Source organism: Pygocentrus nattereri, chromosome 1 (genome assembly GCF_015220715.1).
Source record: "Pygocentrus nattereri isolate fPygNat1 chromosome 1, fPygNat1.pri, whole genome shotgun sequence".
Classification (NCBI taxonomy): domain Eukaryota; kingdom Metazoa; phylum Chordata; class Actinopteri; order Characiformes; family Serrasalmidae; genus Pygocentrus; species Pygocentrus nattereri.
The window spans coordinates 34646543-34707490 of NC_051211.1; the positions used below are offsets into that span (position 1 = coordinate 34646543).

Below are 60948 nucleotides of genomic sequence, written 5' to 3' on the forward strand. Positions count from 1 at the left end.
AATAAGCAGCTTAATTATCCCAGACTTTTAAATTCAATCATTCAGCCAAACTGATCTGAGGTCAGTTCAGTAAGCAACACGCTGAGGTTTCAATAACAGACAACTGAGAAACTTCTAAAAACTAATGCTGATCTCTATCAAATGATAATTCAACAAATTTGCACCAATTGTCTCAGCCAAGACATCTTTTTGTTTTGCACTAAAGCTTCAAGGCTAACGTAGTTGTGAAGTAACTGAAAGAATTACATGATCACAGACAGACTTGCTCATGTGGTTTCTGTTGTGGTTTGACATACTGTTAACACAATGTTCACAGGTTCTTGAATACTTGGTTAACCATTCGAAGTGCCAATAATCCAATACTGAAATTGACATTTGTGTATTTGCTGCTTTCGTCATGACAGACAATAAACTGACAGAACTGTCAAAGACGGAAGCTCTTCTCTTATTTCCTAGCATGATATACTTTGCTACTATGAAACGCATGGGCTCACTGTTGGCCCTGCAGAGGATGAAAACACCTGTAGAAGACAGCGAGCCTCCATCAGCATTCACTGTTGTATTGGTTAGCTGTAGTTTTAGCTCGTAAGCTCAACTGAGGTCTGTTAGGCTGCACTCTGATTTCCCACAATTATTTTTGAATAATAAAACATGCTTTGAAATGTGTTCAACTGTGTTATGCTAAATTTGTGCAACACCAGCGCAGTCACAGAAAAACACATAAGTTAATAACTTTAGCCGAAATCCATTTTTCCTTTTTTGGCATTGCATTTTTTCCCATTCTCTGCGGTTAAACAGATATCCATTACAGACATGCAAATGTCAAAATTAGTCAGAATGTACATCCCTTTTTTATCTATACACATGGATAAAAGTACAGACAAAATTCAGGCTTTTAGCTATGTGACAATGTTCTTATTTTTATTACAGTCTCATTAATATATCAACTGGCCGATAACTGTAAAGACAGCAATTATCTATAGTAATGCATTGATAATTAGCAGCCGAATGGAATCTCCAGACGACAGGGCAAAATCTTTTGACAGCTGTGCTGCTGTCAGTTATCAGAACTTTTAAATCCTTACTAGACATACTTCTGAACATACGCTGGTCCATTTTTACACTTACATGTAGTTAAAGGTGGACATTTTGGCAAAAATGCAATGTCAGGACACGAGGAATTGTACATATAATGTATATCACAAAAATGTGAGTGACATGGATTTTATCGTGATATTTGATAAATTGGACAAGACAAAGCAGCACCACATTTTAAAACTATAATCAAAAACTATGAATACAATTATTTGTATTCAACATTTTACATTCAGTCCAAGTGAACAGGACTTATTATGCTCTCTTTCTACTTAAACATGCAGCTGAGAGCTAATATACACTTTACATTAGTGATGTCACACAGAAAAAAATTCACTGGTTCCATTTTCGTTTCCAAAAATCTGAAAAGTCTACAAAGGTCCAGTGCTACAGAGAGTGAAAAAGATCCAGCTATTTATTATTTTCTATTATTTTCCATATTCTACTGGAGACTCATTGTACTGCCATTTCATTACACAAATTCATGTAAGCTGCGTGTAAGAAATAACAAAGCTTGATTTACTACGAGCTTATTCCCAAACAATATTCTCAGGTGTCCAACACACTATTCCACAACTGAAACAGAATCTTCTGTAATGTCAGCAACCGTGTGGGTTTATGGTTTCTGCCAAAACGACCAAAAATAACACAAGAGCGATTCTGCACACACGCCTCTGATGTGGAGGATCAGGGTGACATACTGCATCTAGATCACTGCTAGCCCGTGTGTTTCTGTGACCCTATGAAGAAATACATCATATACATCTGACTGAAAATTCCAATGAATAAAAATTAATTACAAGAGTGCTTTTTAGTTGTACTTGCTTATCAAGGTCTACAATATCCACACACAGTTGGTAGTTACTTATCAGGTTGACTTGTAGCAACACAAGACCGAACGACACTCTGTTTCAGTTTCCTGATTTTGAATTTGAGGTTGTATTAAAACAAAGCTAAAGAAAGATTGAGAACATTTGAATGCAAGTAAAAGGATGCAGAATGATTTAAGCAGAAATACAGCACAGGTCACGTTTCATACACTAACATATTTTTGTTCACTCTGCTCGTTATGTGCAATTTATGTTAAATCTATACACAGCTTCTATCACAATCTATCAAAATCTATACATTACCAGTGTTTATTGGTTTGTCTAATGCAATACACACAATAAATGCACTTTTTAGTAAAAATGTTTTAAAATAAAATTCAGAAAATTCTTGTTTTTTTTCTTCTAAACCTCTAAATTACTTTGCAGTATTGGTTGGGAGCTGATGAACTGAAAGCACAGCCACTGCAGCACTGGAGAGGCTGAATTGTGTTCATTAGTGGTTAAACAGCTCCAGCTTGTGGCTACACTCAGAATTGCAGCAGTTTCTATCTAAGGCTCAGGCCTCAAAGCCCACTTCTGTTTCAGAACACTTTCGGCACAGTGGGGTTATATAATGTCTGTGGTTTGTACAGAGACATAATAGTGTTTGTGTAATTCTAATGGTGTGGAGGTGGACCATGTGTGCGGAATTCAATGTAAGTACATAATCCGTAAAACAGCGAGAGTGAGGATGGAAACAGGAAGAACAGGATAAAGAAAAGAGAGAGAGAGAGAGAGAGAGAGAGAGAGAGAGAGAGAGAGAGAGAGAGAGGAGAGAGAGAGAAAAGAAAGGAATGAGAATTATTACAAGAGATATAAAGACAAGGTAAAAGAGGGAAAGAGTGAAAGAGAAACAGAAGAGAGAAAGAAAGAAAGAAAGAAAGAAAGAAAAAGAAAGAAAGAAAGAAAGAAAGAAAGAAAGAAAGAAAGAAAGAAAGAAGAGGGGAGAAGGGGAAAGAGAAGAGTAAGAGAAGGGAAAAAACAAAAGGAGAAAGACAAAGAAAAATCATGCAAGAAAGCAAAAACAGTAGTAAAGTCACAAAAATGAGTAAAGAGAAAGACGAGAGAGAGAGAAAGAGAGAGAACAAAAGGGAGAGAGAGAAAGCAAGAGACAGCGAGAGAGAGAGAGAGAGAGAGAGAGAGAGAGAGAGAGAGAGAGAGAGAGACAGAGAGAGAGAGAGAGAGAGAGACACAGAGAGAGAGAGAGAGAGAGAGAGAGAGAGACACAGAGAGAGAGAGAGAGAGAGAGAGAGAGAGAGAGACACAGAGAGAGAGAGAGAGAGAGAGAGAGAGAGAGAGAGAGAGAGAGAGAGAGAGAGACACAGAGACACAGAGAGAGAGAGAGAGAGAGAGAGAGAGAGAGAGAGAGAGAGAGAGAGAGAGACACAGAGAGAGAGAGAGAGAGAGAGAGAGAGAGAGAGAGAGAGAGAGAGAGAGAGAGAGAGAGAGAGAGAGAGAGACACAGAGAGAGAGAGAGAGAGAGAGAGAGAGAGAGAGAGAGAGAGAGAGAGAGAGAGAGAGAGAGAGAGAGAGAGAGAGAGAGAGAGAGAGAGAGAGAGAGAGAGAGAGAGAGAGAGAGAGAGAGAGAGAAACTCTTTCTTTTGGCAAAGTGGCACCCAGCTGAGTGCTGGCTCCAAGCCCAGTTAGGCCCCCTGCCCTGACTACAGTCTCTCACACACAGAGGGACCCCACAGCCGGTCAGCTTCCTGGCTAACCTGAAACAACCCCGATCATGTCCGCCTCTCCACCACCCACTGGCAGCGCTCAGTGTGTGCGATGAGAAGGAGTGCGAGTGTGTGTGAGTGTGCGTGTGGTGCCAGACGCCGGGACGGGAGCCAGACAGCAAGTCCAGGAGGACGGCAGCAGGTGAGAGAGGGAGGGAAAAGGAAAAAGGGATTAGGGTTTTTTTTTTTTTTTGAAGGGAGGAGTGCAGCTTCCCGTGCGTGCCGACAGTAGGCCTGACCGTTTCCGTTTTTTCTCTACGGAAACCCACTTACTTCTCATACCCCCTTTCTCCTCTCCAGCCACCACTCACACATAAGTTACCTCTCTCCCACACACAGATCCGGTCAGATCAAGTTGCACATTAGAGGTCGACTGATTATTGGCACGTCCAGTGAGCAGAGCCAATATTTAGCATTTTTCTGGCAACTGGAATCCGTATTTCAACTTGTATTCTAGCCAATAAAAAGCCTCTTACACGATGAATGCACTTCTCTCACTCAGCTGTAAAGAGTCAGACAAGTCAAAAAGACATTTCTGGCTGTTCTGGCTCCATGACCCACCCACAGCTTTACTGGATTGGTCAAAGTAAGTGTGATAGGTTGAGGACAACCAATTAATACCTCTGCAGCCTGTCTCAATGTCGTGCCCTGATTATATTGTCAGGATGCTCCATGTTTACACGTTTACATGTTTAAACAATTAAACATCTAAAATTCAATTACACATGTTTTGTTATACACATGTTGTGTGTATTGGAACAACACAAAAAACAGAGGAAAAAAAGGCAAATTTGACATAATTTCACACAAAACTCCAAAAATGGGCCGGACAAAATTATTGGCACCTTTTCACAATTGAGGGTAAATAACTTTGTTTCAAGCATGTGATGCTCATTCAAACTCACCTGTGATAAGTAACAGGTGTGGGCAATTTAAAAAGCACACCTGAAACCAGATAAAAAGGAGAGAAGTTGACTCAATCTTTGCATTGTGTGTCTGTGTGTGCCACACTAAGCATGGAGAACAGAAAGAGGAGAAGAGAACTGTCTGAGGACTTGAGAACCAAAATTGTGGAAAAATATCAACAATCTCAAGGTTACAAGTCCATCTCCTGAGATCTTGATGTTCCTTTGTCCACGGTGCGCAACATAATCAAGAACTTTACAACCCATGGCACTGTAGCTAATCTCCCTGGACGTGGACGGAGGAGAAAAATTGATAAAAGGTTGCAACGCAGGATAATTCGGATGGTGGATAAGCAGCCCCAATCAAGTTCCAAACAAATTCAAGCTGTCCTGCAGGCGCAGAGTGCATCGGTGTCAGCTAGAACTATCCGTCGACATTTGAATGAAATGAAACGCTATGGCAGGAGACCCAGGAGGACCCCACTGCTGACACAGAGACATAAAAAAGCTAGACTGCACTTTGCCAAAATGTATGTAAGTAAGCCAAAATCCTTCTGGGAAAACATCTTGTGGACAGATGAGACCAAGATCGAGCTTTTTGGTAAAGAACATCATACTACTGTTTACCGAAAATGGAATGAGGCCTACAAAGTAAAGAACACAGTACCTACAGTCAAATATGGTGGAGGTTCAAAGATGTATTGGGGTTGTTTTGCTGCCTCTTGACTGTGTGCAAGGCATCATGAAATCTGAAGATTACCAAAGGATTTTGGGTCGCAATGTAGGGCCCAGTGTCAGAAAGCTAGGTTTGCGTCCTAGGTCATGGGTCTTCCAGCAGGACAATGACCCCAAACATACTTCAAAAAGCACCCAGAAATGGATGGAAACAAAGCGCTGGAGAGTTCTAAAGTGGCCAGCAATGAGTCTGGATCTAAATCCCATTGAACACCTATGGAGAGATCTTAAAATTGCTGTTGGGAGAAGGCACCCTTCAAATATGAGAGACTTGGAGCAGTTTGCAAAAGAAGAGTGGTCCAAAATTCCAGTTGAGAGGTGTAAGAAGCTTGTTGATGGTTATGGGAAGCGATTGATTTCAGTTATTTTTTCAAAAGGGTGTGCAACCAAATATTAAGTTGAGGGTGCCAATAATTTTGTCTGGCCCATTTTTGGAGTTTTGTGTGAAGTTATGTCAAATTTGCCTTTTTTTTCCCCTCTGTTTTTTGTGTTGTTCCAATACACATAAAGGAAATAAACATGTGCATAACAAAACATGTGTAATTGCAATAACCTTTGGGGAGAAATACTTCATTTTCTGGAAAAAATTCAGGGGTGCCAACACTTTCGGCCATGACTGTATAATGATCAAACTGTATTCTGTTCATGTACATATGTGTAGGAAATGGGTTCCTGTAAAGTTTTACCCAAACTTCTAATTTTACAGGAGATAAATAATGGCTAATAAATAATTGGGTGAGGGCTTATCTGAATATATGGATATGTGGACTCATCACAGCATTTGTTTACTTGAGATGTGCACAACTGCAGTCCTGAATGGCAGCACAGTTTGGAGATTTCCCTGCTTTAACACACCTGATTACATTTATCTGTTAATTGCCAGGTTGAATGGGTGCGTTTAAGCAGGGAAACTACCAATCTGTGCTGGACACCTGCCCTCCAGGACCGGAGTTGTCCACCCCTGGTTTACTTAATTGTGTAATTAAGACAGCCATTTATTTGAGGCCAAACTTCTCATGTTTTTATTTTTAGCCTTAAAGCACATGGACTTGGAAAGAATTATGGCTTAGGTCATGGAAAAGACCAGAGGGAAATGCTTTTCATCAGTGTCCCATTGCTTATTCATGAAAATATGAATATGCATGGGAAACACGCTGTCCATCTGGGTTCATCCTATCAGAGTAAAGTGAGTGGGGAGAAGCTGGGGTTTATCTACTAGGAGTGTAACAACACACATATTTTAAGGTTCAACAACATTTTTGATTCTAAGGTTAACATATGGTTGAATAATCTGCAGAAAATACATAAATGCAGTTTTTCAGTAATGTGATTGTGATTTACCTTTACTTTAATCAAGAAGCTCATCACATGCATTTTTTCGAGCTTTAGGCCTGAATGCTGAATGTAGTTGACAAGCTCTGTGCTATTAGATTAAATTTCCTTCACTGATGCAACACTGAATTTTGAATTCCATATCAAAACTATTAATCATTCAGTCCTAGGTGAATATCTGATGTGATTTTTTGTTAAATAGATCAATAATAAACTCCACAAACTCTTGAATTTATAAGTGACATCAGAAAAAAAATCCCAGTTTTTGAGCGCCGGTGTGTGCAGAGCATAAACACAAGAAGTTGTGATTTTTGGAGGGTTTGTTTTTGTTAGAGGGCTGAAGCTCTAGGAATGTATTTGAGACCTTTTACTTAACTGAGCCAAACTAATCAGTATAGTATATAATTAGAGCTCTACAGACATTTTAAGCCAAAAAAATTAAAGCGAATCTTGACTTTGAACATGTGTACACCCCAGTATTGAAATCAAATGAGTACATGGTGTCAGATCGACCTGCAACGATGAGTCAAAGCCAACTGATTAGTCACTAGCAATGCCAACTTTGGGAAAAATGTCAATGTGAAAACAAAAAATGCTCTACAATTTGCGATAATGCTCAAATGTACTAAACAACAAGAACAGCAGAGGGCAAATAAGCTTGCTATTATATTATTGTTTCAGTGGACCATTAAAGACAAAACTGTTTGTTGAACAGCAGGAACTTTGAAGGGCAGACAGTATATTTTAATTAGTCCAATAAAAGGTAATAGATTAATCACAGTTTCAGCTCTAGCGCACAACAAGTTCACATTCTTGATTCTATTGTCCTGAGAAAATGCACTGGCTCGGTCAATTTATTTGAAGCACCTATCAAACAGGAGCATCTTTTAGGTTTAGCCCATTCCACCCCTTTCAACACTGGTGAAGTTTCTGCCTACAGGACTGCTGTTGGCCTGCTATTTTTTGGGTGCAGTACAGCAGGGACACTGACAGGGAAGTGTGTGTGCTGTGGGTATGAGTGTATCAGGCAGAGTGGTCTTGTTGGAGTTTTTACATACATTAGTCACTGTTAGGTTGAGGGAGACCCACTGCAACAACATTCAGGCAAGAGCAGCTCTGTGGTCAGAAACTGACCAATAATGAAGGGCCAGAGGATGACTAACACAAACTGTGCTTCAGTAGTCTCAAACTATAAACCAGCAAGGTGTAAGGATTTTGAATAAATTTGTCAGTATGTGTATGTAATATAAGTAGGCTTAAGTAAGTAGGAGGTTTTTTTATGGACTTTATAGACCATCTAGAACAGGGATCCCAGATTCAAATTATCACGGGGCCACTAGCTTCTTTAAAGGGAGCCCGTAGAAAAAAATTAAGGAAAAGAAATGACCCACATATTTTGAAGTATGAATTTTTACAAAATAACACGCAAGTTTATTTAAGTATATCCAACTACTATGAACAATTATTTGTAATAATAATAATAATAATAATAATAATAGTTGTTACTATGGTAGTTTTTGTTGTTATTGTTGTTGTTATTAATAGTAGAAGCAGTATAAATTACCAAAGTGTTTAATACATATTTAATTACATAAATGAAATATTTCAATTACATACTAGTAGAATTACAAGGGACTTTCTTTGTGCTAGCACCATATTATATGCTTTTCCTGGTGAAGTTATAGTACATGGGGTAAGTAGAGCAAATCACAGGATTGGTTTGATAATTCCATTCATTTCTTAGTTCAGACGTGCATTATCAACATGAAATAAATAAATTCCCTAAGGCAGACTTAACCATCGCTCTAAATTAGAACTAGTTAATTTCAGCTAAATTACAAGTATGTCTGCTTAGTGTGCAGTGTTAATGCTTTGTCAATGATTTCTCCTGCATAAATCGTTCTATTTTTGTTTTTAACACTATAAGCACCTGCCCAAGCTGATTTTATATAGTTATTGCTGAATAACTAACCACAGCGTCTGGTGGGTGAAGCAGAGATTTGCTGGTCAAATTTAAAGATAAGCTGTAAATGTGATAGGCTGTCATGGCGACCTAGCTCAAGATCCAAGATCTAGAAGGTAGACATTCTTTTCCTCTATGGATGCAGTTTCCTAGAAAACATTACGTACCCTCTTGCAGTGAGACAAGTGGAGGGAAGTATTCTGGGATGTATTCTCTCCTCTCTCCACGTAGGGCATTGCGGGCATCAGTTTCGAAGCCAGCGGCGGGGAACTGCAGTACGCTGCTCTTGCTGATGGGAAACTGAGGGACAGACTGAGAGAAGGCCACTGGCTCAAGGTTGTTGATGTAATCTTCCAGCTCCGCTATACTGACCCCCATCAGTCCAAAGGCCTGGTCGATGTCACTCAGCCCAGGGTCTGTCCGTCCATCTTAAGAGAAAAAAAGAACAATTTGTTAAAATGGAAATTAAAAATATGTATGTGTACAATTTTATAAAATGACATAAGTAAGTGATGAGTGTATAGTCCAACTGATAGTAACCTTCCCATGCAAACTACACTGCTCAAAAAATAAAGGGAACACTGAAATAACACATCCTAGATCTGAATGAATGAAATATTCTCATTGAATACTTTGTTCTATACAAAGTTGAATGTGCTGACAACAAAATCACACAAAAATCATCAATGGAAATCAAATTTATTAACCAATGGAGGCCTGGATTTGGAGTCACACACAAAATTAAAGTGGAAAAACACACTACAGGCTGATCCAAGGCTGATCCAACTTTGATGTAATGTCCTTAAAACAAGTCAAAATGAGGCTCAGTGTTGTGTGTGGCCTCCACGTGCCTGTATGACCTCCCTACAATGCCTGGGCATGCTCCTGATGAGGTGGCGGATGGTCTCCTGAGGGATCTCCTCCCAGACCTGGACTAAAGCATCTGCCAACTCCTGGACAGTCTGTGGTGCAACGTTGGTGGATGGAGCGAGACATGATGTCCCAGATGTGCTGAATCGGATTCAGGTCTGGGGAATGGGCGGGCCAGTCCATAGCTTCAATGCCTTCATCTTACAGGAACTGCTGACACACTCCAGCCACATGAGGTCTAGCATTGTCCTGCATTAGGAGGAACCCAGGGCCAACTGCATCAGCATATGGTCTCACAAGGGGTCTGAGGATCTCATCTCGGTACCTAATGGCAGTCAGGCTACCTCTGGCGAGCACATGGATGGCTGTGCGACCCTCCAAAGAAATGCCACCCCACACCATTACTGACCCACTGCCAAACCGGTCATGCTGAAGGATGTTGCAGGCAGCAGATCGCTCTCCACGGCATCTCCAGTGTGAATCTGCTTTCATCTGTGAAGAGCACAGGGCGCCAGTGGTGAATTTGCCAATCCTGGTGTTCTCTGGCAAATGCCAAGCGTCCTGCACGGTGTTGGGCTGTGAGCACAACCCCCATCTGTGGACGTTGGGCCCTCATACCATCCTCATGGAGTCGGTTTCTAACCGTTTGTGCAGACACATGCACATTTGTGGCCTGCTGGAGGTCATTTTGCAGGGCTCTGGCAGTGCTCCTCCTGTTCCTCCTTGCACAAAGTTGGAGGTATCGGTCCTGCTGCTGGGTTGTTGCCTTCCTACGGCCTCCTCCATGTCTCCTGGTGTACTGGCCTGTCCCCTGGTAGCGCCTCCAGCCTCTGGACACTACGCTGACAGACACAGCAAACCTTCTTGCCAGAGCTCGCATTGATATGCCATCCTGGATGAACTGCACTACCTGAGCCACTTGTGTGGGTGGTAGAGTCCATCTCATGCTACCACGAGTGTGAAAGCACCACCAACATTCAAAAGTGACCAAAACATCAGCCAGAAAGCAGAAAGGTACTGAGAAGTGGTCTGTGGTCCTCACCTGCAGAACCACTCCTTTATTGAGTGAGTCTTGCTAATTGCCAATAATTTCCACCTGTTGTCTGTTCCATTTGCACAACAGCAGTGAAATTGATTGTCAATCAGTGTTGCTTCCTTAATGGACAGTTTGATTTCACAGAAGTTTGATTTACTCGGAGTTATATTGTGTTGTTTAAGTGTTCCCTTTATTTTTTTGAGCAGATACATATCTAAGTATTCTATTCCTAAGAATATGCAGCTTTATGCGGTTTAATCCATTCCAAACATAGATTTTGCTACTATATTCCCCAAAATAGTGGTTCAGTCAAGCAAAACACAGGCTGTATGCAATTCCACTGAATCAACTTTACTAATAAATAACATAAAATCTAATCCAAAACAAAAACAACACCTGTCTCAGACAGTATCATTTTCAAGAGTGCTATTTTAAAATACTGTTTCTTGACAGCTCCAGGTCATCATGTGAGTGCAAAATTAAATGTTTAATCCACTCTACTGCAGCCCTGGACAAAGCTGTGCAACAAATCACAATCTAAACTGAAACATTTCAACAGAAAATGGTCAAAACTGACACTTTTGTTTCTCATCCAGAAGAGGAAAAATATTGTAGAACATCGCAGCTGAAATAACTAAATATTAAATTTGACAACAAATAGTTAACAAATTAACTAAAATTCAAATAATTTGAATGATTCTGACAATCCAAAATGGTAATTTAAAATGCTGTATTTGTTTAATTTAGTCTCCTGCACTGGTCAGCACAGATACATTCAAACAGCACAAGCAGAACAGGTAAACAGAACTATTTCACAGTTTCCAGAAAGGACATTAGACACCAGTATTTATAATCTCTGTTCATCCCAAGTTAGACACTCAAGAACTTCTCCATTACAGTTTTGATATCCTTTAAAACACAACATCCCACTTCATATGAATAAACAAAATGCCAGAGGAAAGCCATTTGTATCCACACATTTTGAAATGACAAAAAAAAAAGACAGATAAAGTGTAAAGAAAATATGAAAAATACTGGCATATATTGCCTTGGATGATCAACTATTCTCTGTTCTTCTAGGATGTTTGATTTTGTGTCACATTGCAGCTTAAATACTGTAATTAATTTAGTATGTTTATTTAATACAACAGAACTTTGCCCTAGTAAAAGCAGACTTTATCTAGAATAAACATGTGTTTTCTTTATTAGCTAGTAGTATTTAAGTTTAGTATGTTCCTCAAAAACATTGATAAAACAGTAAATTGAAAAAATACATTCGGTCTTCAGCCCAGTGTGTCTTAAATCTTCCATTTCAGTGCATCTTTAACACAAAGCTCAAACAAACCATGTATCTATCTATACAGATGCTGCCTCCATCTCTATGGCAACGGTCAGCATCAGCATCTTGCACTGCTACATTAGCATAAATCTTACTCATTTTGTCCTCACATGAGCTAAACGGACAATTAAATGCTACATATAACCATTCTGTCTTGTCAGAATAACATGCCTGCGTTGAACATCTTCAGATTTGTTTTTTAATAAAGTTAACAAGACCATATGTTTTGCCCGCTAACTTTAGCATGCTAGCTAAAGCATGCTAGCTTACGTTCAAACAACATGCCATAGCTAAGACGTTCCAACCTCTCCTGTCACGTTTCATTCACATTAGCAACACAACTATTTACTAATCAACTATTTCTTATCATAATATATTTCAGGCGCAGTTAACTAGCCGCTAGCTTAGCCTACATACGCAAGCTAGCAAAGGTAAGCTAGCTAGCTTAGCCATCAGGCTAACGATGTAAACAGTGAAAGGCAGTTAACGGGAATGTGTGTCAAACAACACAACACAGAGAGGAATTCAGTGCCAGAGCCACTATGTTCACATTAGCTGTGACATTATCGTCATATTTGGCTTTTCATTTTACTCAACACCATTTGCTTTACATCTTGGTTTTACTACGGAACGTCTGTATTTATCTTGTTGTATTGCTGCATTTCGACACTTCGGCAGTCAGAGTTTAGCCCACTCATGTTTACAGAGATCATGTGGTCTCTGGAAAGCAGCTGAAGATCGCAAACCTTGAACTAAACTCCCCATCGACTTTGACACACACTAAAGCTCCGAGTGGCAGCCGGCAGCCTGCTGCACGTAAACATCGCCGTTGCTGGAGCCAGCTTCCCATCTGCCAGCTTCTTGTTCGAAGTTTCCCGTTCCACCTTAAATGGGGGTCTTTTTAACGTAAACTGGGAAATATCCAACAAGGGCTCATCAGATGGGAAGGCAACTTCAGCCTCGTGCTACAGATCACATATAAAAGACAGCTAGGCTTTATTCCAACCCTTCTTTACAACCACATAACCAGCTCTGGAGAGCCGCTGAACTCCACATTAACCTCCACACTGACTTTTACCCAGCAGAGCAGCACTCGGCAGCCAGGCAGTGAGCTGCTACGCTCCGAAAGCCCCACAGCAGAGACATTCGCCCACTTCTTCAACCCTTGTTTACACTCACAGAGCTCCGAGTAGCGGTGGCAGCCTCTGGCGAGCTGCTGCAGGTATCTCTCCAGCACGTCGGACAGCAGGTCGCAGGCGGAGAGCTGCACGGCGTCCCAGCCCAGCGCCTGGCAGACCTGCGCCACGGACACCCGCAGCAGCGAGCGGGCATAACTCTCACACATCTCTCAACCCCAGCGAGCCGAGACCGACATATCTGTGTTTAAAACGAGACGCTTTAAGGCGCGCTTGCTGCTGCGGTTGATGTTGTTTCCCCGAGGTGCTTCAGATGAATAGGTAGGCTGGCGCTTCCATAGCAGGCGCCATCATTCTCTCGCTGAACTGATCGCCGAGTAATCGATTTTGGGCATGCGCACAAAGACACTCGATTTTGGAGCAATCGTTTACACAGCCTTAATTCAAAAGCGGGCCGGGTGGGCGACTTCGCAGAGATTTCTCAAACGACTGAAGGGGGTCCCTTGGCTTTCTCTCTTGTTTGCCTCCGTGGTAAAGTTGTGTGATTAACTGACAAATTGGATTTTATTAGTAAGCCACATGTGCTCCCGGCTCCTGGCGACTCTGCGGGCGGCGTTTTCTCCAGAACGTCCTGTGCTCTCTTTTGGTCTTTAGGCCTCTACCGTTAAATGACTGTAACCATTGTGAGAAATGCCCTCTGGTTTTTAGGGGGTCACATGTTGGCTGGCTACTCCAGCGTTGTGTGGCTGCTCTCTCGCTCAGGAAAACGTTTGGTTTAACAATTCCTCTGGAAGTGCATCTTCTTAATTTGGTAAGTTTGGTCTGCCGCACATTGAGATCATTTGGGGATTGAAAAATAATTCTTTTTCCACCAAACTTTAGAAATTGGATAAAATTTCAGATTTACAAATATGTAAATTGTAAATTTTCTTCAGAGGTATTTTGGGCATAGTTACAGTTGCAAGGCTATGAAGGACCAACTGGATGAGCGGATTTTTCTACAGCGCCACCCTGAGGCAGACCAATGCTACATCACTAGTTAGTTTAAATAAATAAATAAATCCATGACTAGACAGAGCCCACCAGGTAAGGGTGAAGCAGCTAAATAACGACCTTTCGCCGAGTTTGTATTTGGGCCTTTCTTTTCTTTAACAGACAACATTGCATCATTCTAAGTTTTTTTCAGACCCCCCCCCCCCCCCCCCCCCCCCCGGAGGTCCAGTGCCCCCTGTATTTAGCACCTTGATTGCATCCAAGTTGTAGTTGGTTGTCCTCTTCCACTTTTAGCTTCAGCAGTTCCAAGTGTAATGGTCTTTTCCAAAGAATTGGTTCTTCTCAGAATAAATCCAAAATAAGAGCTTCAGTTTGGGTATCTATTCTTTGCCCTTTCTTTCAAAAGTCTTTACCAACACCAACATTTAAAGGTATCAGTAGTTTTCCTCTGTGGCTTGTTCTTGTCCAGCTGGTTGAAGCAACACATAGACCATAACCTGAATCATTCTTCATTTTGTTTATAGAGATAAGCAGTCACGGTTGAAGATATTTTCAAGCTCTTTCATTCTTGTTCTGTTAAAGGCATTGTATTTCTATCTGCATTGTATTTCTTGAGTGCTGGATCCTTTGTGTTAATAATTCATTAAGGTATGCAAACCATTTTCACATTTTGTCCAACCGTGGTAAAGTTCTGTCATCATAACCTTAGTCTTCTTCATGTTCAGCTGAAATCCCATCTTTTTACTCTGTTCTTTAAACTTCCATATAAGGGCCTTCAGGTCTTCCAGATTTCCTGTTATGAGTTTTGTGTCATCTGCGTGATGAAGGTTATTTTTTCACCAATCGTCAATCCTTCAGTCTTGCTTCTCTCATTAAATATTCTACATATAGGTTGAACATCTATGGTCATAGTATGCAGTCATGTATAACTCCTTTGCAAATGTAGAACCAGTCTGTCTCATTTCCATCGAACTGTGTAGAGTTTGTTTTTTTAGAACAATAAGATGTTCTGGCATTCCCATTTTTAACATTCATTTGACAGAAACAGAAAAAGAGAAAATGAGAAAAACATTGGCAGTTTTTTTTTCTCTTCTGGTAGTTTCATGGTTCATGGTCAGTTTCATGGTTGACCGAAATCTAAAATAAATAAAAATACCATTATGTTTTAATACACAATTAATGCACAATTTGGGGGCAGTTGTGGGCTGGAGGTTAGGGATCTGGCCCTGTGACCGGAGGGTTGCCGTTAGGGATCTGGCCCTGTGACCGGAGGGTTGCCGGTTCGATCCCCAGGGCCGACAGTCCATGACTGAGGTGTCCTTGAGCAAGACACCTAACCCCCAACTGCTCCACAGGCGCCATGGATAGGGCTGCCCACCGCTCCGGGCAAGTGTGCTCACTGCCCCCTAGTGTGTGTGTTCACTAGTGTGTATGTGGTGTTTCACTTCACGGATGGGTTAAATGCGGAGGTGGAATTTCCCCGGTTGTGGGATCAAAAGAGTATCACTTAACTTAACAATTACTGTTTGCTTGCTAAATTCAAAATACTGTTGAAAAGTGAACCATAAAATAGTTTGCTTGTGCAAATGTTATGTCACGTTATACTGTATGTGTTATGTGATGCACTTTATGGCCAAAAGTACATAGACACCTGACCATCACACCTACATGAGCTTTTTGGACATCCCATTCCAAAAATAATATGGAATCGGCCCCCCCTTTGAGGCGGTAAGAGCCTCCACTTTTCTTGGAAGTCTTTCCAAAAGAATTTTCAGTGAAAGATTAACAGTGAAACTTTGTGCCCATTCAGTCAAAAGAGTATCTGTAAGGTCAGGCACTGATATTGGGTGAGATGGCTTAGCTTGCAGTGAGTGTTCAGTCGGCTTGAGGTCAGGGTCTGTACAGACCACTGGACTTCCTCCATACAACAACTTGTCAAACTATGTCTTTATTGATCTTGTTTTGTGCACAGGGGTGCATTCTTGCTGCTACAAGAAATGGCCTTCTCCAAACTGTTGCCTCCAAGGTTGTAAATATTATGGTGTTGGCATAGAAGAAGATGACATGGGAAACATAGCACTTCAAATGAGTGGTCTTTTATTAACCATACACCAATAGAAGACCCAATATCAGCGCTGGTTGAATGGCTAAGAAGCAGGGCAGGTCATCAACAGCCACACATTTCTCGTACATGGTAACCCCCAATTCCACTAACCAGCCCCACAGCCCAGCCCAGCATATCACAACAAACTCTGCAACACTATAATGTCCAAGCATCAACAACTATTTATGTGTTTTTAAGTGTCTTACAAGCGCCACAGTAACACCTCTGGTGACTTCTTGCTTACTGCTCTGTATGGGCATGCCTCCTATGCATCCACGTTCAAATAAGCCGCTAGCGGGACACTTCAATATGTGATCGCCTAAAATGTCTTTGTGTCCTGTAGCCTTAGCATTACCCTTCACTAGAACTAAGAGGGTCAGCCCAAACCCTGAAAAACAGACCCAGATCATTATTGCTTCTCCACTAAACAGTACTGTCTGCATTTCGTGTTCTGGCAGGTTGTGTTTTCTTCCTTTCTTTGCCGAGTTGAACAGCTGCCCACCCTGTGCGTCTGATGCTGTTGGCCCTTCTGCCCTGATCGGGTGCCACTGCTCACCAGCCATCGGCTTGACTGCTGCATAATCATAAACTAATCAAATTAGCCACTGCTTTCTTTTTTTTTTTTCTGTTCCTCCACTTTGTTCTGTAATACTTCATAGTAACAATGTTTGCTATCCGGTGTCGACCAGAGGAGGATGGGTTCCCCTTCTGAGTCTTGGTTCTTCTCAAGGTTTCTTCCTCTTTTAGGGAGTTTTTCCTTGCCACTGGCTTGCTCATGGGGGCTTAAACCCAGATTTTTCTTTTCTTTCTTTCTGTAATACTAATTGTTCTGTAAAGCTGCTTTGTGACTGTACTTGTTGTAAAAAGCGCTATATAAATAAACTTTGCTTGCTTGCTTGCTTTCTTTGACTTACTTTGTAAGTCGCTTTGGATAAAAGCGTCTGCTAAATGTAATGTAATGTTCTTGCTTGCTGTGTTCTTCTGGCATCCACCAAACCCAGTGTACAAGATTCATCATGTGTGTGATTCATCACTCCACACATGTTTCTACTGCTCTAAGTTTCAGTGGCAGTGTGCTTTACACTACTCCAGCTGACGCTTGGCATTGCACAATGTGAGCTTGTGTGCAGCTTCTCAGCCATGGAAACCTATTTCATGAAGCTCCTAACACAGTACTTGTGCTGACATTGCTTCCAGAGGCAGTTTGGAACTCTGCAGTGAGTGACGTAAGATTTTATGTGATTTTTATGTTCTATGCTCTTTAGCAGCCATACTATATGACTTTGCTTAATCTAGTGTTTTGTGGCTGAGCTGTTGTTTCTCCAAGATACTTCCATTTCACAAGAATAGCAGTTACAGTTGACTGGGGCAGATCTAGCAGGTCAGAAATATCTAACTTTTGGCAGAAATGACTTCTTACTACAGTGTCATGTTTAAAGTCACTGAGCTCTTCAGTACAACCTTTTCCTACCACTAATGTTTGTATGAGGATTGCATTTATCTATTATCTTTTTTATGTGTTGATAATAGGTGTGGCTGAAACACGAACTCAGTAATTAGGACCGGTGTCCACATACTGTTGGGCATATAGTGTATATTAAAATGTAGCAAATAAGTAGAAATTGTGCACTAAAATTTGCCAAAAAAACTCAGTTCTCTGTAGAGGATGTGTTAAATTTTCACTTAAAAAAAGAAAAAAAAATTGACAGGGGGATATATATGGGTCTACAATCAGTTTTTTTTCAATCAGAGTATAATTTTTCTATTATCCACCAAACTAAAAAAAAAAAGTACCCAAATAAACTGAGCATGACTGAAGCATGTGAAGAAATGGGTCAAATGGGTTTGCATCAAGCACCTCACCACATAGGATCTAGTAGCCAATAATTAAATAATGAATGAGTTGCCATCTGGCCAAACAAACTTTCCTCCTGGTGCAGTGCTATCAGACAGGGGCCTCTCCCGGAGCCACGTTCAGCGACCCTAGAAGTCACGCTCACTAAAGTGCAGTCATTCAACACCACAAGTCCTTCACATGTAGGCGCCACTGAATCTGATACCTCCATGGCTGACTCGCTAGTGTTTATTAAGATGGGAGGGCTTGAGTTGCAGATGGATAATGAAGAGGCTAAACTTGTTGTGATTGCCCATTATTATAAAGCAACAATGGGAGGGTCATGAAGTCTGCTGGGTTAATCAGTAATCAGTTCGGGGTAACTTTACACTGCTTTAATCAAAGAAGGTGTGCTGGTGGAAGTTCATTGATGGGATTAAACTCAAGCTATTTTTTAGGTCAAGCCTTTTTTTTTTCCCCCAGAGGCTCTCTGTGCTGATAACATGTGACACCCAAGACTATAAAGCTAAAGCTGAAACTAAGTTCATTAGTGATATGGAGGAAAAAAACCCTTAAATCCCCAAATTTGTTTTTGGCAATGAAGTAAGGCATTTTAGTCCAAGACTTAACTCATCTGTAATTTAAAGGTTCTGTTCCAAGGTCAGGGAAACTTGTTCTACATTGAATTTTGAAAAGGTTCTTCACACTTTCCCAATTAAAAAAAAAGTTATTTAATGCAGTGGTTCTCAAACTGGTCTTCAGGGAACCCTAGATGGTCCAAATGTTTTCTTTAACCTAACTTAAAACACATGGGGATACAGCTGTGTGAACCATCTGGGGGACAATGAGAACCCATTTAAGACCCACTGCTTTAAAGAACCAGCCTTCGAAAATGTCTTCAGGGAACCAAAAAGTGGTTCTTTTGTACTGCTCCACAGAACCCTTTTTGCACTTTCATTTTTAAAGAACGTAGGTATCCTCATCATCGTTAACCGCTTAGTCCAGATGGGGTTGTGGTAGCAGTTGCAGTTGATAGAGCAGAGAGTCCCAGACGACCCCGTCCCCCAAATGTAGGTATGCATTCCTTAATTCATAAACCCAGAAAAGGTGTTGGTACTGAAATCCCTGTGTAAATAGTTAATAACTGAGTGAGAAAGGAGACCAGAGCATTAATAATGGATGTCAATGTAAGAGGTTTATTTTTATTTACTCATATCTTACAAACAGAAGCACATTATTTAACTTGACACCAGATGACTGAACTGGAAAGCATTCTTTTATTCAGAACCACAATGACGGTCTGGATGGGTCCTCTTTATCTGTAAGGAGATGGAGAGAGACAGAGAGAGAGATGAGTTCTGCTAAAACTTTCTGATACAGTGCATCTTTCAGGACAGCTTCTGTGGACCTGCCAATACAATGAAACTAGACAAAAGCTATGCAGCCTACTTTTGGAGTATGTTGCGTAGCTAAAAACATTTTGAAGAAATGCCACAAGCAAATCTAAGACTACTTAACAAATAAAGCACTAAAAACACAGTTTGAGACAAGTAATTTAGGCAGGCAGCTCGCACAACGCTTCCATTACTTGTTAACTTCGTTAGCCTAACAGATCCAGTACTAAACTTCAGAAGCTTCAGACACTAAACATTTCTAGGGTGACTACATTTAGGGTAAGGTTCAAACTGAGAAAATGTTTCTAGTTAGTTTTTTTTTTTTTTTTTGCCAAAGTATCACTTTAAAGAAGTACCTATGCATCTATAAACTAACACAAAATTGGTTAAAGTAACATGGACTGTATACAGATCTTTTTTAAATTAGTATTTGTTTCTAGACCAGCATCCACGCTACTCAAACACACCCACAGTGAGCTCAATATTTTTGCTGTACTACAGTTTACCTCCATCATGCCTCATTCACTGTGAGAAATGAATGCATGCAGGTTAAGGAAGTTAGTCAAGGAGAAGGTGAAAATGAATCAGATTAGTATGGATCCTATGAAAATTGTTAACAGATTGATCAAAAAACATCTTTAAAAAATATTGAAAGTAGTAAAATTAATAAACAAAATGCAGTGAGAGAAGTGAAGACAAATGGGGAAAAGTTTTCAAACAAATGTGTGAATGAATGAGTGAATGAATATGAACAGAGAAATAACCAAATGAAATATATATATATATATATATATATATATATATATATACACACACACACACACACACACACACACACACACACACAGCTGACAGAGATAGTAATTCAGTAAATGATAATAAGCAGATACAGATAAGTGAGCAAGTGAACAAAAGAACATGAGTAGACAGAAATGAGTGAGTGAAAGGAGGATGAAGGGATGTATGTGAACAGATTAAGAAAGGTAAGTGAATGAGTGAGTGAATGAATGAGCACACGGTTATAATTGAATAAGTGAATGTACAAAGATAAATGACTGAACGAACAAATGAATGAACATAAGCAGACAGATATGAATGAAGGCATGAAGCCAAGCTGACAGAAAACTGATGAATTCACAAATGTATGTATGAGAGAGTTGAGTTTATGAGGAGCCTGGCCACTCCCTATTCTTCCAGTTATATCAAAAACAGGACTCGAACAGCAGAGGGCGCCCACGAGTGAGCCCTCAATGAATGGGAGTGAATAGAGCTCAACGGCTAAAAACGAAAAGTTAAAATAGTTTCTAATCTTACCCGGAAACTTTCTTTAACTTTAGGAAGTAGAAGGAGGTATTTCACCCAAAAAACCAAGAAAACTCACCAATATATTTCCTTTCTTTCTACAGCAAATGGATTTTGGGCAGCAGAGGGCAGGCATTACTGCTAGAGAGTGATGATTGATGGGCGAGTGGAGCAGCTCATTGGCTCTTCGCGCTCACTGATGTCATGAACATACACGAGGCAGCGTTTTAAACTCCTATAACTCGAGTTTAAAAGCTCTTAAAAATATAACAGCAGTGTTAAAGCTTTATGCTGTTCTGTGTTCAGGAAATGAATGTATTCTTGTACATTAAACATGTTTAAGCATTTATAAACTTTGATTTTGCTCAAATGCACCATATCAACCCATTCGTTTTGGACTCACTCAGGAGCGCCCTCTAGTGTTTGAGAAAACCAACAGACATCGCAGAGTGATAACTAAGTTCTCTGGTTGGGTGAACGAAGAAAGAATGAACAAATAAGTGACAGTAGGAAGAATGAATGAACAAACGAATGTACACAGAGATAAGTGAATATTTAGATAAAGAAATAAGTGAGGTGAGTGGATGTTTGAAAGTACGTAGACAGAGAGAAGCGAACGAATCAGAAAGAGAAAGGGAAGTGAGAATGAACTTGCATAGATCATCTAAATAACGGAGTACATAGAGAAACTAATAAATGAATGTGAACACACAGAAATAACAAGCAAAAGAATAAATTCATAGACAGAGAGAATGAAAACTTACAGTGCAGCAGCTCCAGAGATGATCTCAATCAACTCCTTGGTGATGACGGCCTGGCGAGTGCGGTTGAAGGTGAGGGTCAGCTTATCAATCATCTCAGCTGTGAGAGAGGAAAAATATAACAAACGTGTATGACAAATCTTAAAAACATTAGACATTTTGATTCCACCTTAACACAGTGTATTTCATTACTGTTAAAAAAGGGTCTTATATTTTTATACCACTTAAAAATGGCAGCTGTCCTTCATGTTTAAGTGTACGGTTTCTAAAGTGGTTAATGGATTAAATATACAGTTCTAGGAAAACCTTTACATGATGGGGAGGTTCCATAAACTTTAACAGAGTTCTTCACACTTACGTCATTTACAGAATGGTTTTAAAAAAATAAATAAATAAACAAATAAATAAAAACACACTCATCAAAAGATTTTTTAAGGGACCAAAAATGGTTCTTCTATGGCATTGCTCCAATATTTACTTTTAAGTGTATAACTGTCAAAGTCATAGTCAGAGAAAAGACCTTTAGAACAGTATGCCTTTTAATGGAAGTCTTTACTTACAGGCGTTCTTGCTGGCGCTGTCCATAGCGGTCATCCGAGCACTCTGCTCGCTAGTGGCAGACTCCTTCAATCCATAGTAAATGATGTTGACCAGGGCAAACTCCTGATAGTTCCTCAGTACATCAGCATCAATATCATCATAGACGCCCATGTTCTCTGCATTACACAGTAATGTACTTAAATATTAGTAAACAAAAAAAAAAAAGTAAACAGTACTTAAATATTTATTAAATATTAACCTTACATATGACGTACTCCTACAAAAACTAAGAATGTGACAGAGAAACAATAGGCAATAGCTGTGAATTCTGAAAACAGAACACAGAAATACCTGAGTTTGCAACTGTGTCCATTGAATACACGGGCTTCTCGTCTGTCTTGTATGAAATAACAGACCTGCACAATTAAAATATTGAGATTTTTTTTTAACACTTATTAATAATAATACCTATATTATTTAGGTCACTAAGGAACAACTTTGATCTAATTTTGTACACCTTCACCACATTTATTTATTTTATTTTAATTGCATTATTTGTTTTATAAATTTGATCATTGGTTCATTTATTTACTTAAATTTATTTTACAATCTTTTGCCCGGTGAGCAACTGGTATGGGCTTAATAGCCTATAATCCATTAGTTTTATCCAACATTGTATTGTACATGTTTGCAGTAGTCTGCCAGGAGTATTTGCTAGGCATTTTCAGACATAAGCCGAATGTTGATGGTTAGTTCAGTGACTGTTTTCTAGACATTTTATAGCTTCTTCCCTTAGTCTCTCAAGGATACTTCATTATGTCAAATATCAAAATTGGAGCATTGTTTATATTTAAAATATTTACTGAATGTTTGATCACTTTATGTAAATGTGGTTTAATAAGAAAAAAAAAAAAAAAAAACTTCTGACCAGATTCACCAGGCATCAAAGCACCCCTAAGCATGTACTTGCAGAACACTACACTGTGTAAAGACTCTGTACTGACTTGAATCTGTTATAGATGATGGTGCCCTGGTCAAACTCGTAGCCTGAGTCCAGCAGCTCTGTGGCAATGATAGAAGCATCAGTGAATGTAGGGGGTTTCCTGCCCACTTCCTTGCAGTTAATGAGGATGTGATTGCCATGGGTCCTGAAAAATGGTTTTTTTATATATATATATATATATATATATATATATATATATATATAAAAAATAAGAGGGGAGGAAAAAAAGGGGGGGTGATTTACTCAGAACATGCCCTGGTGTTGCATTTTCCAGAAAACATTTTACTTTAATACGCCTGTGATTAATGTTTTCAGACTAAAGCCCTATTGGAGCTGGATTAGTTTCACAGGTCCTATAATTTCTTATTTGCTATTTATCTGCAGTGTATGTAGTTTTTACACACTGACAGGTAAAACTGTGGACTGATTTTAATCCAGTACGAATCTGTACTGTGTGTAGTTTGTACAGTTTGACAATTGTAGAGTGAATGGCCTTCTGTAAATGGCTCAGCCTGGAGCTCCCTCTGTAAGGTTGACTGGAGTTTTGCACCGTTCACCTCAAGCTAACAGAATACCAAAATCTGCTAAAAAGACAAGGCCATCCAGTGTGTTGATACTGTCACTGAGCTGCCAGGACATGACATTTCAATCCAAAGAGCATGTGCAAATTTTGGAAATGACTGTGTGATACCAAAGCAACTGACCAGTCGATTCCCCACAATTACATTGTACAAATCTCCTCTGGAAAAAATAATCCAGCTCCAATAGGGCTTAAACTGCAATAAAACACACAAAGACACAAAGAAAGCATACCTGTAAAGCAGGCCCCTGAGTTTGTCCCCTATATTAACCACCATGACCTCTTTGCCAGCACCAGCAAGTTTGGCGATTTCACTCTTAATGGCTTTGGCCACACTGCTGTGGATAGCACCGCACAACCCACGATCAGACGACACACCGATAAGCAGGTGCTTGTTCTTATCCTCTGGAGCCTTGATGTCAGCCTTCTCATAGAGTGCTAAAAACAACAAACACAAGTCCATGAAACAATCTAAAGTATTCTGAGCATCTCTTCATTATATTACATTGCATGTCAGCAGCTGGTTCATTGCTCAAAGCATAAGTAAAAATATTGGACTTGACAGAAATCTCATTAGCATACTGTTTTCTGTGATATCAGACGTTGAGCAGCCATAAGGAAGGCAACATCTTACTAAGCATTTGACAACTTACACAGTGCGCCGGTGCCATAGACACGGGCTGGCTTCAAGGACTTCTCTGCCCTAGCATACTTAGCGGCGGCCACCATCTTCATGGACTTGGTGATCTTCTGGATGTTCTTGACAGCCTTCAACCTAATGGTGACTGAAGATCAAAACAGTTCAAGGACATTATGAGTGACGGAAACGCTTTGCCAGGTCATGCCTCCAACTGTGGTTCTAATCCAGCATGAATCTGCAGCGAGTGTGTTTTTTACAGTCTGACACTAATAATTTGAGTGATTCTAATCCTGTATGACCTTACAGGGTGCACAGTTTGAACAGTCTAGGAGTACTAACTGCAAAGTGATTGTGTTCCAGTAAGAGTCAGACTGTAATTAGAACATCCAGTGTAGTGCTCTGAATCCAGCATGAATCTGCAGTGTGTGTAGTATTTATAGTCTGACAGTAATAACTGTGGATTGATACATGCAGGCAAATACTATTAGACATGCATACAGAAGACAGCATAATGTCAAAGTATCTTCATGGACAATATCATGGTTTACTTACTGTCCTTCAACGTAGCCATGCTCCTGACCTGCCCACTGCAGAAACAAGGATTCACTGAATGAGCAAGCGAGTCACCAGCCTGATTAAAGTTACTTTTAAAGTTTCAACTTCGTGGCAATCACAAAAAATATATATATATTAATTTCTACGTTGCACGTAAAATGTAATAAGCTTAATGTGAACATATTTAAGACCAGACGTTTACATGACGTTCGCTAATAGGACCCTAATCGGCGTCGCTGCTATCCAGCATGTGTCCAACACAAACAGGTAAAACCACCGAACGCAATCTACTGTATTTAGGCAAACAAACCGCATATAGATATTACATTACACATCTAAAGTGATCTTAGTTCGGTCAAAGAGCTGCTAGTGGTTCACAGTCATAGTGGTGAAGTTCACCCACTCCAGCCTAACGCACCGAGCTTAACGCCAAGATGCGGCCTACCGGGACCGGCACGTCCTTCGCAGGGTTTTGACTCAATTATCAGCCAATATCTACTCCTAGACGCCTCGACTGCATAATATAGATAATTCGCAAGATGTAACTTATAAGAAACGCATATAAAAGCCAGTTTTGAATCTATTACCATTGTGGGAGGAAGACCACCGCGCTGGCCCTGGCGAACATATTCGCTTGCAGTGAAGGTCAGACTGGCTGCACTGAGCATGCGCAAAGCGCCTGCAAAATGTCGAATCCTGGTGACGTCGGATTCAGTTCAGCGAAGCGATTCTTCAGAACCGAACTCCTGATTCAAGAGTCAGTTCAACCTCCGTCCCCAACTCCTCCACAGAGAAAGAGCTTTAAATGAGACATTTACATTTATGGCATTTGGCTGACGCTCTTATCCAGAGCGACTTACAATTTGGTCATTTTACACAGGTAGGCCAAGGTGGTGTTAGGAGTCTTGCCCAAGGACTCTTACTGGTATCGTGTAGGGGGCTTGTCCAAACAGGGGATTGAACCCCAGTCTAGAGTATAGAAGGCAGAGGTGTTAACCACTACACTACACCAACCACAGCGTTGCACACTGTAACTGTCTGTTAAATTCACCCACAACAAGCGGTGTTGTTTTCCTGGCAAGACTAGTCTTATCATTTTAGAATAAAGACTCAGGGCATCATATTTTGGACACCATCAGGGCTGCCCTTTGTCACCGATTCTATTCATAATTTTTATGGATAGAATTTCTAGGCGCAATCAGGGGGTGGAGGGTGTCCGGTTTTGTGACCTCAGGGTCACATCGCTGCTGTTTGCAGATGATGTGGTCCTATTGGGGACATCAGGCCGTGAACTTCAGCTTTCGCTGGATCGGTTTACAGCCGAATGTGAAGCGGCCGGGATGAGAATCAGTACCTCTAAATCCGAGACCATGGTTCTCAGGCGGAAAAGGGTGGAGAGCCCTCTGTGGGTCGGGGATAGGCTCTTGCCTCAAGTGGAGGAGTTCAACTATCTCAGGGTCTTGTTCACGAGTGATGGTACAAGGGAGCGGGGGATTGACAGGCGGATTGGTGCTGGGTCAGCAGTGATGCAGGCTCTTTACCGGTCTGTTGTGGTAAAGAAAGAGCTGAGCCATAAGGCAAGGCTCTCGATTTACTGGTCGATCTACGTTCCCACCCTCACCTATGGTCATGAGCTTTGGGTAATGACAGAAAGAACGAGATCGCGAATACAAGCGGCCGAAATGAGTTTCCTCCGCAGGGTGTCTGGACTCTCCCTTAGAGATAGGGTGAGAAGTTCAGTCATCCGGGAGGGACTCGGAGTAGAGCCGCTGCTTCTTCACGTCGAGAGGAGCCAGCTGAGGTGGTTCGGGCATCTGGTTAGGATGCCTCCTGGACGCCTCCCTTGAGAGGTGTCACAGGCGAGTCCACCTGGGAGGAGACCCCGGGGAAGACCCAGGACACGCTGACATGACTATATCGCCCAGCTGGCCTGGGAGGGCCTTGGAATCCCACTTGGAGAGCTAGTGGAAGTGGCTGGGGAAAGGGAGGTCTGGGCCTCATTGCTTAGGATGCTGCCCCCGCAACCCGAACCCCGGAGAAGCGGAAGATAATGGATGGATGGATGGCATCATATTTACCATGAATGCTTGTACTTGATTTTAAATGTAGTCAAATACACAGTGATGATGCTGCATCAGTCAGTAACACTGGGTTGTGCGGTTTATTTGATGAGAAATGTACTTATATTAGTATAAAACCAAATGATATTACTAGGACTACGTAGTGATTCGACCAAATCCGTGAACAGAACCGATTCAAAGGGATGAGTCTTTCAGAGCTACACAAGAAATGATGACGTTGAACACATGCGCACACAAACAACGCGGCGAGGCAGGAACGCACAGCAGCCGAATACGAGCCGGAGAGACTGCTAAATAAGTTAGTTTACTTACTGGGTCGGCTGTTTGTGTCTCGAGTTCGTCCTCGAAATGGGGAAGGCTGATTTTCTAAGCCCAAAGGCGATCAGTAACAGGATTAAAGCGAAAGGTCTTCAGAAGCTGCGCTGGTACTGTCAGATGTGTCAGAAGCAGTGTCGAGATGAAGTGAGTTGTGTGTCTGTGCTGGGCGTCTTTCACGGGCATGTCCTAAAACCTGGTTATTATGAATGTGGCGCTACAATATTTAGGCTGTAGTCCTACATACTGTGTTCTGTTTGGTTGGCGTGTTAATGCTTTGTAAGAATGCGTCATGGTTAGTTTCAGAGACCTCGGCCACCTTTAGGTCTTCGGTCGCTGCTGCTGCTGTGTCGCCGTTTGTAGTGCTGGGTGATGTTGCGTGTATATTGATATACCGCGATATTGAAACGGTGTCATTGATTTTCAGTTTGCCGGTATTGTGTAATGTATCTAATAATGGAGTACTATTGCTTAAAACGACTTAATGTTGTGTATGTCATTTCCTAAGTGTTTGGAAAGAAGTTCAAAATATATAAAAACTATCTAAATCCGAAATTTCATGTATGTAAACGTGGTGTAGAAAAAGAACAAAGCGTAAATAAGTATAAGTGTTCTAACTTTTTCGTATAATCTCAAGAAAAGCGGACAAGAAAAAGCAGTCCAATCAAAGCAGGTTATGTCCGCTTTCTTTTTTCAATCCTCAACTGAGATGCAACACACAGGAAGCATGGATTAAGTTTATTAATGCAAACGTAAACATGATTTGATATTGTGATTGAATATTATCAAAATCACCCAGCACTACTTTGAAGTGTAGGCAGGAGTGTTTTCGTGTGTCAGTAATGCTAAAATGTTGAAATTTCACTGTCATTTTAGAAACAAGGCCAATTAAGAATTTAAGTCCAAGGAGTAGTAATTAATATTGCTTGCATTAATTGGATCAGTTCCATCGATTACACTGATTTATTGCTGCTACCTCTGTGTCTTTTTGTTAGAATGGGTTTAAATGCCACTGCATGTCCGAGTCCCACCAGAGACAGCTGCTGCTAGCTTCAGAGAATCCAAACCAGTTTATGAGCTACTTTTCAGAGTGAGACAGTCTTTTTCTGAATGTTATGTGCTACTGTATTTTCAGTATTCCCTCTGCTTTTAATAAGATTTAGGGTTATAAAATCCTAAATCTGCTCCATAAGCTCATTCTAATTTCACTACTGTTTATATTTGCACTGTTTATACCCACAGACCTTAATTTGTATGTGCCTTATGTCACTTTAGTGTTCATTTCAGGACCTTCTTATATTTATATAATTTTTTTATTATTCTATTTTCTACAATTAGTGTTTATTTTTATGATTAGTGTATTTTTAGTGTCTATTTAACTTCACACTTTTCCTCTTTTACGTCTATTTAATGTTATTGCTACACCATGGCGTCTGAGAGTAATGCACTCTGTTCAGTACTCTGTATGTCCTGTACATATTGTAGTATGGACAATAAAGCTGACTTGACTTATGACAGTTTTTTTTATTTCTTTATTTCTTTATAGGGAGTTTAAGAGTGACTTTTTGGAGCTGCTCAGAAGACGTTTCGGTTAGATTCTAACTCTTGAGTGCTCAACAAGGAATCATGACTAGAAGTCTGAATATCATCACTGTCATCATGATCTCATAACTCCACTTATGTTACTTTTATACACCATTTGGAAAATAGCTATCATTTCTGCTGTGTGAACATTTCATGATGAATGAAACAACAACAATAATTCTGATCTGCTTATATCTTGCTTTAATACAGTGTCCCTAATTCTCTCTGCATATTCGCAGGGACGAAGAGAGTTCACAACAACATTGTATATAATGAGTACATCAGTGATCGGGAACATGTTCACATGAACGCCACCCAGTGGGAGACTCTCACAGATTTTACTAAATGGCTGGGAAGAGAGGGTAAGCACAAATGTACACACGCTGCTATCCAAAGGTTTGGGGTCACTTGCTATAATAACATAGGTTTGAGTATTATAGGCCATTCACCAAAAGGTATTTTTAGATGATTTATTGAATGTTTTTCTTGACAGAAGAGCATATTATGAATATATTATGATAAATATTATTTTGTAATTGTGTATTTACATTCATTTTTTTCTCAAATTATCTACATTGAGCTTTAAAATATAAATTTACATTGAGATATTAATTGTGGACATGAACTTTATTATAACTTAAAGGGGAATCACAGATTTTTCCAGTGTTCTGCATGTAAATAAAGTCATTTAGAGCGGGCAATGTGAAATGGTTAATTGCAGAGAAACTTACTGACTCTTTATAATTTCTTTACAGTGGTGATGATATAAACCAGGGGTCACAATGTCTACAAAATAAATAATAGCCTGCACCACCCTACACTTGTCTTTTGAGTTTTTATATGTAATGTTATTGATAATAAAATAGTGCAAATGTTTTCTTTGGGTACTATTTTGCCTTATAACACCCTCCATGTACTTCTCTGCCTTGAATGGATTTTAAAAATACATTTAAGGCTAAAAACTTTCTCAAACGTGTTTTTCATAAAACAGTGTGGCAGACTTCTAGCAGCGTATTCATAACCATTTCATGTGACCACTTTTTGTGGGGAAATTTATGGAAGTATTCGAACACTTCAGATGTCTGGTTTCTATAAATGCTATTTAGCATTTCACATCCAACTGCTCTGAATGTTTTTTTTTAACAATATAATTATACAGAACCTTTTGAGCATTCTCCTGTAATTCTTAGTCATTTCAGAATCTTCTGTGGCTCTGTTCATCCCATTTATCTGTACCTAGACTGTGTTTTCATTTCTTAAAACATTGATTACAAACTTTTGAATGGTAGTGTATTACTCAGCTACTCTGTTTACTTAAAAATGATAAAATATAAGATACTCCCTTACCTTCAAATTATTAAAGTACCTGGGTAGGCTCTGCTCAAACATATCCGTCTTGTGTATGCGTGAAGGTTTTTGTAAAGTGGACGAGACGCCGAAGGGCTGGTACGTTCAGTACATTGACCGGGACCCGGAAACCATCCGCAGGCAGGAAGAGCTGGAAAAGAAGAAGAAGCAAGATCTGGACGATGAAGAGCGAAGTGCCAGGTTCATCGAAGAACAAGTGCGGCGAGGCAGAGAGGGCAAGGATCCAGAGGTGTGTGGGGGGATGTGTGTGAGAGAGATGCTTGCAGAGGTTCTCAGCTGCATTTTGTGTTCTAACCACTTTTCTCTCTGTCTTCATGTACAGGAAGAGCCAGTATTTACTGAACTGAAGAGAGAAAATGAGGAGGAGAAAGTGACCTTTAACTTGGCCCCTAGCACCTCTCGAGGGCCTTCTAAAGCAAGGTAGCACACAAAGTGTTACATACAACAATAACCCACGTCTCATAACCGAATGAAAAGTGCTAGGTGTTTACTTATTATTTGTACTGTGCTCTGTGAGTTATTTCCATGCACACCATGAAATATGAATGCTACTGTTTGTTGTTTTTGTCTTTTGCACTTTAGCACCAAATCTGGTATCAGTAACTCTCTCTGTCCACGTGTCCGTCCGTCCGTCTGTCTGTCCGTCTGTCCCCATCTGTCATTCGTCCGTCCGTCCGTCCGTCCGTCCGTCCACTAGGCATGTAACAAGGTTCCATTCAATATGTCTCATTTTTTGAAATCTAAAAAATACACTGCTCAAAAAAATAAAGGGAACACTTAAACAACACAATATAACTCCAAGTAAATCAAACTGTCCACTTAGGAAGCAACACTGATTGAAAATCAATTTCACAGCTGTTGTGTAAATGGAATAGACAACAGGTGGAAATTATTGGCAATTAGCAAGACACACTCAGTAAAGGAGTGGTTCTGCAGGTGGGGACCACAGACCACTTCTCAGTACCTTTCTGCTTTCTGGCTGATGTTTTGGTCACTTTTGAATGTTGGTGGTGCTTTCACACTCGTGGTAGAATGAGACGGACTCTACAACCCACACAAGTGGCTCAGGTAGTGCAGCTCATCCAGGATGGCACATCAGTGCGAGCTGTGGCAAGAAGGTTTGCTGTGTCTGTCAGCGTAGTATCCAGAGGCTGGAGGTGCTACCAGGAGACAGGCCAGTACACCAGGAGACGTGCAGAAGGCCGTAGGAGGGCAACAACCCAGCAGCAGGACCACTACCTCCGCCTTTGTGCAAGGAGGAACAGGAGGAGCACTGCCAGAGCCCTGCAAAATGACCTCCAGCAGGCCACAATTGTGCATGAGTCTGCACAAACGGTTAGAAACCGACTCCATGAGGATGGTATGAGGGCCCGACATCCACAGATGGGGTTGTGCTCACAGCCCAACACCGTGCAGGATGCTTGGCATTTGCCAGCGAACACCAGGATTGGCAAATTCGCCACTGGCACCCTGTGCTCTTCACAGATGAAAACAGGTTCACACTGAGCACATGTGACAGATGTCTGGAGACGCCGTGGAGAGCGATCTGCTGCCTGCAACATCCTTCAGCATGACCGGTTTGGCAGTGGATCAGTAATGGTGTGGGGTGGCATTTCTTTGGAGGGCCGCACAGCCCTCCATGTGCTCACCAGAGCACATTGGCAATTAGCAAGACACACTCAATAAAGGAGTGGTTCTGCAGGTGGGGACCACAGACCACTTCTCAGTACCTTTCTGCTTTCTGGCTGATGTTTTGGTCACTTTTGAATGTTGGTGGTGCTTTCACACTTGTGGTAGCATGAGACGGACTCTACAACCCTGACTGCCATTAGGTACCGAGATGAGATCTTCAGACCCCTTGTGAGACCATATGCTGGTGCAGTTGGCCCTGGGTTCCTCCTAATGCAGGACAATGCTAGACCTCATGTGGCTGGAGTGTGTCAGCAGTTCCTGCAAGATGAAGGCATTTAAGCTATGGACTGGCCCACCCGTTCCCCAGACCTGAATCTGATTGAGCACATCTGGGACATCATGTCTCGCTCCATCCACAAATGCCACGTTGCACCACAGACTGTCCAGGAGTTGGCAGATGCTTTAGTCCAGGTCTGGGAGGAGATCCCTCAGGAGACCATCCGCCACCTCATCAGGAGCATGACCAGGCATTGTAGGGAGGTCATACAGGCACGTGGAGGCCACACACAATACTGAGCCTCATTTTGACTTGTTTTAAGGACATTACATCAAAGTTGGATCAGTCTGTAGTGTGTTTTTCCACTTTAATTTTGTGTGTGACTCCAAATCCAGGCCTCCACTGGTTAATAAATTTGATTTCCATTGATGATTTTTGTGTGATTTTGTTGTCAGCACATTCAACTTTGTACAGAACAAAGTATTCAATGAGAATATTTCATTCATTCAGATCTAGGATGTGTTATTTGAGTGTTCCCTTTATTTTTTTTGAGCAGTGTATTTAAGACTTTAGAAGAGCACAGTCAAGTTTCACCTGATCCATTGAGAATGAGATGTAGTAATCTGTGATCTTCTGGCGATAGGGTCAACACCGAAATGGTTGCACCATTCATGAATTCCAGACTGATTCCTTGTCATTATACAAACACTTAACAAAAGTTGCACTTTGTAGTGTCCTGATCCATGAGCTATCCATGCAGTATCCATGCGTTGATGTTAGCAAATTCCTTAACCACAATCCAATGATATAATACAGTAAAATACACCTCACAAAACTACTAAAAGTTTTAAAATCTATGAACACAGAGGTTCAGTGATCCAGTTTGTACTTAAGTTTCAACAAATATAGTATGTATTCATGGGCATAAACATATTTAGAAATGAAACTGACAGGGTAAAAATCATTCAGACAACACAAATTCACTCAGAACGTCAGGGCACACAAACTTTTACAAATATGTACAAATAGTATTTTTTAATTATTATTATTTCCACTGTATTTCACAGTGCGTCTCTGACTCCAAGTGGGCTTAAAGTCGCCCCTTCTACCAAGAGGAAAGACCATTCCCACAGCGTCAACTCCAAAGACAAGAAAAAGAAGTCTGCACTGGATGAGATCATGGAGGTGTGTGTCTACCTCAGTAGCTGGTTGCCTGCTTGTACAGTGGAGCACTGTGGTTAATATTTGATGAATTTTTCCAACAGTTTCCCAGAGTTCCTGCTCTTTTTCCCATTTACAGATGGAAGCGCAGAAGAAGTCACTGAGGTCAGATAACTGGATACGGCCAGACATAGTGGTCAAAGTCATCACCAAAAGACTAGGCGAGAAATACCACAAAAAGAAAGCGGTCATTCGGGTCAGTCACCACAAAAAATAAGATTGTATTAGTACTACTATTCTTATCGATACTGCTTATTGTTTTGATGCTTTTTGCGACCTATATTATTTTATTAATTAATTTGTAGGTGTAAATATGTGATTTGAACTACGAAAAACTTTGTAGCAAAACATTTAGCTGAACATTTATATTTCATATTCAAGCCTGGTTGTTATAGGCTTATAATGGATTATTTACAGATAGTTATTAACCCAGCAAGGGCTAATAAGGTAACACATCCTCTAAAGAGAGAACATAAATATGGCATATGGTATTTTTCTGGAAATTGTAGTGCACAGTTAGTATTAATTTGCTGAGTGTAACACATCGAAAACACACATACACACATTTTCTCAGCTGCTTATCTTTCATAGGGGGAGCTGAAGCCTATTCCAGCAGGCTTTGGGCGGAAGGCAAGAAACACCCTGGATAAGATGTCCATTGCAGGGCAGACAGGCAGACATATTGGAAAACACTAAAACAAACTATAAAATGTGCCTTAGCTTTTGCTGAGGCCACATTTTGTTAGATTTTCCCCCCAATTTGTTAAATGTAGCAAATAGGCAATATGTGCGCATTGAAACGTTCAGAAGGGTGGACCCTGTAGAGGATGTGTTAACTCATTTTCACTTAGAATATCAACAAAACATAATTTGACCTGATGTGCCCAAATTTTGCCGTACAACTACAAGGCCAAACAGTTTATATTGAACCTTTTCAGTATTTTGGACTTTCAAGGCAATGAAAAGCATAGACACTACTGTGAGCAAAGTTCAAGATTAGCTAGCTCCACTCTTAGGTGGTCATTTTGGGGTAAACATGCATAGTATTGTGCAAATTCTTAGGCAGCTAAGCACAATATTTAAAACCATTTATCTGAGCAGTATATGTCAAAAACACTGTACATGATAAGAATACATACACATAAGCAGTATGCACTACAATACAAAATTCCTGATGTCTCCTCGAGGCTCACAGCCATCGCACTGATTTGTTAAATTCCAACACCAGCTCACCTGAACCTTTAACTCAACCTTTAACTTAATATATTTATTAGCCAAACCAGAAGTTGATTGATGACTACAAATAATATTGGGCTGTCTTATGGACAGGTTTGGAAATCAAACACAATGGCATACATATTGTATTTATATTTGTATTTGTTGTATAATAATGTTTTTCTGACTGTCCGGATAAATACCTTTTTTAAATGTAATTTCCTCTGACGTGTAAAACTTTTGCGCAGTGCTGTATTTGTGATACGTGTGTGTATTTACAGGAGGTGCAGGATAAGTACACAGCTATGGTAAAGATGATCGACTCGGACGACAAACTCAAACTGGACCAAAGCCATCTTGAGACAGTCATCCCAGCACCTGGTAAATGCATCACAACGGCTGTGTGTGCTTCTAGCCATTATTCTGTAAAGACAGTGTAAACATGTCATCTCATATTGATTTGATTATGGTTCTTTAGTAATGATTCAGTGTATTATCTCAGATTTTACTCTGATTTGATTTGATACGGGTTATCTTTGAACATACCCTGAATGCACAAGTGTGAATGGGGGGGATTGTATACAAAGTAGTGGAATACAGATGCTAAAAATAAAACATCAAAATTTTATGTTTGAAAGTAGCCCAAAATTTTATTTTGACCAAAAATGAGCAGATACTGAATATTATTATAATTGAATATAATCTTTTCAATGCATGAGCCCATATTTCTCTTTCTCACTTTCTCTCTCAGGTAAGCGAGTGGTGATTGTGAATGGACAGTACCGGGATGCAGAGGCCATTCTGGAGGGCATTAATGAGAAAAATTTCTCTGCCACTCTCATAATAGACTCGGTAAGCTTTATTAGAGGTGTTAATATCCCTTTACTGAAAAGCTGTTAAGCCATGTTTCTAAATACGAATCAAAATATCGTTTATTTTAACATGCATATGTATTAATCTTGATTTAAGTCTGCATTACCATGAATATATAGTGTGTATCTTTGTATGCAACAGGGTCATATGAAAGGGAAGAGAGTGGAGGGCATTGCGTATGAAGACTTTTCCAAGCAGGCTTGAGGTGTTTTTTTGTACTGTACAGCGGTATTCATCCACCCTGGGAGGCCTCTACTGTGTCAGAGTGTTCTTCAGGATCTTTTTTCTTCAGGTTCTTTCATTTTTATTTCATTTTATTTGGCAATGTCATCAGCAATGTCTTCAGCTGAAATAGTCTGCAATTAAAGTGTACTGTAATGTAAACACATGTACCCGAATGGATTCACAGTGACATTATAAAGAAAGTAGAATGTCTATACTGTTTGAGCAGTGTACACTTTTAATTAGATTCAATTAATTTTACTGGTAATTGGTATATAAAGCACCACCCATTCTTGTTGGCATCCAGTCTTGTTTCCATACATTTTTTTAAATAAAATCTTTTGTATAGATTAACAGCTTCTTCTCCTGTTTAGAATATCAGAATTCTAGCAACCCCCTTCTCTTTTGTTCCAACAAACATACAACAAACACAGACACACACATACACACGCTCAGAGAGAGGGGAGGAAGCTGTTGAGGTCAGGGACGATGTAGTTGCTGTAGTGGCCGTCTATGAAGCCTTTGCCACTGTTATGGACAAACCAGCAATAAACATCTGAGCCGTGCTTCTTATCGTTACGGTAGTCTTTCTGCCAGCCCCTGTGTGACACACACACACATAGCAGAGGTTTACTTAGTAACATGGCTTCGGAGATATTTTCTGTATACATTAAAGTGGGAACATGGGGTTATTCAATGTGATCATGATTAAAGCTGGATTTAGTTTTGGAACTGTATATACGCCCATATTGTGTGTAAATACAGAGATGTATGTACAAAAACATTCAGACTGTGTGACAGTACAAATGCAAGATATTTAATGTTCAACTTTGTCAGCTTATTGTTTTTAGTAAACTTGTTCATTTTGGAATTGATGCACACAACACATTCTGAAAAAGTTCAGATGGAAAATTTAAGACTAGAAATATTCAGAAATGTGGAAAAACGTCTTAAAGAGGTAAGGCAACCATGCTTGGGTATAAAAGGAGCATCCAGGAAGCCCTAGTCCTTTATGAGCAAGGAAAGGTTGAGGCATACTTTCACAAAAATGCATCAGCAAATCCAGCAGTTTAACAGCAATGGGATGGATGGATGGGCCTTTGTTACCAATATCTTCCTTAGTTTTTTGTTACATTTGTTCTCAACAAAAGTCCTAAAATGTCTACATTCAGAATTTTCACACCTTTGTGTTTTTGAGTGTATATAGATTCTGTTCTTACCTAAGAACAAGTCCCAAATAAGATAATATTGGTGAATGTCAGAATCTTTGTGAAAACTGACTAAATTTTAGGTATACGTGGCACAGCATTAAAAAAAACAGTGATGTTTTGTGATGGAAATCACTACTTCTACTAACATCATAACAATGTCCAGGAACACCTGCAAGTATGTACTGGAGTCATGTACTGTGTGCTGACAAGTCAACTTTTCAAATTGCTTGTGGAATTAAAGGGTCAAAAAAAGGACCATCCAGACTGTTACCAGTGTAAAGTTCAAAAGTCAGCATCTATCATGGGATGGGGAAAGATATTGCATATATTTTTCTGGGACAACCATGCATATCTCAACTTGGCAGTGGCAAGCCACATTCTGTATGTGTTACAACAGCATGGCTGTGTAATCAGAATGTGTGTGCAAGACTAGCCAACATACAGTCAAGTACTGCTGAAGATAAGAGCTTAAAGGCGCACAGCTCTAGTCCTAAAGGGTCACCGTCCACCACAGTTGGAAAGTTTCCCCACCCAACCACACCCATTTTGGTAATTAACAGATGAGTGCAATTATGTGTGTTTAAGCAGGTAAATCACCAAACATATATACGTTTTACATCATGCAACTCAACTGAAATTTAGTTTCATGTAAGTTTCAAGAGTTGTCTCAGAACTATGATAAAACAATGTCTGCGCCAACAGGCAGTGTATTCATAATCATTTCATGCAATCATTTTCTGCGGAATGTAGCTCTTAAGAGGTCAGATGTCTGGTATCTACTATATTACAGAAAATGATTTGACAATGCAAACGGCATTGTGTATTCTTTCTCTCTTTATACCAGTCATCTGAGATGTAAATGGTAACTAAGTCTCTTTTATACACAGAAACTAGTTAGGTTTTTAAACTTAAGTTGTAAGATTAAGTTTTTAATTAAGTGACCCTTATTAGTCCCACAACGGGGAAATTTCACCGCATTTAACCCATCCGTGAAGTTTCGTGTAAGTTTCAAGCAACAAAGTTTACATGAACGTTTCACACTATAGTGCCAGCATAAGAGTTCAGGGGGCTACTAGTGTGGATTGTGTGGGGTACCTGGTTACTGTGAGCTTATTGCCCTTCACTTCCATGGTGGCCTGTTTCTTCTCTGGCTCCGTTCCTTCATGCATGTCAAACACCTTCACCTCAGGCTCATTTACAAACTGCCCTGTTTTACAACAACACACAAACACATTAAAGGTAACAGATAATATTTTGTATTTTTCCTGCTTCAAATCACCAATTATTACGTAATTACCTAATTATCAAGACTCTCACACTCACACACACACACACACACACACACACACACACACACACACACACACACAATGTGCACTCTGTGGGGTCCCAGGATCCCTGGATGGTTGTTTGTGTTTGATTGTGTTAAATAATAAGAGTGAATAATTATATAACCTGACTGCATGGATGAATCTACCACAACAAACAAACAAACAAGCTTGCATTTAAAATGATCTCTGTGTTCCCTTCCAGTATGATTGGGGTACAATCAATTAAAGGGACACTCTGGCCCAAATGAAAAATATGACCATTGCTACATCTGTTAAAAACATGCCCAAGTGCATGCTGCAGTGGTCCCACAATAGTCTCAATGAGATTTTCTGGTTTGCATTGTAGGAAAACCTATACCTGGTGAAGTATGTTGAAAGTGGGAGAAACTACAATTGCTTTGTGGTGAGTTGGGGGGGGCGTTCTGTTTAAAACCTTTTTGATTGAAGAAAGCATGGAAAGGATATAGTATCATGAATTCTATAAGAAAATAAGACAGAGGGATGCAAAGCTGCCCTACAGAATACTACATAACATGATAAATAACATTAAATGCTAGTTTTAGATACACAGTGCAGTTTGAGCATGTGCACTTGAGTTGGCACCACACTCCACATGTATGTGCAGAAGCCTCTGATGAGTGGATTAAATCCACATGAGAGTCGTCTGAATACAAGCTTCACTGGAAGAGATAAGACCGACAATAGCTAATGTGATCCTCTTGTACAAAGGCCTCAAAATGGTCAATGTAAAATAAAATTGCTTAAATTTGAATAGTGACCTAAACGTAGTGCAAAATTTTGAATATTTCTTCTTTGTTTTACTTGTCATAACTTTAGTTTAACTTTTCAAAATGTTAATGCTTTTGGTTGTTTATTTCCAAATTTAAGTGAAAGAAAAAAAAAGTTTAAATGACCAGATTTTCAAAGTGGTCTCAGACTTTTTGACTTCACTTTAAGTGTTTTAGTACGTCAGTTCTATACACTGACCATACCTGATTGAAATGTATGCATCATTTCCATATACATAGAGCACATTAGACCGACATAATTAGTGGTGAAAGTCAACTGAAAGACAAATTTGTGAAAAAGGACATGCTTTGTTTATGGGCCTGCTTGAATAAAAAGTTTTTTCAAAACCTCAGACACACCAATGAGGCCGTGGACCTGAGAGGAGTACTGGTTATCGTTGGGTGTGTAGAAGCCCAGGAAGTCCACATTAAACGGATGCTTTTTCCACACACGATGCAAAAGCACCATCGCTGAGATCTTGTCATCAATCGTCACTGTGATCTTATGCTCCTTTTCTATGGCCACCTTCACCCTGACAACGAGAGTAATTAATTAGTGAAGTTTTTAACCCTCCTATTATCTTTTGGGTCAATTTGACCCCATTCAGTATTTAACAGCCCTAATTAAATGACTTCATTTTTTGCATCATCTTTAATGACTTTTCCCAATTTAATGGGGGCAACTGGGTGAGAATAAAATTAACATGAAGTGTTTTCAATGTACTGTACATATTTTGTATGCATTAAAGTTATTTGGGGTCAGTTTGACCCCAGGCTGTTTTGCTGTATAAAACATTCACTCAACATCAACATTTTACACACACATTTCTTTTGGTTGTTTTGGATGATATATAGTTATAAATGCTTTCAAGTCTTTGTAATGTGGTAACAATGCTCTGTAAGCACACTTATAAACTCTGATAATGCCTCATAAAGCTGTAATATGTACTGTAATTCATTCTTTTACACAGCTGTTACTATCTATTTTATCCAATTTTTTTCTTTTAAACAGATAATGACTGTACATCATTATAAAGCATGTGTACTATGTCGGTAACAATTACAAAAACATCATGAACATTTAAAATATCACTGAGTGCTTCAAATGAAATCATTTATTTTTTTATTCACATTTTATTGTTAAATGTTGTACTGTTTGTGTCTGTCAGTGTGGGCTCTATAAAATATTGTATGTATTTTATTACTGCATTAAGAGCTGCTTTCTGCTCTGCAAGATTAATTAGATGCCACCTAATGCGTTCAGGTTGTATTTGGACACTGCAGGACCAACCTATACTGAACAAAACAGTTGTGCTTACTCTATCTTTTTTTAGGATTTTGAGAAACTAAGAAATGAAACGTTTTAGATTGCAATAATGTTTCTGTGCTTCTGTAATTATTTTGGAAATATTTCCAGCTTACATTACAAAAATAAAGTTCATAGAACAGCACAGTCACAATAATTTATTTCTTAATAATTTTGTATAAGTAATACTTATTAATAATTTATTTCTAACATAGAATATCACAAAATATTAACCACTTTACTACTTAAAGCATTCAGTGATGGCATTCTAAATGTCTTAACATAACATCACAAAATAAGATTTCTTTAGCTGCTATTTGCACACCTTACATTGACCTCGTCACCATTATCAGATGTTAAAATATGTTTCAAGCCAAAGTCTTGTCTCAGAACTATGATGATGTCTTTGCAATCAGGCAGTATATTTGTAATCATTTCACGCAGTCTTTTTCTGTGGAATGTAGCCCTTAAGAGGTCAGACGTCTGGTATCAGTCACCACCACATCAAGTTTGATTTGGTAACTTTCTCTAGAATGGAGCATTTCAGTACAGCTTCCACTGTACTATATTACGGAAATCGATTTGACGATGCAATGTATTCTTTCTCTGTTTACAACAGTTATCTGAGATTTAAATGGTAACTAAATCTCTTTCATACACAGTAAGGCTTTTATACACAGTTAGGTTTTTAAACTTAAATTGTAATATTAAGTTAAGTTTATAATTAAGCGGCGCTTATTAGTCCCATAAAGGGGAAATTTCACTTCATCTAACCCATCTGTGAACACCACATAAACACTAGTGAACACACACTAGGGGGCACTGAGCACATTTGCCCAGAGCAGTGGGCAGCCCTATTCACGGTGCACAGGGAGCAGTTGGGGGTTTGGTGCCTTGCTCAAGAACATTTCAGTCATGTACTGTCGGCTCTGGGATACCAGCAACCTTCCAGTCACAGGGTTGGCTCTCTAACCTCCAGCCCATGACTGCCCCAAACAGTAAACAGTATTTAGTATTCAATCTTAAGACATTTTACTTGGTATATACTTTTATTCTAAATGATTCTAAAACTACTATAGATTATTCAATATCTACTATGGAATATTCGGTATCTACCAGGAATTATTTAGTAACTACAAAGCATTATGCAGTGTCCAGTGTAAATTGTTCAGTAACTGCTACCAATTATTCAGTAAGTTCTATGAATCATTAACTATCCACTATGATTTTTTCAGTAACCTTATGAATTATTCAGTATGTACTATGAATAATTCAGTAACTGCTTCAAAGTAGATAAGAGAGCGAAGAATTTAAAAGTTTGAGTGTTTAAGCAGTAAAATTCCCATATAAAATCAAAATGTCTCTTCTGTAGCATCACTAGCTTTGCAGTACCTGTTAAGATTAAGCTTGGCCGTGGCTGCCCAGGAGAAAGAGTGATTGTTTTTGCCCTCCATCAGATCAATACTGCTGGGCCTCACCACCACCTTCACCCCTGCATCTTCAGAGTATATGGAGATGGTGCCAAAGTATGTGTTCAGCTTATTGTTCTTCATCTTCTTGCCACCAACTAATTGGCCATTGATAACAATTCCTGTTTGAACACAAGTAGACAGAAGAATACATGGTTATCAAGTCATGAAAACATTTTTAAAAAGTAGCTTCTGCATTTTATTCCGACTATTTGAGAAAATTTTACTGGTACCTGTTCCAGGGTCCGACACTAGGTTCAGGATGTGTCCCGGCTTGGAGTCAATGTTAAAACACACATCCATGTTGTTCTTAGGCAGGTGCACTATGAAGTGAGGGTCATTCTCCACTGCAATAGAGAAAGATAAGCAGCTTTACCAGTACTATATTATACAGTATTGTAGTGCAAGACATTTTGTTTTATTTGCTCAGTTTAACATATTGACATATAAGTGAGTTCTTATTAGGACATGGAAAATTATTAAAACATGTTGTTTGACCAGAGGTACCTAAACATTTGCATATAATTTCACAGTAAATCTTTTCAATAATTTTTTATACTTGCATTAATGTTGTGGAATTTGAAACAATGTCTTTACTTTCTGGGATAGTTCTTTTAAAAGGAACTTGTAAATGACACAGTAAACTGTTAAGAATGGAGATCAGCTTCCAAAATTCAGCTTCCAAAGATAATAACATACTCTAACTTCTGTAAAAATCTATGGCAGTATCAAAATAGGGATGGACATGGATAATTAAATACACAGATATTTCAAATATGAAACATTCAGAAATATTCAAATTCCCAGCCAAACATGAATAGAAAGTCAAAATAATAACATTTCTCTGATGTATTTTGTCATAATAATGTCTTATTTTCTCAGAATACAACGCCCTCTACAAATACTGGCACCTCTGGTAAACCTGAACAAAACAGGCTGTAAAACAACATTCTTGTCCTTTTAATATTTCATTCAAAATCTGAACAAAAAAACTTTTATTTGAAGTACAATGATTGAAAGAAAAAAGCTAAATCTTTTCATGAAATACTTTTTTTCATAAATATTGTTCTTAAATGTCTGTGTGTCATAATTGTTGGCACCCCTAAATTCTTATGACTGAAATTTATCTGAACTATATTCACATTAATATTTTATGTTTTAAAGATCATCCAAGTGGTTAGGAACATGTAAATGGTTAGCCATGACTTTATGACTCAATGTTTTCAAGTGGATGGAGTCTTGGATCATCAGGGTCAATGCCTTTTCGTTCTGATTTTCCTCCCCTGACTAGACCATCTGCCTGTGTGTGTGTGTTTTTTTGTGTACTTGTTTCATATGAGTGATGCATAGTAGTGGATACTAGTGCTATCAGGTAATCGCAGTGCCAGGGTGAAAAGACCATACCAACAGTGACGTGTGGTGCTTTTGCCTGGCTCGGTCCCTGAGTAGTAGTAGTGTAGTCAAACCAGGGGGGTTGGGATGGAGGTTTACTGCTGACAAAGTGCACATTTGTTCTAGCAGCTGGACCTACAGAGAAAGACAGTAATCAGCAGCCAGAACAGGACATCCTCTGATTTCATGTAATACAGCAGACCAAGCTGGCACACATTGTGGTCTACCAAGTTAAATGTAAATATATGACTGGCAGTTTCTGTGCCCTAATGTGTGTAAATGATCACAACATTAAAGGAATAATTTGGCAAGAAATTTAATTTATATGATTTATATGATATGAACTATTCCTTTAAATCAAATCATTGCAAACAGACAGGCCTTTTCAGTATACAACCAAAAGAGTGATTTCATTGGCCCTCTCAACAGTTATTAGAACTATATTATTCATGTGATAAAGGTATGAGTTGCTGATCACCACCCAAGCAAAAACAACTGGTAGTTCCAATTGAGTGATTAGTTTTCTGACTTCACAAGCAGACAAGACCCATCTAAACACACCATAAACCACCCAGTGTGTACTATAATAAGCAAAACAGCCACTGTGTGAGTGAGTAAGGTTAATAAAGCTATGTGTTAATCTAGCAGTACCTATTCCAGGGCAGCAGCCCTGTTTTGGGTCTTTGGGAGAATCTGCTAGAAGCCTCTCAGGACCGTCCTGACTCTCCACCAGCATGGCGGTCAGCGGTGTGACAAACTGATGCTCCACAGCCAAGGTCATGATCCGTTGTGTTATCTTACGCTTCTTTGCTGCAGTTGGGGCCAAAGAACTACAAAGAGCACAGCATTTTTGATAATTCTGATAATTTAAAGTGTTCCCACACATGTGAAAAGTTATCTCAGGAAAACTTATTTTAGCTTCAATTTCAGCTTGGAAAGAAGTGCAGTTTGTTGTGTTTTGAGGCGAGCTGATGCCTGGTAGGAATTCATGCTGTATTGAACTAAACCAGCTAGTATTCATATTTCTCTTTAAAGGCATTAGGTGATGCAGTTTTGTTGTTGTTTTGGCTTGAAAAAAATACAGAATCAAATACAAACATAAATGAAAACTCAAGTATTCTGATGATACAAATGATTTTTTTGGTTGGTTGGACAGCAATGATATTTGTATTATATTTGCATGACATGTAAAAATTGTGGCAATATTCCTGACAGTACTACACTGGGAATAAAGCCAAAGGCCACTAGTTATCGCCTTGTTGTGATATCAGCACCCAAACTTTCAGCTGTTTCAGCCACACATGGGCCACAGGAGTTGCAATGTGTTTTTTAAACAATTTTTTGAAAAAGAAATCCATCAAATCATTACTTAGGCAAAGTCTAATTCATACATAAGATAAAGCTGCGTGTAAAAGATAACTGTGAACTGTTCTGTTTTACGTAAACAAAAACCTAGCATGGCTTTTTCTTAATTAACTGAAAAGAAACAGTGAGAAAATTTAAGTAGAAGGCAAGGTGCCCGCAAATTTCTGGGCAGTGTACAATAGCTAACCAAGGACAAGTCAAGTAAGCTGAGTAAAAATGAAAATGGCAGATATTTTAGGCCTCCCAAATTCTACTGCAGTGTCTCAATCTGTTGACTGACTGGTCTAAGCATTCTTTAATGTCTTACCGCTCAGCAAGCAGCTGATTGATAGTTATGTAAGCCCACATCCGAGAAGCGAAGCCAGCAAAGGAGTGCTGCTGTTGGCTAAGCAGTGTGTCCAACTCTTGAAGGTCCGCCTCTGTAACAAGGGTCAGATCCATGGTGGCCTGGATAAGTAAAAATACAAAAACTTTACAAAACGGATAGTTCTGGTTCTGAAATCTGATTGGCTGAACCATTTTTAAAGTTACTCTTTAATGTAACAAGTTGTTAAAAAAGAGCTATTCGTGGAATAATCTTTGACCATTATTTTGCTTGGTACAAATAGCCCACTGTTATGTTTTAGGATGAAATGTTTATTGAGATATATTAGTAGTAGTAATAGAAGTAGTAGTAGTATCAAGTTGGTCCAAACTGTTGGTGATCATATTGACAATGTTAGTGGTAAATTTAGCAACATTTATCACATTGGCAAAGCATATATCATTAATAAAATATTAAATTTTACCTAAGAATATGTTTAAGAATACCCCTCCACTGTGGTAAAACGTTAATGCATTGCATTTTGTGGATTATTGCTTAAGTGAAGCATAGCAATCTCAGACCTTCAAATTTCAGACTTACTGCTAATTTACCATTCTTAACATTACATATAAAATCTCAAAAAACACAAAATAAAAGGATTATATTAGTGCTATAGATGTTACGACACCAATCAGAGTTGATATGTTTTTCAACAATGAACCATCAGACATCTAAACACTCGGAATGACTTTATTTAGTAATCTCAAACTTGCTTATATGGTGCATTGAAAATACCCACAGCAGATGCAGTGGTGAAGCTCTGTAGCATGTTGGACCCCACACTCTTCACTTTGCCGGCCACTACCAGCTCCGAGCCACTGAAGAACTTATCAAAATGATTCCGAGTGACATCACTCACAGAGTCCTCGGGGAACTGGATGGTGATCTTCCTCAGGAGAGGAGAAGACACGCGGCTGTAGAACAGCTACAGAGAGAGAGAGATGGATGGTGAATAAAGGCATGGAGTAACATAGTTTCCAGAACATGGAAAAATACACATATGGTCTCCTATCGCAGAGAAAATACCACTTCTATTAAACCAATGAGTTTGATGTGGTATATAAACACCATTTCCAAACATATTATTCACTCCCCATTCCATAAAGTCCATTTACAAAAAGCTTCAAAAACAGCTTGTTTTGAATGGACTGTTTTTGTGATGTCACTGAAAACGATCAATAATCTGATTTATATATCTCTTCCATATTCAGTCTATAAAAATTTAGCCCCTCCCATTCATGTTGAATTTACAAGGAGTATTTCAGCCCAGATGGCTTCTTTTTAAATGTGCCTCAGGGCAGGGCAACCAATCAAAACACAACTCATTTACATTCATCAGTTTTAAAGACTGTGAAAAACAGCCTGTTTAATTTCAAAGAGGTAAAGAGAAAAATGTATTATGACTGTTTATTGTAAGTGAAAAATGTAGAATATGGGCCTCAACTCTGTATTGCCTTTGAATTAAACATGCTGTTTCCTTTTTTTTTAAACATTAACGTACATTTCTGTTTCTATTGGTCCATTCATCATGAAGTCTTCACACAATGTAAATAGCAGCTTGCATTTTAAAATGATGTGAAAATTGGTTTTGATGTGAAAAAGGTTTTGCTCTAACAGTGATTGTACTGAGATCTTTATTCATATTTTTTCTTCTTCTTAAAGTAACATCGTATGTTGCAGTTCAGAGTTGTACCAAAATAACTCAAATCAAATTGTGGTGATTTCTGAGATTACAGGATACACTGAATTATTTCCCAATAATAACAAGTCATAAGCAAACTGAATTGTTGAGAAGTCAGATGTTTACACCTGTGCTCTATACTGTTACATTGCAGAACTTGATGTGAAAACTCTTTAAAAGGACTTTTGCTCTATACCTTCAACTGCTCTGAAGCATCATGATTGGCAAAAATCCTCTGTGCCAAGCCCCTGTTCTCCATGGCAATGCGTTCCAAAAAGTCAAAATCCACATCAAACCCGATGCCGAGAGAGAAGAGAGAGATTTCCTCACGCATCTCACGCTTCACATTCTTCTGAATGGCACTCAGCTTTATCTCTCCTACATCCCACAAAAAATGACAGAAAGTATGTGGATGGAAGATTATTGAGAAGGGAACAGAAATGTTTGGAAAATGAGCAGTGAGGACTATACACTCACTGGCCACTTTATTAGAAACTCAGACCTTATGCATCCACTCACTGGCCACTTTATTAGAAACTCAGACCTTATGCTTCCACTCACTGGCTACTTTATTAGAAACTCAGACCTTATGCTTCCATTCACTGGCTACTTTATTAGAAACTCAGACCTTATGCGTCCACTCACTGGCTACTTTATTAGAAACTCAGACCTTATGCTTCCATTCACTGGCTACTTTATTAGAAACTCAGACCTTATGCGTCCACTCACTGGCTACTTTATTAGAAACTCAGACCTTATGCTTCCACTCACTGGCTACTTTATTAGAAACTCAGACCTTATGCTTCCACTCACTGACTACTTTATTAGAAACTCAGACCTTATGCTTCCACTCACTGACTACTTTATTAGAAACTCAGACCTTATGCTTCCATTCACTGGCTACTTTATTAGAAACTCAGACCTTATGCGTCCACTCACTGGCTACTTTATTAGAAACTCAGACCTTATGCTTCCACTCACTGGCTACTTTATTAGAAACTCAGACCTTATGCTTCCATTCACTGGCTACTTTATTAGAAACTCAGACCTTATGCTTCCAATCACTGGCTACTTTATTAGAAACTCAGACCTTATGCGTCCACTCACTGGCTACTTTATTAGAAACTCAGACCTTATGCTTCCATTCACTGGCTACTTTATTAGAAACTCAGACCTTATGCGTCCACTCACTGGCTACTTTATTAGAAACCCAGACTTTGTACTTACACTTACTGGCCACTTTATTAGAAACCCAGACCTTATGCTTCCACTCACAGGCCACTTTATCAGAAACCCAGACTTTGTACTTACACTTACTGGCCACTTTATTAGAAACTCAGACCTTATGCGTCCACTCACTGGCTACTTTATTAGAAACTCAGACCTTATGCGTCCACTCACTGGCTACTTTATTAGAAACTCAGACCTTATGCGTCCACTCACTGGCTACTTTATTAGAAACTCAGACCTTATGCGTCCACTCACTGGCTACTTTATTAGAAACTCAGACCTTATGCGTCCACTCACTGGCTACTTTATTAGAAACTCAGACCTTATGCTTCCACTCACTGGCTACTTTATTAGAAACTCAGACCTTATGCGTCCACTCACTGGCTACTTTATTAGAAACTCAGACCTTATGCTTCCACTCACTGGCTACTTTATTAGAAACTCAGACCTTATGCGTCCACTCACTGGCTACTTTATTAGAAACTCAGACCTTATGCGTCCACTCACTGGCTACTTTATTAGAAACTCAGACCTTATGCTTCCATTCACTGGCTACTTTATTAGAAACTCAGACCTTATGCGTCCACTCACTGGCTACTTTATTAGAAACTCAGACCTTATGCGTCCACTCACTGGCTACTTTATTAGAAACTCAGACCTTATGCTTCCATTCACTGGCTACTTTATTAGAAACTCAGACCTTATGCTTCCATTCACTGGCTACTTTATTAGAAACTCAGACCTTATGCTTCCATTCACTGGCTACTTTATTAGAAACTCAGACCTTATGCGTCCACTCACTGGCTACTTTATTAGAAACTCAGACCTTATGCTTCCACTCACTGGCTACTTTATTAGAAACTCAGACCTTATGCTTCCACTCACTGGCTACTTTATTAGAAACTCAGACCTTATGCTTCCAATCACTGGCTACTTTATTAGAAACTCAGACCTTATGCGTCCACTCACTGGCTACTTTATTAGAAACTCAGACCTTATGCTTCCATTCACTGGCTACTTTATTAGAAACTCAGACCTTATGCTTCCATTCACTGGCTACTTTATTAGAAACTCAGACCTTATGCGTCCACTCACTGGCTACTTTATTAGAAACTCAGACCTTATGCTTCCACTCACTGGCTACTTTATTAGAAACTCAGACCTTATGCTTCCATTCACTGGCTACTTTATTAGAAACCCAGACTTTGTACTTACACTTACTGGCCACTTTATAAGAAACCCAGACTTTGTACTTACACTTACTGGCCACTTTATTAGAAACCCAGACCTTATGCTTCCACTCACAGGCCACTTTATCAGAAACCCAGACTTTGTACTTACACTTACTGGCCACTTTATTAGAAACCCAGACCTTATGCTTCCACTCACAGGCCACTTTATCAGAAACCCAGACTTTGTACTTACACTTACTGGCCACTTTATTAGAAACCCAGACCTTATGCTTCCACTCACAGGCCACTTTGTCAGAAACCCAGACTTTGTACTTATACATACTGGCCACTTTATTAGAAACCCAGACTTTGTACTTACACTTACTGGCCACTTTATAAGAAACCCAGACTTTGTACTTACACTTACTGGCCACTTTATAAGAAACCCAGACTTTGTACTTACACTTACTGGCCACTTTATTAGAAACCCAGACCTTATGCTTCCACTCACAGGCCACTTTGTCAGAAACCCAGACTTTGTACTTATACATACTGGCCACTTTATTAGAAACCCAGACTTTGTACTTACACTTACTGGCCACTTTATTAGAAACACAGACCTAATACTTTCCACCGGCCACTTTATTAGAAACACCTAAGCGGCGTGGTTGGGATTTTCAGAAACTGACCAGTGACAAAGGACTAGAGGATGGCTCAACATAAACTGTGCCTCAACAGATGGGCTACAGTCTCTAACTGAAGTCTTTGTATATCAATAAGGTGGAGCTACAAAGGAGGTGTTTCTGATAAAGAGGCTAGTGAATATTTATCAGGGTGTGTGTGTGTGTGTGTGTGTGTGTGTGTGTGTGTGTGTGTGTGTGTGTGTGTGTATGCATGAAGCATATCCTCACCCACTGTGGGGTCTCCATCGGACACCAGGATGATCATAGAAACAGAGCGCTGGTCAATCAGGCCCTGATCCAGTGCTTTCAACAGGATTCTCACTGCCTTTAGGAGAGCCTCATTGATGTTAGTGCCTGTGGTCAAAAGTCAATAAGAACCAATCTGATACATACATAAACAGCCCAGAAGCACTATGAGAGGCTACACTGAAAACAGTGCTGTAATCAGTTCACTTGCTTCAAATGTGTACATTACTTTCACATTAATAAAATATATCTACATAACTGCTGCCAAAAGTAAGTAAAATGAATGATGTAATGTGTCAATTCAATGCAGCTCTTTTTTAATTTCTCTCTTTCTCTCTCTCTCTCTCACCTCCATTGGGTTTAATGTTCTGGATGTATTTTTTGGCCTCTCTAACATTTATGGATGTCCCTGGTACAAGCTCCTCACTCCAGCAGCGAATATTATGATTGAAGTCGATGACGCTAAAATAGTCATCCATGGTCAGATCATCCAGGATGGTCTTCATGGCCTCAACAGTCTGTAGAGAAGAAGGGGAAAGCAAGAAAGAAAATGGGAAAACAGAGAGAAAGAAAAGCAAAAAAGGCAAAGAGAGAAACATGGTTCATATACTTTCATTTACATGTCAGATTAGTCTTGGGAGTCTTGTCAAAAGACACTGTACCAGCTGCACTATACAACAGCAAACATGGAGTTCAGTAACCTGCAACACCAGTACTACCCCTCCTATTTTTTTTTTTTTGGGGGGGGGTTGGGGGGGTTAGAAAACTTCGGTTGAGGCGGGATTGACGGGTTAGAAAACTTCGGTTTCTCAAAATCCCAGGATGAGAAAAATCACAAATGACATTTGTTATGCTGTACATAATTAACTTGAGATCTTAACAAATAAAACCAACAACAATCACTCAACAACACAATAAATAGAATATGTGTATCTGTGGCCTTTTAGGGCTTCCATACATTTATAGCACTTTTTTTTTATCTTCATCTGTTAAGTGGATGCAAATTTTACAAATTGGATCTGACAATTATGGGAGGGGGCAAACACTGAGATGTTATAGCATATATACAGCATGAGCACCACACAAAAATTGCAGATTTCATACATTAAACTAGGTAACCAAAGTATGCAGAGTTACCATTTCTTCATACTACCTAATGTGGTGCGTTTTTAGTTATGCAGTAGCCTATAATGGCAATGCCATACGACTGTTGTGGGAAAATATCAATGAGTGTGTATACATGCACTCAATAATCCAATCACAATCGGATTTCTGCAGTTATCTGATTATTCAAATGGTCATGTAAACACCATACTCCAATCTAGAAATCAGATTAATAAATCCGATAAAGAGAGCTGGATATTAGCTCAGTAATCAGATTTCTCAGTTCATGTATATTTGTACTCGGATTTCTATCGTATTTCTCAGCCTGCGCAAGCGAGAGAACAGACGGTGGATGTTGCAAGATGGTAGCAAAGCACTTTTGAAGAGGAGCTGAAACCAAACACAAAATAAAGGATTTAACTATTCTTCATCTTCTAAATGATGTATGTTCATATTTTCAGGTGGCACAATGTTCAAAAAATAAAACAGCAGCTTGAAGTTTGGGCTTTACTTTGCAAAGAAGAAAAATTATTACTGCTTGACTCATACAGACCCAGAGTTTCCCATTATGTGATTATCCGATTATTGAGCGCAAGTAAACGCACTCAGTGATATAAGCTTTGTACTCTTTTTGACAATTATCCTGATGCCAAGGGTTGAATGACTAAACATACATGGTGGGTTCCATAGGTCTGAGACCATTAGTAAAAATGCTTAAAATTTTCATTGATTTCTAATTCAATACAGAGATTTTCATTACAAATTACATTCTCAGCAGAACTACTTGAGTAAAAAGTAGAAACTTTGAATGCTTACATACATTTCTTAGAATTTCCTATTATTTGGTATGTCCCCTTACACTTCAACAACCTGCACCTGACATGGACCAAATGTGCAAAGGTCTCTGTTCAATTTTAATAGTACCACATTTTCTTTGTTTTAAAATTTTCAGGATTCTTAACTTACTCACTTGCTTATTCCCAGGTTTAAATGAAAAGAGAAAAAAACTGATTTTTTGTGCGGTCAAACAATTTTGGAGTCCACTGTATATATTGAATTTTTTTTAATTATATGTTACAATTGTCCTAGTTGTCTTTATAACATTATAATGCAGAGTTTGTGAACTGGCAGACTAGCACACTGCAATCAGTGTTCAAATCGTTGGTCTTAAACTTTCAAAATCTCCAGATTTATCTCCTATAGGCTAAAAAAAGTCTGGAGATAAATTTATAGAAAATAATCCTATTTATATCAATATTGGCCAGAACAATCCTTATTGCTACCCCAGGAAAATGACCTTGCCTAATTCCAAAAAGTGGGAGGGACATGCTCCTCCTCTCCACCCACCCCTAAATTTGCACCAATTGCTATCAGTATTGCTCCACAGCTCAGTACAGTTTTCTCTACAGCCACAAGAGGGCACTGCAGCAGGTTCAAAAATAAGACGTGCTTCAATTTAACCAACCAGCACACTAAGCCCCCATAAATAGCATCATGAGATTCATAGTTGTGTTTACCTGCTTCATCTTCAGCCCCCACATGCTGCCGCTCACATCAATTACGAACACAATGTTTTTGGAGAGGGGCGTGAGATCAGATGGAGCGAAGAACTGAACAAAGTGACCATCAGACACCTGAGAGAGGGAGAACAAAGCCAGACTTGTTTTACATAGTAGTGATGCTGTGTCTCTGAGTGTGAATGAAATAATATTATTGATGTTATGGGAATATTTGCAGAGTCCCTTCAGGAAAAGTGGCAAGTGAAATACAGAACAATCTGCTGGCCTTTGAGATCAACAAGCATTCTGAAGGTCTAAATAAAATTGCAAGGTATTTATTTCTTTTAGAAATGTAATTAAGCAAAAGTACTCAAATGTATTCAATGTCAGTACCACTCGAGTAATTTTCCAAAATAATACTTAAGTGTATTTAAAAAGTGCAATTACTCAAGCATTTCCCACAGCATTACCTGCAGTTCTCCAGCATTGGTTTCTCTCTCCACATCGTATTGGACAGTAAAAGCACCGTCCACTGCACTCTCTGTGCAGTTATCACATTTGCGTTGTTGCTGCAGGGTGGGCTTAAACACCACGTGGGCTTTCTCTTTAGTCTGGGTGACCTTAGTCAGGCCTGCGAAATGTTCTCCCAGCGTGCTTGGTGTCTTCACAAACTTGATGCCTTTGGGCTCAAAGATATACACATCCACCTGAGAAAACACACACATTTAAATTCTTTATGCAGATTCACATTTTAAAGACTTCATTCAGATTCACAATTTAAATACTTTATTCAGATTTTAAATTCTTTATTGATAACAAGATTATCTACCCTACAAATGTGTTGGACATGCTTTACAGACCACTGGAAAAAAAAAAAAGCTAACGAGAAACTGTAGCAATGTTTTTGAGTCACTACCGGTGTTAAGAACATTATTTTATCTTTTATTTATTACTTGCTTAGAATAGCTGAGACGGAGAAGTGCATCAACCTGTTAATCTGTAAACTACATACACGTTATGTATGTGCCCAATATTGTCAATATTTACTGCAGTGTCATAACTTAGTAGATCGCATTGAAGTGCACAATACATACTTTAACAGAAACTGCTCCCTTGTAGCTCCATCTTGCTGATGTTCTGATGTACAGTTAGACAGAGTTGATACATAGCTGTTGATGCCCAGTTTGTGTTAGCCATGCTCTAGCCCTTCTTCAATGGTCAGTTAATGACCAATGTTCTAGGCTGAATATTTTTGGGTGGTGGAGTATTCTCAACCTAGCAGTGATATTGATGTGTATATAAACCTCAGCAACACCGCTGTCTGATAGACTTATCCCAAAACCACATATTTTACCATGTGAGGGTCACTACTAGGGGTGGGGTATTCTTAGATGCATCGTGATGCAGATGTGGACGATTCTGAATCAATTCACAAATGTCAAAAATCAAAGAGAAGCTGACTTCATCTTCGCAACTTTTTAGTCTTTGACAGTCTCTCATTGCAGGTTTTACGTACCAGGAAACCATCTGCGGTGCTTATAAATGCGAATAAGTTCATTCATCTTCAAATGTTCGTCTTATATCTCTCTCTTTGTGTTTTCGTAGCTACTAACTTGGCGAGACTGTGTTGCTAAGTGACCTGCAGTCTGCACGCTAAAGATTCCCACCCTTGTAATGAGAACACTACTGTACTGAGAATAATATACCACCCAAATAATATCTGGACAACATTCATTTGGTCAAAACCTGACCAACAATAAATGGTGTAGAGCAGGACTGATAAATTGTGCAGAAATAAATGGGCTAGAATCTGTAACTGTACACTGACACAGTGGACCTAAAAGGTAAGGGGAGTTCATAACATAGCCTGTGAGTGGAAGTAGAAGGTGTTTCTAATAATGTATGTGTGTGTGTGTGTGCGTGTGTGTGTGTGTGTTTTTCTGACCTGCAACTGTGGTACCAGGCGTCCTGGCTGTATGTGCAGAGTGTGTGTGTATGTTCCCAGTTTGCGCTGCATCATTTCCTGATAGTGCAGCTCAAACTCCACCTTACTGCCTGGAGGAACATGAACCTCTGTCTTAAATGTCTCCATATCCTGAGAGTTAGTCCTGCAATAAAGGGGGGAGGAGAGAGAGAGAGAGAGAGAGAGAGAGAGAGAGAGAGAGAGAGAGAGAGAGAGAGAGAGAGAGAGAGAGAGAGAGAGAGAGAGAGAGAGAGAATGATGATGAGATGAATTCACTGACAACATAAAGACATCTGAGATAAATAAACAAATGAAGAAATATAAATGAAGGTAGGTCTAAGAAAAGCTGTACAGGCTGAAATTTGATCTATGCTTTGCCTGCAAATGTGTCCTCTTGTGATGTGATGAGCTTTACAGAACACTGAAAAAACCTTTTAGTCTAATGAGAAATTGTAGTAATCTTTGTTTAGTGCCAGTACCAGTGTAGAAATTTTAAAAAGAAATACATGACAAATTACTAATTACATATCTGTAACTGTAAAGAGATTATTGAACTAATTACATTATGGAAAAGTAATCTAATTCAGGAAAGCGGAAACATCTGTCTCTACTGGAAGGTACAAGAAGAATTTTAGATTAGTTTGTTTGGTGTTTCTTTTTCTTCAGCATAAAGATTTTATCCATCTGTTTCATATTAACATAATTAGATGAATTGACAGATTGCCCACCACTACCCAGCTAGACAGTTATCTGATGCAACTAACACATGCAATTATGTACAAGGACAGAAGCAGAGAAGCTATAAAGAGATGAATTATGTTTGTAAAAAATCACATTCAATTAATTGCTCTGTTAAGCCCCATTCAAGCTGGATTTCTTTTTACTAGAGGAGGTCGAGTAATGTCATTTGTTCATTTGAACAGGACTGCTTTTACTGAAGGATCTCTCAGTTTGACAAATATATAATTCAGTTGGTCTCAGTAGACTTACAACTACTAAAATTAGTTATCAGCTAATAGACTTAATAGTCTTAGTACACTTTTAAAAAACTAAAGGCATGGCAGATTCATCCTGGATCAAACTCACGGATCTCATCAGTAATCAGTCAAATTACAGCACATGGACAATTAAGAGTAATCCAGCTCAAATTGGGCCTAGAGACATGAGTAAACTAAGTTATACAATACTTATTAGGTCAGTAACTGTAATGTGATTACAAGCATTTAATTGTAGAACGTTACACTACTTAGTTACAGGAAAAAGTAAGCACATTACTGTAATATATTAATAGTGGTCACTAGTAGTCACAGAGTTTCCAGTCTAAAATGCTACACTACAGAGCTGGACTGTGTTGTTGTAACTAATCAAAACTAGTCAGACTGAAAATGACAATAATGAATTTAACTTAATTACAAACACAAAACACTAAATACACTGTCTCCGTCCTAACAGTGTGACCGTTCACATACATCAGAAATATTAATATAAAAAAGTAATGTTGTAAATTTAAAAAACTGAGTGTGGGAATTTTTTCACAAATGTTCTATAAAGCTTGTCCAATCTAGCAAAAGTTGTTGTTGTGGGTGAAGCATGGCTAGGTCAAAGTGAGCTTTGTAAAGCCTCGACCAAAAGCATGACAGGTAATACCTGACGATTCCTGCAGCTTTTCCGCGAGCTCTGGCCTGAGCGTACAGGTTTCGAGCCACAGTCTTCTCTTTCACCGAGCCAATAAAGGTAATCCCGTTCACATTCCTGACAACACACAGAGAGAAACATCAATGGTTTGGACCACTTAAGTGTGTGTGTATGTATGTATGTGTGTGTGTGTGTGTGTGTGTGTGTGTGTGTGTGTGTGTGCATACTAGGGGAGTAAACTGCAATTGAATCAAATCCTAATGAACTGATTTGATTGGAATTCTTTAGGAAAATGCATCAGAAAATCTCAAACTTCAATGTGACTCATTTTGATTTGATTCTTTTCATACGATTCAGAATAAAAAAAAAACAAAAGCACTACACCAAGACTTTTCTTATTTACGCATGTGAAAACAGGCTGAGAAATTTGTTTTGAAAGCATGCTTTCTTGAATGTTACTATTATATATAGTTCATTCTAAACGATGCATCTTTATGTAGTTATGCAAATCCAATTTTCAGATGCTTTTTTACACCCCTAGTGTCTTTTGGGTACATGCTCGGTGTGTTTTACATGGTGAAGTTTGTGATGAAGGCTCGTTTTGGAATCTGCACGTTGAAGCCGATGCTCTGGGCGTTCGGGCCTGAGTTCACCACCGAGCTCTTCACTGTGGTGTGAGCGAAACGTGCCGTAATCCTGCTCTCCACCGTATAGCTCTTCACTGTTATATCACTACCACGTATGACCTACACACACACATACATACACATACACACACACACACACCCAAAGCAAAAAATCTCAGACACACAGTAGATATGAAATAAACACTGAATATTGTCACTTTTTTTATTCTGGCTGCTTAACGAGGTTATCATGACATTAACCATAGGAATAATTTGTGGAAAACATAGCAAGTTTACACAACTCATGTTTAATGTTTCACCTGTAGTTTCTGACACTGTATGACACACTATGAAAATGGACAGACGTACTGTATATCACATTCTGTCTTCAGGCAAGTGTTTGATGATTTGAGCAGGCGGTTTCATCTTTTACAATTCTTTGGGTGTTTATGGTTCTATATAGAACCATTTTCTTTACTAAAGATCCCTTATAAACGTAGTTTTTTTTGGCATGTTACTCTAAGTGTGTACTTCATCAATCTGCAGTAAAAGTAGGTCTTTTAGCAGTGCAGCATTAGATCAGAAGTCAATAACCGCTGTGGCGGTTGCGCATCTGCAAACACAGCTATTGATTAGTGGATAAGAACAGACAGTGCCACAGAAAAAAGGTCAGACAACAAGACGGCTACCTCAAAGTCCTCTTCCTCTTCACTGGTCACTAGGCCCCTCTACAAAACAAGTAAAAAACAGCAGTGGTCAAAAACCACTAACAATACAGCACTAAGAGAAGATGCATGCACAAGATAGGAAAGATATCAGCAGAGCCAAATAATACACATGCAGTCATATGCAGAAGTTTGGGCCCCCTGGTCAAATTCCATGATTCCTTGGTTTTCTAAGTGAGGATGAAGTAAACACATCTTCTACAGCAAACTCTTCTGCACACTTTAGTACACAGTTAATGTTTATTTGCTGAATTGAACATATTGGGGAAAAATAAAACATAAAATGTGGCCCATGCAAAAGTTATGGCACATTTTATTTTCTAGGTTTTATTTTTTCTCAAAGAGTTAAACTCAGCAAATAAATAGAGATTGTTCAAAATTATTTTCGCTTACAAAATGAAGAAAACATGGAATTTGACCATGGGTGCACAATCTTTAGCGTATGAGTGTGCATTACTGTTCAAATGTTTGGAATTGATCTTTCTTTAAAGTAATATCAATTTCTTTTTTATTTTGATCTGTATTTTTATTTTACTATTTTATTTTATTTTTAAAAATAATGATGAAGTTCTTTGATGTTTTTATATCATCAGCTGTTTTAAAAATTTGACAATTAAAACTGAAAACTAACATTGTTGATAAAATGGTCAGTTTGGGACCCTGGGATTAATAGAAAACATGTAAGCTAAATCATTGTGTCACTATAGACTAACAATGAAATGAGCAAGATCATAGCTGACTGCAAAAAAGATTAACCTTCTAAGCCTGTAAAAGTAAGTGTCAGTATGTGGCTCAGTCTTCACTTTAATAACTGCCCTGCACACAAAAGAAAAAAAAGATTTTTTGTTTTAACTTCAAAAACTGAGTAACCTGGTTGCTTAAAATTGTAGCAAGCTAACAGAACAATAAGCTGTGTCTTAACTTAGCTACGTTCTTAGTCTTAGTCTTCTGGCATTCTAGTTAGTTACATTGATTATGTAGCAATTACTGAACAATTCATAACATTTACTGAATGACAACTTATTAAATGAATGTGTCTTATGATAAGTTTGCTGTTTGTCATTTGTAGCAGTGTTACAGAGTACACCCTGGGCAGAGCTATGACTGACTTTTGACTGACCTTCAGTTACACCTCATTAAATATGACCTCAATATGTTTTCTGCACATCAAACTGAAAACCTTCGAAGAAGAACTTTCATCATTTGTCATGTCATCACTGTCAGAACAAAAACGCTTCTCTAGAAGAGAAACTACTGGAGACAAACACGAAATGTCAATGCACGTTAATGGAACAAGAATTTATTCTATGTCATTTTTAACCTTTTCTGTCTGTCTGTTCAGCATAAAATTTTGACACAATGTAAATAGCAGATTTATAACATGGAGCTATAAGGGTTTGGTCTGAAAGTGATAATATATTCCATATCACTGATGTTGGAGCAAAACCTCATATATCCAAAATATTAATTTTAATGTATGTCTATGTAACAAGACTTTTTTTAATTAATTTTGGTGAGTTCTTTTGGTTCATTTATCATGAAAAACCACACACAAGGTCAAGGGCAACAGGCCCTTATATATAATACACACACACACACTTAAGAAAACCTCATATCAAAAACTGAGAAATGACAAAAATGAAGATATTATTTGAAAATGCCTGTTGCCCTGTGCACATATATATATATATATATATATATATATATATATATATATATATATATATATATATATATATATATATATATATATATATAAATATTTGCACAGTACTGTGTGAATGTTTTAGGCATCTAAGCAAATTTTTTAACAATTTACCTCAGCAGTGAGTTTATCACAACATACATTAGAATAAAGTCATATTCATAATTCAAGTAAACATAAAAACAAAGGATTTCTTGGGTCCAAATTTTACATCATGAGCACAATTTACTGAAGCACTGATTGGTCAAACCAGGAGTTGCTTTTTAACTACATATAATACTGTAATACTGGGCTTCCTCGAGGAGAGGTTTGAAAATGATTAAACACACACACACACACACACACACATTTTATATATATATATATATATATATATATATATATATATATATATATATATATATATATATATATATAATTTTAAATATATTAATATATACATTTCATTTTTATTTCATTAATATTCTATAAATTTTGTCAAATATTAACACTTTTTTCACTTTCAAATAGACTTTGAAAATGTGTCTTGGGTGCCTAAGACTTTCGCACAGTACTGTGTGTGTATATATATCAGATTGCTTAAACAACGTGATACAACAGCAGCAAGTCCAGCACTGTGGGGATGGATCTATACTACTCAAGCTTCAGGGCCAATGACATGGCAACTTTTCACTTCACAAATTGAAAACTGAAACTTACCCTGATTCTGCTGCTGTCAAAATGATCCACATGATCTGACTAGCAAAACAAAGAGAACATACATATTGGAAAATGTCATTTCAAATAAGTCTAACTTTAAATATTTTCATGAGCGTAGCCGAGTAGAAAAGGCTTATATTTGTCATCAAAATTTGTGATTGAACAATTATAAAACAAACCAATAAATAAATAAAAACACAGTGGATGCTTGTACTAGATCATATGTACAACATTTAGTGAAAATAATAGAATAGTTATACTGGCCTGAGCTTGACCAGTACGTATTTGAGTCTGTTACTATGTTAGGCTAAGGCAATATTAAGACTTTTCAGTGAAGGTTACTTCACCACCATAGTGTAGCAATTACCTTGTCATAAGCTTAACACATACAAATACTCTCTCTCTTTCTTACCATCATCTCACTTTCCCACTCTCCATCAATAATGAACTCAAAAGCCCAGCTTTGGGACAGCAGCAGAGCTGCCAGCAGCACCGGTGGCAGCTTCATGGCGCCTGCCCGAAGAGAAATCCGTAAAGCGGCAAAACGGCCAGCAGAGCAGACGTGCAGGCGGTGGACGAGGCCAGATTATCAAGTAGAGTCCAGCCCTCTGAGCCTCGTCAATATTTGTTGTGCTACACATACCCCATACGCAGAAAAAAACTCAAAGTGAGGGGGAAACCTTTGAAACTTGACCTGTAGAGTGCGTGTGCAAATAGCGCACATGCTGAAAATTGAGGACCTGATCATTTTCTGCTACACACAAGTGAAATTTTGTTTAACAGACATGAAATAATACTGATTTAACTGGTTTAAAGTAAAGGATAACTTAAGGCTATGTCTTTTACGTTACAAAACATTTTTGTAAATACAACATCTTCAGTCAAAGGAAAAAATAAGAGCATGTCTAAATAGACCTGTAGCTATTATGAAATATTTATTTATTTATTTATTTATTTATTTATTTATTTAGCATTTTTGACTAACTGTATGCAGCTGTTAAAGCACTAGTCCAACTTACTAGAACCATATTGGCTGATCAGCTATGTTGCTTCCTGGCTGCCACACCCATTGCTTAAGCGGTGTATAAAATCAAGCACATAGCCATGCAATCTCCATAGACAAACACTGGCAGTAAACTAGCAGTTTATCACAGCACTCTCTCTCTCAGTCTCTCAGTCACTCTCTCTGTCTGTCTTTAATTGTGTATGTAGTGGTGAACCATGACCATTAGAGGTAGGCCTTCAATTTGGGCCAT

At 39.0% G+C, this 60948-nt stretch overlaps 4 protein-coding genes across 6 annotated transcripts in view; 1 reads left to right on the forward strand and 3 right to left on the reverse strand.

Moving 5' to 3' along the window:
- The window catches only part of taf3 (TAF3 RNA polymerase II, TATA box binding protein (TBP)-associated facto), an 87196-nt gene extending 73829 nt beyond the window's left edge, over window positions 1–13367 (reverse strand). The window contains exons 1-2 of the mRNA XM_037542368.1: window positions 13048–13367; window positions 8791–9051 (exon numbers count right to left, since the gene is read on the reverse strand). Of these exons, the coding sequence (XP_037398265.1) occupies window positions 8791–9051; window positions 13048–13213 (427 nt within the window). The 5' untranslated portion in view covers window positions 13214–13367. The remainder of the gene's footprint in view (window positions 1–8790; window positions 9052–13047) is intronic.
- A 5741-nt stretch (window positions 13368–19108) lies between these two features.
- On the reverse strand, window positions 19109–25391 carry atp5f1c (ATP synthase F1 subunit gamma). 2 transcript variants are annotated; one of them, XM_017696914.2, is made up of 9 exons: window positions 25298–25391; window positions 24708–24742; window positions 24169–24300; window positions 23749–23953; window positions 22937–23080; window positions 22284–22348; window positions 21953–22108; window positions 21396–21492; window positions 19109–19254 (listed from the first exon to the last, which is right to left on the reverse strand). In XM_017696914.2, exons 1-9 carry the CDS (start codon window positions 25336–25338, stop codon window positions 19251–19253), a joined length of 879 nt encoding a protein of 292 aa, XP_017552403.1. In that variant the 5' UTR covers window positions 25339–25391; the 3' UTR covers window positions 19109–19250. The 2 variants fall into 2 exon arrangements, with proteins under 2 accessions (XP_017552403.1, XP_017552404.1); XM_017696915.2 differs by lacking the exon at window positions 19109–19254 and having other exon boundaries at window positions 21392–21492.
- A 1638-nt stretch (window positions 25392–27029) lies between these two features.
- Window positions 27030–35852, forward strand: kin (Kin17 DNA and RNA binding protein). 2 transcript variants are annotated; one of them, XM_017696918.2, is made up of 11 exons: window positions 27030–27253; window positions 28102–28196; window positions 28653–28696; window positions 28930–29052; window positions 30103–30287; window positions 30381–30478; window positions 33035–33152; window positions 33268–33384; window positions 34685–34784; window positions 35155–35255; window positions 35418–35852. In XM_017696918.2, the coding sequence occupies exons 1-11, from the start codon at window positions 27140–27142 to the stop codon at window positions 35478–35480; spliced, it is 1158 nt and encodes a 385-aa protein (XP_017552407.2). In that variant the 5' UTR covers window positions 27030–27139; the 3' UTR covers window positions 35481–35852. The 2 variants fall into 2 exon arrangements, with proteins under 2 accessions (XP_017552407.2, XP_037396881.1); XM_037540984.1 differs by lacking the exon at window positions 28102–28196 and having other exon boundaries at window positions 27134–27253.
- Window positions 35719–60313, reverse strand: itih2 (inter-alpha-trypsin inhibitor heavy chain 2). The gene is made up of 20 exons (XM_017696916.2): window positions 60105–60313; window positions 59693–59731; window positions 57253–57291; window positions 56511–56683; window positions 55950–56054; window positions 54285–54447; window positions 52810–53046; window positions 52358–52474; window positions 50086–50254; window positions 49719–49844; window positions 46602–46783; window positions 45464–45649; window positions 44668–44807; window positions 43647–43825; window positions 43008–43130; window positions 41837–41950; window positions 41527–41725; window positions 39189–39361; window positions 37805–37916; window positions 35719–36098 (listed from the first exon to the last, which is right to left on the reverse strand). The coding sequence occupies exons 1-20, from the start codon at window positions 60198–60200 to the stop codon at window positions 35951–35953; spliced, it is 2820 nt and encodes a 939-aa protein (XP_017552405.2). The 5' UTR covers window positions 60201–60313; the 3' UTR covers window positions 35719–35950.
- Between the last annotated feature and the right edge of the window lie 635 nt (window positions 60314–60948).

What these genes read in the sequence shown, in the direction of transcription:
- atp5f1c (XM_017696914.2), bottom strand. Translation starts at nt 25,338, where the DNA reads ATGTTCGCCAGGGCCAGCGCGGTGGTCTTCCTCCCACAATG. An exon ending in GTGGTCTTCCTCCCACAATG is followed by an intron (nt 24,743 to 25,297) that starts GTAATAGATTCA and finishes TTGTTTCTGCAG; the next exon opens with TGGGCAGGTCAGGAGCATGG. An exon ending in CAGCGCCAGCAAGAACGCCT is followed by an intron (nt 21,493 to 21,952) that starts GTAAGTAAAGAC and finishes CCTCTCTCACAG; the next exon opens with CTGAGATGATTGATAAGCTG.
- kin (XM_017696918.2), top strand. Translation starts at nt 27,140, where the DNA reads ATGGGGAAGGCTGATTTTCTAAGCCCAAAGGCGATCAGTAACAGGATT. An exon ending in GCTGCTCAGAAGACGTTTCG is followed by an intron (nt 28,697 to 28,929) that starts GTTAGATTCTAA and finishes GCATATTCGCAG; the next exon opens with GGACGAAGAGAGTTCACAAC. An exon ending in GAGAGGGCAAGGATCCAGAG is followed by an intron (nt 30,288 to 30,380) that starts GTGTGTGGGGGG and finishes CTTCATGTACAG; the next exon opens with GAAGAGCCAGTATTTACTGA.
- itih2 (XM_017696916.2), bottom strand. Translation starts at nt 60,200, where the DNA reads ATGAAGCTGCCACCGGTGCTGCTGGCAGCTCTGCTGCTGTCCCAAAGC. An exon ending in GAACATTAAACCCAATGGAG is followed by an intron (nt 49,845 to 50,085) that starts GTGAGAGAGAGA and finishes TTTTGACCACAG; the next exon opens with GCACTAACATCAATGAGGCT. An exon ending in AATAAGCTCACAGTAACCAG is followed by an intron (nt 36,099 to 37,804) that starts GTACCCCACACA and finishes TGTGTCACACAG; the next exon opens with GGGCTGGCAGAAAGACTACC.